General features: G+C 30.8%; 4 protein-coding genes across 5 annotated transcripts; 1 reads left to right on the top strand and 3 right to left on the bottom strand.

Annotated features, from left to right (window-relative positions):
• Nucleotides 1-10270: 10270 nt before the first annotated feature.
• On the bottom strand, nt 10271-12850 carry LOC114162250 (putative trehalose-phosphate phosphatase J). The gene is made up of 10 exons (XM_028046077.2): nt 12372-12850; nt 12126-12266; nt 11966-12037; nt 11749-11841; nt 11598-11657; nt 11393-11494; nt 11122-11269; nt 10951-11021; nt 10746-10838; nt 10271-10612 (listed from the first exon to the last, which is right to left on the bottom strand). Exons 1-10 carry the CDS (start codon nt 12519-12521, stop codon nt 10544-10546), a joined length of 999 nt encoding a protein of 332 aa, XP_027901878.1. The 5' UTR covers nt 12522-12850; the 3' UTR covers nt 10271-10543.
• A 21728-nt stretch (nt 12851-34578) lies between these two features.
• On the top strand, nt 34579-36471 carry LOC114164618 (nucleolar GTP-binding protein). The gene has a single exon (XM_028049348.2). It carries the CDS (start codon nt 35070-35072, stop codon nt 36087-36089), a length of 1020 nt encoding a protein of 339 aa, XP_027905149.1. The 5' UTR covers nt 34579-35069; the 3' UTR covers nt 36090-36471.
• A 5178-nt stretch (nt 36472-41649) lies between these two features.
• On the bottom strand, nt 41650-44460 carry LOC114162609 (putative small nuclear ribonucleoprotein F). 2 transcript variants are annotated; one of them, XM_028046552.2, is made up of 5 exons: nt 44307-44460; nt 44008-44095; nt 43850-43887; nt 43670-43734; nt 41650-41967 (listed from the first exon to the last, which is right to left on the bottom strand). In XM_028046552.2, the coding sequence occupies exons 1-5, from the start codon at nt 44310-44312 to the stop codon at nt 41898-41900; spliced, it is 267 nt and encodes an 88-aa protein (XP_027902353.1). In that variant the 5' UTR covers nt 44313-44460; the 3' UTR covers nt 41650-41897. The 2 variants fall into 2 exon arrangements, with proteins under 2 accessions (XP_027902353.1, XP_027902354.1); XM_028046553.2 differs by having other exon boundaries at nt 44226-44370.
• A 1514-nt stretch (nt 44461-45974) lies between these two features.
• TPR12 (Tetratricopeptide repeat (TPR)-like superfamily protein) lies at nt 45975-49666 on the bottom strand. Its single transcript, XM_028048233.2, has 7 exons — nt 48504-49666; nt 48178-48370; nt 47815-47987; nt 47076-47409; nt 46783-46987; nt 46603-46703; nt 45975-46489 (listed from the first exon to the last, which is right to left on the bottom strand). The coding sequence occupies exons 1-7, from the start codon at nt 49403-49405 to the stop codon at nt 46337-46339; spliced, it is 2061 nt and encodes a 686-aa protein (XP_027904034.1). The 5' UTR covers nt 49406-49666; the 3' UTR covers nt 45975-46336.
• Between the last annotated feature and the right edge of the window lie 1885 nt (nt 49667-51551).

Genomic DNA, 51551 nt, shown 5'->3' on the forward strand with positions numbered 1-51551 from the left:
TTCACACACCTAACTCTTTGAAAATAACCCATTAAACTAAATATCACATCTCTTCCATTTAATAAAATGTTACTATTTTCAGATTCCATTTTCCTGATATTTGGTTGAGGTGGGCTCTCACAAATCTGGGTGCCCAATGGTTTCGCACACCATCTGTTTGTGAAAAAGTAAAGCCTCTGTTTGTGTTCAATATCTCAATTAAACAACCATAAAACTATTCTGCAGACTTAATAGAGTTCCTGGCTCCCTGTGATGCTGCAGACAAAAGGGTTTATCTATACTAAGAATATATCTGAGAGCATTATTGTGAATTTGTGATGTACCACATATATCTAATTCTAATTCCCTGTGATTGGTAACTACGTGAGTATGTTCGCAGCACCTGGACCATGTGATGGAATAGGATTGATGGTTGGTAATAATTGAGGTTTGTTTGAGGGCTTTATGACTCAATCATGGATGTAGACTGTGTTTAATCCTTTGACATGTTGCTTGTCTTATTTGCCACTTTGGTAATTTTATGCACAATTCATCACGACACAAAATAGTACCAAACCCAACTACAAACATGGATCATGATCGATAATAAAAGGAGGAGCCATCACTATTTATGGGTACGGTTATCATCACATAATCTTTCAAATATTAATCAAATACAACTTAGAAACATCCTATTCCTATCACGTAAAAATCATACAAAGTTAAATATCATTACTTCTATATGTCAATCAGAAAAATCCATATTATTGGTTAAGAACTTTAAACTTCAATGAAATATACTCATCCAAATTTTTATGTGATTTTTTTAAAAATTAAAATCTTATATGCAGTTTAATATTAATCATTTAAAATTAAATCTAAAGGTCAGTATGTATTTTTCACCCCACTTATATTTATATATATATATATATATATATGTTCATTTTCTAAATATATTCTTTTGAAATTGTTATAGGATAGGGATTATAATATAAAGTTTGGTCTTGAATGAGATTAGTGTTCAATGAATGTCATGACATAAACATTTTTGTAACGTCATATAGAAGAGAAGAATTATATTAGTGTCTTTTATTTTTCCTTATATATATATATATATATATATATATATATATATATATATATATATATATATATATATATATATATATATATATATATATATACTATGATGGTTAGAAAAACCTAATTATTCTTATTTAATATATTTATTTTACTGATAAAAAAATTAAAATATTTAAAGCATATCATAATTTTTTAAAATATGTATATTTCATTCGAGACACAAAATTTATCTGTGTCATACATTATGTGAATTTAAACCCGTTTAACCATTATTGCATGGTGATGGAGATAAACACGAAAGCAGTGTTAAGGTTTTGTGTGTGGATCACATACATTGTGATTTATCTTTCTTTTTTGTTTACACAATGTGAAATATATTTGCTCACTTGGATTTTATTTATGTATCTCAGTTTCCAACACGACTCCTTCTGCTCCTGAGGACGTAGTTGTATATAGTAAATCAGAAAAAGAAAATTGCGGCTATGAATGGATAAAATAGAATAAAACCTTCTGTCCTATTCTTTTTTTCCCACTGTTTTATATCACGTTTTTATTTCGTGTTTATGATATTTCAAAACACCTAAAATATAGAGATGCTTTCATCTTCTTTTAACTCTACCAAGCAGTGTTTTTTATGGATAAGAACGAATGAAACTAATTAAGCATATGGTGGTGTGACATATGAAATATAATAAAACTTCACATGAAAATATATTATTTTGTTCTATTTAAACACTTCATTTTCCGTTTTTTATTTTTTTATAAAATATTTAAACAGTGAAGTATTTCATGTTAACCTAACTAAGAAGTCAAAATGCATAATAATATTCAAATATGATTTTATTTAAAAAGTATTTTATCATCATATTTTTTAATTGTATTATTAGTGTATGAAATATTTATTAATGTTACGCATAGCTAATATTTATTAGCTAACATTTTTTTTAATGTTTTTGCTTCATACTTGTGTTTTTTCTTTGATATCATTTTTTTTACTATATTAATTTAATTTCAAGGTTTTATTACTAATTTGGTTTTTATATTTAGTTAATTTATTTACTTTGTTTTTTTTATTTAATTGAGTTTAAATATATTTTAAATAGTATTAATTTGAATATTTTTATTAAATTGATGTTAATGTCTTTTAAAAAATGTTATGTATCAAATTTAACTCATCTTTTACTTTACAATTCTCTAGGTTGATATGTGACATTTTTCTAACAATATTAACACTTTCAGAATTTTGATACGGTAACACCTTTCAAGTGTCATGAATGATAATTTAACATAAAAATCAAATTGACTCTATTTAACATGTAATGAAACTGAATTGAATTAAAAATCTATAAAAATAAAAATACATTATAAATCTAAAATATAAGAACCAAATGCATAACTAGGTCTAAGTATAAGTTAAATTTAGGTCAGTACTTTTAACAATTGTGTATGAAAATATCAAACATGAATATATTAATTGTGCAAGAAAACACGCAAGATATAATGTCAATTATGTACCAGTCAAAAGTTATAATCAAAAATTAATATTAATTTTATTTTGTATAATAACAAAAACAATATCAATTCAGGTAGTAATCAACACTGTGCTAATGAACTTTGATTATTTTCATCATCTGTTATCAATGTGAAAAGAAATAAAAAAAAGAAGAAAAAGTTAACTCGACAAGTTGACATTGAGGAGGAATATATAGTTTAATGAGATATTAGGATTAAATTTCATTACCAACATTGTATAGTAAAGAAAAAGTGATAGTAAAAAAACATATACTTAGGTAAAATATAAGAATATCTTACAAACGATTAATGTTAAAGCTGAGTTAAATTGAAGGATTCATTCCACTAGATCATAAACCACCCATGTTATCAATGTAGAAAAATAGAGAAAATTAGTACATTAAAGATCTTATTCGAAATTAATTAAACCGAATATTAATGTAGAAAATTGATTTAATATTATTTATTATCTATACTTTAAAACTAAATAAAACTCATAATATACTATATATATATGTATATATATATATATGTATATATATATATATATATATATGTATATATATATATACATATATATATATATATATATATATATATACATATATATATATATACATATATATATATATATATATATATATTAAATAAAAACATATACAATATGATTTTTTATATTCTTATCGCCTAATTGGTTCGAAACTATAAATGCTTTCCTAAATAATTCTCATAATACAAGAAAATAATGTTATACAAATGTTTTTACTCTTTTTTTCAAATGCCAGACATGAAAAAGGTGATTTACAAAAAATTTACCAAAATTAGAAACAATTTCATTACTCTTTAAAACAATCTTAAAATAATTTTATAAAAAATAACCAAAGTGGGTAGTATTTTTTATATTGAGGTCTTTGTTAAAATTAGAGCTGTCAAAATGGGTTGGAACTCGCGAGCCAATTCGGCTCACCACGGGTTTGGGCTGGGTTGGACTCAGATCATCCGGGTTGAACTCGTGGTGAGCCGGGTTGGCTCACCAATCCACAGATAAAATGGTCACACAAGCGTTTTTATTTATTTTTTATTAAGTTGAGCGTTACATCTGGGTCATGTTAAGTTTTTTATCCAACACATAAATATTTTTTATTTTTTTTTATTTTGGTTTGTATTTGGATTATATTAAAGTTTATTTATATTTTAATTAGAATTACAATTTAGTTTTGACTGAAAAAAATAAAAAAATAATATTTTTTTTAATTAAGTGAACCCGTGAGCCAACCCATTTAACATGCCAACCCGTGGTGGGTCGGGTCAGGTTCGAATTTTTTTGACTCACTCAAAAGTGAGCTGGGTTGGGTTGGCTCACTAAATCATCAACCCGTGATGAGTCAAGCCGAGTCAGACCAGATTATCCGTTTTGACAGCTCTAATTAAGCTCTAGTTAAAATTAAGGGTGAGAAAAAAAATGTGTACGACCAAAAAAAATTCAAAGTAAATTTAAGCATTCGGTTGGATTAGATCGAATAAATAAATAATATTAAATAAATAAAATGAATAAGATCGAATAAATAAATAATATTAAATAAATAAAATGAATAATTGTGACCGAATTTAGATAATGGATTGAAATTATATAATAACTAATTCGACACGACTTCATATTTTAATATTTATAAATTTATAAATATATTTAAAAAATTTAAACTATATTTTTAATATGATATTATTATGGGCCAGTTACATAAAACCATAGTTTATTATAACAATAATTATTCAAATTATTTAAAAGGAAAGAAAAATCATCCAAATTTTTATTAGATATAATTTTGGAAACAAAAAACCACATAAAATTATCTTGCAATTTAATCAATATAAATTTAATGATTTCGATACTAATATTAAATATAAATTTTAAAATATTTAATTTGGAGTATAATAAATTGATCATGAACCAAATTTATAGGTGTCAAAGTCAATTTGTTTTATAGATTAACGCGTTATGGATTGAATTAGAAAAAATATTATTCAACTCTCTTTACTTATTTTGAGAGTTAGAAATTTTAGAACGAGTCCAACCCAACATAAATAGGTGAATTAATAAATTAACTCATTTACAAATTTTTATTTTAATTTATTTTATATATTTATTACATAACAATAAAAATTAATTAACTTATATTTTATAATAATAAAATCAAAATATTTATCTAATTCTTAAAATATTATTATGAAAATAATAATTAAATATATATATAACTTGACAAATAAATTTATTAATCATTCAAACTATTCAAATATTATTAATTCAAACTATTCAAATATTATTAAGCTATATTTTATATTTAAAAATATAAAATCATAAATCAATATAATTAAAAATAGTAATTAATTATAAAAAATAAAAAATATTAAAAAAATTGTTAAGTTAAATGGGTAAATTAAATGAATTTTTAATATTCCAACTCACTTTTCTTAACAAAACTCAATCCTAATTAAAAATCTTTGAAGAGGTATGGACCCAAATATTAATGCTCTGTTACTGCTGTTGTCGAAGTGAGTGTAAGACCCAAATAATTTTTGTAACGTCAGTTATCTTTTAGCCTTCATTTGATTGGTTGGCAAATTCATTAAAATGGAGTTCCCGGTAACACTGCTTCCCTTCAAAGTTTTTTAGTCTACAATGTTTGTGGCATGGGAAGTTGATCCGCAAAACTTATCCACAAACTCAGATATCTATGCCACAATCCAGGTTAAATATAAACTTAATTAATAATCAATATAAGTCATTAGAAGAACTTCTTATATTAGTATTTTAGACTGATCCAGTTCAGTCCGCAACAAGATAGTCACCTAATTAATCAATTCAATTCAAGTTATTTATTGGTGAACTCACAACATTTGATTCTAATTTGATCTATTTTGGCAAGTTAAATGACTTGAATCACTTAATTAAAAAAATCATGACTTTTTTTTTTCTTCAATCGAATATATTTTTTCAAAATGTAACCAAAATCCAAAAATTTAAAACTATTTTAAAAGTTTGTTTCTTATCATTTTAAACAATAAATAAGTCATCGATCAAAAAGTCAAATCATAATTTTAAATATTCTAATTTGATTCATTTTTATGTATGAGTCGATGAGTTACAAATTCAATTTTGGTGAGTCGAATTTTTAGTGGATCATATCCATTTTTATCTGTATTAAAATTTACAAAATATTATAAACTCAATCCAAACCTATGATAGGTTAGATTAATTAACAAGTTTCAACCTGTTTTAACAACTCTATGTATATATTATTAACATGAAAAGTGGAAAGATTTTAATATTAATTACAAATCAGTATAGAAAATTAGATATGGTTGGGTTGATGAAAATAACATGTCTTGAGACGTCTCACATCATTTGGATAACGAAGAGAGTGGGTGTTAGTGACTATATAATGAGTTCTAAATCTATGATGTTCTTTGTTCTAGTCAAACATACTTTAAGCTTGTATTTGACTTTTTATTATATTATTGTAGTAGAATGTTGTGAGATTTGAGTTTAATTATTGATTTAGAGAGTGTGGGTGTACTTGAGATTAGATGACTTACATGAAAGAATAATTTATGTAGTATACAACTTAAAAGACCCAAAAGATAAAAAAATCTTACTATAAGCTATTTATTTATATCGATTGTACGGGGTCATGTTTTTGAAGGATATGTGCTAAGAACATTTTGAATTGAGAATATAGCATGAATTCATGTTGATAAATTATTTTAAAACACCTAAAATCAATTTAAAATAACAAATTCACATTCTAACATAAATAACTCTTTCTAAGCTGAGCTTAACCAAAATCGACATAAAGTAGCGTAGAAAAGATTATGTACATATTCACATTCTAACATATCATAATAGTTTATAGTATATATTTAAATAAAATTTGAATTTTGAGCATATTATAGTTTCTCTGCAAATTCTGTAATACACTTTCTAATATTAATTGTAATGTTGAATTTATTTAATTAAACTATTGGGTTAAATATCTTTTTGTCCGCCAAGTTTCAGTGAATTTTGAAATTGGTCTCTTTTCGAAATTTTATACCAATTTAGTCATTCATCTCTAGAAATGTGTGAATTTAGTCATTCTTATCAAATCATGTTAAGTTTATTTGACATTTTAAACATATTTTATGATAATATTTGAGTTAACATTAAAGCGAAAATATGTCAAACGGTGTAAACAATTCAAATACTATCATAAAATGCGCTTGAAACGTTAGATAAACTTAACAAACTTTGATTAAAAAGACTAAATTAACATACTTTTTAAGATGAATGACTAGATTGGTTGAAAGTTTTGAAGATAAACTAATTTCAAATTTCACTGAAACTTGAGGGACCAAAAACATATTTAACATTAAACTATTTGAGTGAAATGCTAACCTTAATTATAATCTTAATTAAACTAAAATATGTAACCTTATTAGCAATATTAATTATAATTATATTTGTAATCTTTAAGATTGTAATCTTAACTTATCTTAAATTAATCTTAATTTGTATTCTACCCAAATTCTAATCAGAATTATAATATTAGTTATAATCCTAATTATGCTAAGATCAATCTTAAATTGTAATCTTAATTTTTCCAAAAGTGATTTAAATTAAATTAATAATGATTTAAATTAAGATTAACACAATTATACAACAAATCTTGAATCTAATTGAAACTATGAAACCCCTTAAATTAAAACCATATTTTCTCTCTCTCTAAGCAATCAGAAACACAACTTCCACTCTCCCTCTCTGCTCTCAAGTTCTTCCCTTCTGTTTCTACCAGTTGCTTAATTTCCTCACCAATTCCTTGTGTTCTGTGACCAGATTCTGGAAGATCAAACTCAGCTGGACCCTCTGGTGCTTCGTCCCTCAGCTCCCTCCCTCCTCGGTAGGTTCTAATTTTCCGTTTTAGTTCAATTCCAACTAGAGTTCATCTGCTCATCTCTGAATTCGGAGTTAATTATGAGATTCCCTCTTCTCTATGTCTTGGTGATGAATTTCTAGGTTAATTTGAGACCTCTGCCTCCTTGGTGCCCATTTCAACTTCACCAAGCTCAAATATTAGCAAAAGAGGTAAGGGAAGCTAACTTTCACCTAAATTTTGAGTAATTAGGGTCTTTGTATGTTTGGAGGGGATGATTCTTAGCTTAATTTCATTTTTGAACTGCCTGTGATGTATAATTGGATTGTGGTGTGAATTTCGTAACATTGCATGTGAAGAACAGTGTGGAAAACCTGATAATTTCGCCTAGGCGAGTGGCTCTCGCCTAAGCGAAAGTATCAGGGAATTGCCTCTGATTGTTGCGCGAGGTCTCGCCTAGGCGAGCTGGAGTCGCCTGAGCGAAATATCTTCTCGTCTAAGCGAACCAACCTGGCCTGAGTGAGAACTCGTTCAGGTGTTCGAGTTGCCCACTGTAAGGGGTCTCGCCCAGGCGAGGGTAGTCCGCCTAAGCGAGATTACTTCCTAGCCTAGGCGAGATTCGCTAGCTTAGGCGAATTTCACTACAGGGTTATGTTTTCTTCTCTGTTTTAAATGAATAACAGTTGTATGGATTGAGATAAGATGATGTTTGCTTGTATGATGATGATTTGTAGTGTATGCATATAATTGTATGATGAAAGTTGGTGAAATGAGAATTGTGAAGTGATGAGATGAACTAGGATTTCATGGGAATTCCTAGGAAAAGTACTTAGTGTGTGTAAGCATTTAAGGACTCGATTTTGGTTGGCATCCTGACGCTCCAATAATCCATTAAGACTCATGTAGAGTGTGGTGGGTTATGTCGTGAGGAGTAGCAGGAGGTCCTAGTCTATGGACCCGATCAGTCATAGACGTGAAGGGGACCTACCTTGGGAGTGGTTGGGTAATAACCCCTTGAGCCTAAACTCTGCAGAGTTTAGGAACCTTCACATGTGCAAGATACCAAGAGATCCAATTTGCTTACATGATCCGAATATTGAGTTAGAGTCGGGTACTTGTGTGTCTTGTAGTAGTGACTTGATTTAAATTATGATGTGTGTAAAATTGTTTGTTTATTATATATATATATATATATATATATATATATATATATATATATATATATATATATATATATATATATATATGAATTCACCACTTTTTATGTGAGTTGTTAGCTTACCCTTCTTGCTTGACATGTTTTTCCTTGAATATCTTCTTTTGCGATGACCACCTACGACTTGGTGTGAGCAGAGAAGAATCCAGGTGATGGTACTCCTTCCTCGGACCGGACCTGATCAGTGGCTCGTGTTCTTTTGTTTTTGGACTCGTGCTTTTAGAATAGAGCATTTTGGGATGTATAAGTTATACCTTTCCTTAAGTCTGCTTCTGAGAGTAGTACAAAGGTTTAAAAACAAGGTTATTTTTGGGATGACTGTATTAAACTTTTGTATGGCTTTTCTGTCAATCTGTTTTGCTCTATCATAATATGATGTTTTGTTTAGTAGCTGAAAAGTCTATTAAATGGGATGTTACAGAAACTAACAACAACATACAACAATATACAATTCAATTAATTACGACTAACATAAATACACGATTAACTAATATTGAAGCTGTTTTTTATATTACAAAATTCTTACTTCATCTCATTTTACAGTCATTCTTTTCTAACTGATATAGTAAATGTTACAGAAAGATTTTTGGCATTAGTGCTATAATCATAACCTTTTAAAGATCTAATTCTACTCTCTCTGTTTTTTTTCCTTTTAAAAGAAAACTTTATTTTAAATAACACTACTTATTACTTTTAACTTTATCTCTTAAAAATTTTAGTACTTAAACGATATATAGCAGCAAATTAAAAATGGTTTTACTACCCATTCATCCATCGAGGATCACGTACGTTATAAAAATACTTTTTCAGTTTCAAAGTTATTACAGTTTTATTATTAAATTTAAAAAAAAAACTAATTTTATTATTTTCAATGAAATATTAATGTTTTATTTTTAATTTATTCTACGTAAGTCACATCAATATTTATATTTATAACGTATAAAAATAAGATATTTAATCTGAAAGTAATTTGATTTTGATAAAATTATTTTAATCGAAATGACTATTATTATTATTTTGAACAAACACTTATGAAGTGTAGTTATTTTGGGATGCACGGAGCATAAGTTGTACTGCATACAATTAGAAGATGATCTTAATATTCAGTCTCTCTTAATTGGATTTGATTGGTCTTTTCTGGTTAACTATTAAGTAAATGTAACAAGTATATAATTGTGTTGTTGATTACAAAATTTTAATATAAAGAAATTGATTAATTATTGTTAATAAGATTCCTTTTTCTATTTAATTTTCTCTTCTTTAAAAAATTAAAACGTATAATGGGAAGTGACAAGATGGAAAAGAAATTGTAAGTAAAATTTTAGGTTTACAAAAATACGTACGTGTCTTCACTATGAGAAAGGTACTTTATTAAATAAATAAATAAGTTGATGTCATGGTTGTATATTTAGAAACGCTTATAAAGCATATATAGGTAGAAGAGTTTTTGTATGTAAGGATTATTACGACATTAAAAATTTGTAAACCAACTCATTTTGTATTTGTGAAGGTCTAAATCAGGTTTTGGTGTTGGAGATGATAGTTATCATTTGGAGTATATGTTGGCCACATATACGATAAGTACAATTCATATTCATTTCATAGAAACAAAAGTTGACGGAGCATTTGCAACTGCGCCATAAAACATCTGCCTTTCACTATCCGCATGCGCATGCAATATGCAATCTTTCTGATCGGACTTTGTCCTAAAAAAAATTCATAATTTTAGAAAATGGAATGATCCTATTTCCATTTCCAACAATAAAGTCATACAATTCCATCCACCCCTTCACCCTTCTAAGGTGCTGCTGGTGCTGTCAATTCTTTAACTCATCATCGACAAAATCTACAACTCTGTGCACTTAACACTACTGGATCTTTTCCATTCCACCAATCTCCGCAAGAATTGCTCAACCTGTGTATGTGCCCATAAAGATAATGTTATATATTTTTCAGATTCACCATTCACAATAAAGATATATAAAAGATTGATGCCAGAATTATATTATAATAAATTGTGGTAGATCGAATATATTTATAGGACTTGCCTCTGATGGATCTTGCAAGCTATAGGAAGCATCTGTTTCTTTTGCAACTCTGGAAACAAGTATCCCAATTCCTTGACCCCTACTGCGCAAAACCTGAGATAAGAATATTATATCCATTAACAAGTTGATCACTTAACAAACATATGCAATATGCTTTCAACTATATAACTAACAAACAAACCAACTAGGCGACAACATTTATTACCTTAAAAGCATCCTCATCTGTTCGATCATCACCAATATAGATTGGAAATACATCACTCGAATTCTCGTATCCTAGAAATACGCAAACAATATTATATTGAATCAGAACAAAACCATGTGTCTTGTATATAGGTACGAAAGCCAGATTATTTTGCATGAACTAAATACTGACCTAATGATTCTAACAAAAATTCAAGAGCCTTTCCCTTGTCCCATTTGATGGTTGGACGAATCTCCAGCACTTTTCTGCCTTGGGTTAGCTTAAGTTGTGGGTACTCAGTGAGCACCAATCTAACTTTCTCCGCCAGGGGTGCCCAGCTCTAAAGAAAAAGAAAAAGAAAAAGATGTTAGATAAAATGAGGTTAACCAAATGTGTTTTGGCGTGTGCGTGTGGGTTTGCTAATTCTATGGATTCAGCAATTGTATAGTAAGTTGACCGGTACCTTTTCGTCAACACAACGAAAGTGAACGGACAAGCAAAACTTGTTGTTCTCGACCTTAGCCCCTGGGACAGACTTTGTCTTCTCTAACAACACCTTGTACACCTGAAATTTATTTTTGATAACGTACCACGAAGTTAGTATCTTATGCGCTGTTATGCGTTAATCAGGGGCAAAATGAGCCTTGCATTTCAAAGTAAAACCACACCTCATCGATCATAGGCAGGAATTGACTCGCGGGTTGGAACAGTACTGCTTTATTATTACCCTGAAACAAAGTAACGAATTTCAACGTTAAACAGATACGCAGGAAGATAGAATCTTCAGCACGCTTATAAGTTTCGGAAACTCTCTCTCACTTGCTTTGGACTTCGGATTTTTGTTGGCCCCTTGATGTCCATGCCATGGCTCCCGGCATAGTAGAGTTCTGCCAGTTTCACAAAGTTATAGACCTGAAAAAGAAAATCAGAAAGAAACAACCTTATTAAACATCAAGAGGGAAAAATATTTATGATGTTAATTCAATCATGACTCATAAGTCATTCTTGTATTTATTTTTCTTTGAAGAAAATGTACCTTGTCCCTGCACCTCCCGGTCACGATTGCTGTGGGAAAATGTCTTGCGATTCCCTTCAGCGTCGCTCTCATCTATTATGAAAAAACAAAGACGCTAATCAGTGAGCCACATAAGGTTGTGTAGCAGAATGAATGAGAGAAGAGGGAAGAAAAGAATAACCTTTCGACTCATGAAAGCTTTGTCCGGATCTGTAACGATAGGGGAGAGTGTTCCATCGTAGTCAAGAAAAACTACGACCTGCTTGCCTTTGGAATTATATGTTATTTGCTCAAAGGTATTGAGAGCTGAAGGGTGATAAAGCTGCAAAGAGTTGCGAAATAGAAGCAGAGTCAGGTGAGCTGCAAACAACAACCACTTATGATAATCATAAACCACATGTTCATTATCGTCATATGTTGTGCTTACAATCCAAGATCTTTTTTCTTGGCTTTCTGATTTGGCACGAGTTGGGGAAGAGGCTCTCATTGAATCAATCCAAGCACCAACTTTAGCTCCTTCCAACCTTTTCACAAGATTCTTATGGGGCAGCCCCCAAAACCCGCTAAGCACAGCCATGGATTGCGGCACTGTTGCACTTGGTAGTACGGTCGAGTTTGAAATGGACGCTGTGACGGCAATCAACGTGTTAATAACCTCGTGAATCACCACATTTTAGTTGGTCATCATGTTCTGTAAAGTTCAAACCCTTTTGATTGTGGACAGAGAAGTTGGAAATGCAAAAGGAAAAAATAGGAACAGAATAAGGGAAATAGAGGGAGGGGTGCAAAAGCAGAGAAGAGAAGAGAAGGTGATTGTGGTACTTGGCTTGTTATTGTGCTGAATAAGGGGGTTTTATAGAATGAAAAAGTTGCGGGGGAAAAAAATCAGAAGGGATTTCACTGGTTGGCTTGGCCTAGCCTAGTCACGAACCAGCCAGGTGTGTGTGCGGTCAATTTATAAACTTAGGCTTCACGGCACAAACTGACGAAACAAACACTTCTCTCTCCCTCTGCTTCTTGTACTTTTCAGCAACAATTACTAAATATGAAAAATATGGGGGCCACCATGATCCCACAGCTACCTTCCTTTTTATTTTCTTTTTCTGTCATAAAAAAAGTGCACATAATAATTTGGAACCTTCACTGAAACTATAGTGTAGTTTCGTCCCATTTACCACCTATTTGCATTGCATTATTCTATCCATCTCTTTATGGTTTTGTCAGAAAAGATTCTTGGGTGAATATGAGGTTAGCATAGATAGTTTTACTTACTCTGGTCAATAATCAATAATCCAAACAGGTTGCTTGCGTCTCCAATCATCTAACAAAATAATGGAATAGTGGCACCGGAAATTTTAAATTAATTGACCAGATGAAAATCAAGGTCAATTGAACGTGGAGAGTATAAAGGAGATTTGCTGTTTCTGCACAGTGCAAAACAAAGACCTTGCAAAGTTGAATTCTCAGTTACACTAGCTTAGGAAATGGTGAAGGACCACGTAATTTACCCTGCCTTATGATTTTTAAGTGTCTTATCCTTCATATCGAAAAGATTTATTTTATAAGTTAGTTTTATAAGATTAAATAATTTGACAACTAACTACTTCTAATTTTAAAGAGAAAAAGTTATTAAAAATACTTTCTTAATTAAATTTTTAATATGATATTCAAATACAAAAGTATTTAAATGGTTTTACAAGTTGCAGGTAGTAGCATGATTTCCATACCTGATGTAACGAGTATATTGTAACAAAATGGTTAAATAATCATTGTAAATTTTAGCCGGATTTATCGATGAGGGTAAATATTCTTGCTATGGTAAGTTTGACTTACTTTGGCCACTTCATAAACGACATTTAAGTTTAAATTTTTGTTGGTTACCATTTTTGCATGTGGCATATAAGGTTATAGACTGTGGTAGAGAAAAGAAATCGTAACATATGAGGTATATGAAGCAAAGCAATGATAGATGAAGCACTTAACCGCCCCTTGTATTATATAGTTTCTCCTAAACTTAAACAAGCTGCACCCACCTACCTTGTCTAAGCATATAACTTGAAAACCAGGGGCATGGCTACTTTATTTTTCTTCTTTCTCTCTCTTCGTTTTCTTTATTCCCTATTTTCGATGGTCTTCTATCATCAATAATGCCAACGATATCTGGTAAATATATAGTATATGCATATCACTTGTACATATCAAATTCTATTTTCCTAATCCCTGCTTTAATTCTATTGGCTTCGTAAGAACTTTAAGAATCATGCATACCTAAAATATCAAGCATTACATGAGCTAATTTGGGGATGTTCGTTTATGACTTATTATATTAATATATTGACACATACATTGTTGTTATACGATTTCAAAATTACTTTAAATGTTGGGTCTTTAGAGAATCACATATGTATTTAGCGAGAGAATCATCCGGAAGATTTAACACACCAATAAGACATGAACTTAACCTACACACAAAGAATATATATATAATAGATTAAAATTTTAAGATAATAGATTTATAATATATATATATATATATATATATATATATATATATATATATATATGTATATATATATATGGTATACATTTCCATATGATTTGGTTATAGACATTGTGAGGTTGTGATTCTATATATTTGACATTAGTCACATATAAGTCATTTAACATCATTTTTATCCCAAAATTTTAAGGCAATGATGTTATGGTTTTTATTCTTATATAGTGTTTAACTTTGTCTACTCTATCCAATGTGAAACTTTTGACTCACACTTGGACTATTACTAACAATCTTCCCTCAAGGGTGAGTTCCTTTTTTTCTTTTTTTTCTAATAATAAATATTTTCCTTCATGTGTATGGTGACCCCTTTTTGTTATGGTTATGCGGTCAGTCACTCTGAACCATCGACTCTAATACCACTGTTAAATTTATTTATGGACGGATGAAAATAACATATCTTGAAAAGGTTCCACATCGCCTATAATAACCTAGGAAGTGGGTGTTAGTGACTATATAATGGGTTTAAGCTTGTATTTGACTTTCTTATACTCTTGTAGTAGAGTGTTGTGAGGTTTAGGTTTAATTCTTACTTTGGAAAGTGTGAATGTACTTGGGGTCAAAGAGCATGTGTTGTACAAATAGTTAGCAGTCGTGGTTATTTTTCAACATAATGGAAATACTAACAAAAACATGTACTATTAAACATTAATCTCCCTTACCTAGATTTCTGTGTCAATCTCTGACCGTTGATTAAGGGATGCATAACATTAAAATTTCCTACAAATTATTTTATATGAATCAATAAACGTTAGAATCAAATCCATTGAAATTAAATTTTACTTTTCTGAATACTATTGAAAAGTCTCTTTTCAGTATGATCAGCATAGCATTTATTCAATAGTAAAAGGTTAACTAAGAAAATGTGTGAAAAGTGTGCATTTGTTTCAAATTCAAAAGGTTTGCATGGCTCAAGTAAAATAATTATATATTGATTGTCATTATGTCACATAATTCTTCTAGCACTTTGTTGTTCTTTCCATGTCCACAAAATCGTGACCTAAGTATAGTCAAAACCGGTGGCCATGGAGATTCTTCCAGCCAAATTTCCATTTCAAATCGGGACTAGATTAATTCAAAATTCAGATCATGGTTTTATTTATTCTCATTTTTTCCATTGATAGCTATTATCTCCTTCTACACACCATTAGTTTTTATAAAAAAATAAATAAATAAGAAAACGTAAATGATATTATATATTACTACTTAAAAAACTTTACTTGAATTTGTGAATCAATAAAAATGCTACGAATACTGTTGTTATTTCATGTCCCTGTTTCTTGAACTTCTTTTTACGTGTTTCGAATTGCATTAAGTGAAGAGGGAACATAATAGGTTAGCATTGAACATGAAAACAAAAATTAAGTGGACCAAACTGCCATAACTGCTTTGGACTTTGGAGGCCCTTTTTGAATAAAATGTCTGTCGCTGTTATTAAAGAATAAGAAAAAGGTCAAATAATCTGACTAAGCAGACTTTCAATGTTGCTTCCAACGGAAACCAAAGAGAGAAAATTTAATACCAAAAGCTCCCAAAACGACGAAGGAATTTTGACAACTAGGTTGTCTTTCTCTACACGTGACTGCTTTTCTTATGTGTAAATTTTCTTCTGTCCCCCTTTCAACTTTTCTAACAATTTTTTTTCATAAAATAAATAAACTTAAATCATACTTTTATAATTTTTTTTTTCTTATATCAAATCAATCATACTTTCTCTTTTCTATCTCCTTTTATGAACAACTTTGTATACTAATTTTTTATATCAATACAACTTCTTTTTCTTTTCTTTTCTGTTGTACATGGATTTTCTAGGAAAATAAAAATTTTAAGAAGAAAATGATAGTGATTTGATTGAAACGTGTGGGATTTGTAAAATAATAGATAGATAGATAGCTGTGATGTGTCCACGTGTATCCATCGTATCCACACTCTACAATTCAATTGGGCCACTTTCAGTCGGTTGATTCCATTGGGTGGGAACTAGTTATGAGGATCTTTTACTTTTACCTTAACACACCGTATTCTCTGCTTTTCATTTTTTTAATGTGTGTTTTTGTGTGTGGTGTATAATTTTGTCTTTGTCTTAGTCATTAGATGGTCTATTTATGTTATGTAATGTAACGAGTTCTTTAGATCAATAAAAACAAATCATTTCATGTTAACATTTTATACATTTTTTTTTTAAATGACTTCATTACAATTTCAAGCATTGAAATATATCAGTAGTTATAATTATTATTTGAAGTGAAGGAATAACACTTTCAAGATTGAGTTGGATATCGTCAAATCACATCTTATTGTTTTGTTATTTTAATATACAAAGTAAGAACAGAATATATCTTGCCTTTTTTCATTTATTTTTTAGAATATGCATGTGCTACATGATTTTTCTTTATTTTTTAGTTGAAGTATATTAGTTTCTTTTTTTTTAAGTTGGAAAGAAAAGTCTTCTAGTTCTTATGTGATGGTAAAATTATTTCAGGTATATTACTACCATTTGAAGACATCCTTTTTAAAATAAAATAAAATATTCATTTTTTTCTTTCCGATATTCTTTTCTTATTTTCTTATCCTTCGTTATATTCTTCTTTTATTTCAAATTTTCCTTAATCGTCTTTCTTTATTTTTAAAGTCTCGGGACTAAGTCCCTATTTAAAAGATTTTTAATTTTAATTTTAAAGTCTCGACTAAGTCCCTATTTAAAAAATTCTTAATCTTTAACATTGAAAATTTTGGCATTACAATTGTATTATGTTAGATATGGAATCATAAAAATAGTAAGTTTTTTTTATCGAATTTGGTTGAATATTCTTTAAGATGGGTTCACTTGATTGTTGATTGTAATCTAATTTTGAATCATCACTAGAATAAGGTTTATCTACAAAGACTCTTTGACGCTCAAATCAAATAAGTGGATATATAAGAGTAAAGTCATTATTATGTAATCATATTTAGAGTGATATGCATTTATAGACTTCCGAGGTCCTAAATAATATATATTTAAATAAATTTTGTTACTTGAAAATAATTCAGTATTATATCTTGAAGATATTATATAATCAATTATTATATTATAATATCTTAAAGATACAAAATATGATAATAAGTTATTATATCAAAACATATTAATAATAAATATCTTGAAAATATTTTATAATATATTAAGTATATAACATAATTTGATAATAAATTATTATATCATATTAACTATAAATATTTTGAAGACATTTCATAAATTTTAGGGGTATGTACAATTTGCATTATTTTAATTTAGGATTTCTTTTTTAAAGTTTAACTAATAAAATCATCAAAATTTATAATATTATGAATGTAATCAAATTATAATTGTACTAACGTTCATATAAGTTATTTGATCACAACTTAATCTTGATAATATGTATGATTAATATGGAGTTATAAGATTAATTTGGTAGTAAAAATTAGAAGGAAGGATGAGAAAAGTTGTGGGTTCAACTTCATTACTAATATTTAGGAGATATAAGATTAATTTAAAGGATTTGTAAAATATTTTGGGTTCAACTCCTCTTATACTAACAAAATTATTATGATATAATATGAGCCGACCGGTACATTATGAATTGGTCGGGTCGGTCTTAAAAAACAATTTATTCTTGATAATAACTAAATTAACTTATAATTTTTTTCTTTTTGAGATATTTTTATATAAAAAATCATATATTCTTGATAATAATAAAATTAAATTATAATTTTTTTTGTCTTCGAGATATTTTTATAGAAAAATTCATCATAAAACAACTGCATTAAATAAGTAATATTGTTATAAAAACATGTCAAACTAATTGATTTGTGGGAAAATCTTTCCGATTGAAAATGAATTATGGTCTACTTATTTTCAAATGATACATAAATATTAATATTGTATTGTCCTTTATTATATACCTCATTTGTCTACAACATAAAAATAGGGGTAAAAGGTAAAAAAGTTTATCCAATTAAGCATCGTACCTCCAAAAGTGTCTTAAAAGTATATATTGTGGAAGACTCGTGTCACATGAGTTTATCCAATTCTGAAATACCATCTCATGAATGAACCCATGTTTCTATAGTCTATAATCACACTTATGTCACCCTCTCAATTGGATTGTTTCTAAGCTAGCTTTCAAATTATCTTTTATCTCGCAGCCATTTTTATTTAATTTGATACAAGTTTATTAAGATTTAACCACTCGTGATAAATTATATATATTTTTAAGATATTTTTTTATTATATCTAAATGTCAATATCTTTTTATCATCTGAAATTCAAATGTTTCTAGATAAATTGTTGAAAGGATGAAACCTTTATATGAATTATGAAGAAAACTTTTTCACCATTTTTGGGGTGCCAACCTAGCACAGGAAGAGTGGCATCCGTAGGCCATAGTAGATGCTATAATGCATGAACCTCTTTGGGTCAAAGGTAGAATCCAATGCCTTTCAAACTGTCCTTTCTCACATAGGTTCCTTGCTAAGGAACTACTTATATTGGATACAATAAGTTGCAATATGGATCTTCATATTTCAATATGTTACGCCAACTTTTTATTTTCTTTCCCTCACATGCTTATTTTTCTATTTTTCTCCATCCATCACTCTTTTCCTTTAGACAAATAATTACACGTGTCCTAAATAAATAAATAAAAGATACAAGTTATTTAACACAAAAATACTAATTAAATATGAGAGGTTTGGATAGATGAAATAATACATTTAAAAATTATATATTTAATCAATGCCATAAATGCAACAAAAATGAAAAAAAAAATATTAGCATCATGTTTCAAAGCAAGTGAAAAAATTGAATTTTTAAATTTTTTTTAAAGGTATCTTTTCTTTTATCGATTTTAAAAAATGGATTTATTTTTTTATTCTTACTAAGTACACTTATCTTGAAAAAAAGTTTAAGACCAAAAAATAAACAATTACTATCTATTAAATAGTGGTGTAATTATTAAAAAGAAAATATATGATAATTAATTTACGATTAAAAACGTATTACGAAAAAAAGTATATAATAGTTAAATTCTTTTGGTCATAAAAAAATACTAAAAAAAAAAATCCATGAGATAAAAGAAAAATTAATATTTTAATAACAAGTATAACAAGAGAGTTATCTTTTTTAATTTCAAAATAGAAAAAAATATGTAAGAAATGAAAATAAAAATAATAAATTTGTGTTTAATTTATTTTTAAAAAATAACATGAGAAATAATGAAAAATGAATATAAAAATAAATGAAAAAAACGAACGAGAAGAAAAATAAAAATATCTTAAAAATTTTTGTATTTTTTGTTATATTTTTATATTTTATTATTTATTAACATTAACTAACGTGTTTTATAAAAGTAAAATTTACCTAATTTAATTTCAATAAATTATCACTATACATATATAAAAGTTTAAAAGATTGGAGGGGCCATTAAGAAGATCCATCCTACTTATTGTGTTAAAAAAAGGGAAATTATTTTTTAAGAAAATAAAGAAGAAGAAAATCTAAATAATACTAATGATAACGGTGAATATCATAATATAAACTCTTATGTATACATCAAGTTGTTGGTACAAGAGACATTTTATTATTAGAAAGAATACTTCCGATTTAAATTACTTTGAATTTAAGCTTGTGGATGAAGTAAACTTGGCAGACAAGAAACCTTTATTTAAAATTTGTAACAAAAGTTGATTATTTATGAAATCAATGAATATTTTATATGAATGAAGTTGATAAATAATAATATATCTATATAATAGAATGGAGGAGGCTATGATTAAATTCTTTAATCTTTGAAGTCTTTCTATAATGTAATTTTTTTCATCTAATTTTTTACAATAGTGACAATTCTTCATTTTTTTATATATATTGGAGGAATAATATCTCAAATAGAGATCCTCTCAGTGCTCCTTACCTCTGGTTAAAAGTGATGCATAGACTTTTTAAAGAGTTCGTGTTCATATTGAATTTGTAATATTTCAAGCAATGATCCTCTTCTCCTAACATATGCAATGCATTAAAGCAGATTCAGAGCTTAAAATTTAATAACTTCCAAGAAAAAAATTCTTACTTATCTAGTAAAATTTTTAAGTTTAACATCGCAGTAAAGAGAAAACCTTATTTTTAATGATTGTACTAAGTCATATTATTTTATTTTTTAATATTGATTAGTTTGAAGTCATAGGAACAATGATACTACTTTTAATTTGAAGTTTGCCAATATAGTTTAAGCAGTTATCATAAATCATCAATTCCGATATCACAGATGATTTTATTATTTAAAATAGGTTATTAAAGATAGATTATATGTATGTTAGTGCAGCCTAAATTAAGAATTAATACCATTTTAAATCTAAAATTTCGAAACAGTAAGTTTAAGAGTATTTTTTATTAATATTATGTTTAACTTTATTATTTTTATTCAAATTAAATTTAGATTTACATTTAGATTATTTCCAATAACAATGATCATATGCAAGATGATCAACATTAGATCATATACTAACTTTTGTTACTCTTTCATCATTAAAATATTAAAAGAACAAGATTAAATATGTTTTTATATGTGATGTTGAACACGGTTACAATTTTACCCACGTACCAACGATACTCCACTTAGACGGTTTTGTAACATATAGTGACACGTAATTGTCGGTGTTTAAAATCAAATCAATTATGAAGTTTTTTTTTTTTCTTAACAGTAACATTACTTGGCTGACAAATTGTATGTAAGACATTTCTAAGCAAGAATATCTCCTTTTGATGCTTCAGGGACCTAACCCCAGTAGGAAAAGTGTGGGTTACACTTAGAGGACGAGGGGCACACATGATTATGTTTCAATTTGTGAATGTCGTGTTCTTCTGAGAAACAGCAGCAAGTGAAAGCCTCGCCTGAAATTGTAATGGTGGTGACGTTGCAACGTGGCGAGGAAATGCGAGTTCTAATGGTGAAGAGGATGCGGCGAGCCTGAACAAAGAAGGAATGGCCCGTGGCTGGCGCATGACGGTTATTGTTGACGCCGCTAGTGGGGTTTCGATCCTCCACTTGCTACAATCGAAGAAGGAGGGGGCTTCGCCGGCGCTAGAAGCTGTGAATCGCGACTCTAGAAGATGAATTTTGAAGGAATTTGTGGGTTTTGTGAGATTGTTGATGAAGGGGAAGAGAAATTGTGGAGTTGAGGAATAAATCGGAGATGGAAGAAAGAGAGAGGTGTCATTTAATTTTAATTAAAAAATATATTAAACACGTGCCGGCCATGTGTCATTGTATGTAACGGTCTAAGTGCAACACTGTTTGTCATTTGGGTGAAATTGTAACATGATTTAAAATTAGGGACCAAATCTATTGTTTTTGAAAGGATAAGGATTAAAATGCTTCAAAATTTTGCACATAGACCATTTTTAATTTTGTCAAATACTATAGAGAGAAAAAATATATTTAATCTAAAAAATTATTCATGAAATACTGATGACAAATATATAAGATATCATCTATTCATTTTCACTACAGGTGTTTTTAAAACTTTTTTCGTAATCAATGTTAAAAATAAGATAAATTTATTACATATTAGATGTAAATTTTAATTTATAAATTGGTTTTGTATGAGTTAAATTTAAAGTTTGTTTTTTAAAATAATATTAAAATAATTTAAAATTTATAATAACAAAATTTGTTATTTATTGAATTTATTATACTTCTGATAATAGGACTTTTATTATTACTTAATTTCATATTTCAAAAATTGTCTCATATAAAAAATATATTATTACATTGGCTAAAGATAAAATAAATTTATTTATAAATTTTACATTACACATCAATTTTATCGTTTCACTTTAACACAAGGAAAAGTTTGTTAGAGGGATATGCTCCGATGCTACCAGCATTGAATTTGCAAGTATGGTCTCCATCGAAATGATCGGTGCTGTGCCAGTAGGCTCCATTGTAGTCCATTACATCCACCATTCACAAAGCTTCTTCAATCGCTCATTCTCACGTAACAGTTATCCCAAATTGGAAACCCCACTGCAGGAGCACACATAAAATATATGGTAATCAACTGAAAAAACCGCCAGCCACCATTTGGATAACCCATTGAGAGAGACTTTCAGCTATGAGGAAGCTATCCATAACATCAATTCTTAATTTTATTTTATTTTATAAAAAATCTTGTAAAGCACATATTTTTGATATTAGTTTTTTATCAATAAAAAGTAATATTAAATTATAAAGACGATTTTTGTTTATAACTTAAAATCTTTTTTAATATATAAGATCTTAATTTTTTTGGTATGATATTATTAAAAATATAAATGAGTGGTCCCATCAAGGAAGGAAAGGAAAGGCAGTTGCAGCAGGCGAAGGGTCCACACATAGTTGCCTTTCTGTGATGTGACTTGGCAGCCACAATGGGAAGGCAATGATTCATGTTGGACCCACAAATCATGGGTTAGTGCTAAGCCCACTTATGCCCACCATGCCCACATCTTTTCTCAGTGCAACCACCTTTATAAATCATTCATATTAATCCAAACCAACACATACACTTACCTCTTCATTTCTAATCTGCATTTTCGGATATCCACTCTCTCACTTTAGTTTTTAGTTTTTTTAGTTTTATATATCCTATGATCTTCAATGGGTCATTGGAAGTTTTGGAATGGAATTCACTTGTCAAACATCAAAAGTCGGAATGATGCTATTAGAGCAACTTGGGTGCTTTTTAAACCCCTTGCATCAATTCTCCTTTCAGTTTCAAGTCACAAAAAACTAAAAGCCTACGTTTTTCATCGCATATTTCCTACTTGAATATGCAAAGATTAGGTCCTCAATATCGTATCGGGCACGCATACAAGATTTAATTTAACACCTCAATGAGTGGCACCAATAAGGTTGTCATAGAAGATTTGGGGTTGGATCAAAAAGAGTGTACTTGATGATGCGTATAATGATCATTATTTTTCTATTCGTATAAAGTAAATCGGACCACTACATAAATCCAAGATTACTCCCTTTTTTTATATCAAAGAATCCAGTTAAATGTACTTAGTGAAACGAATAAGAACATTCCACGAACAAATTATTGTCATAAATGTAATTTATACACTGATAGTGAGTAAAAAGGATTGTTCCTTGAATCTTTGTCATTATCTTAACGAAGTTTCTTTCTTTCCATTGCTTGTTTTTATTATTAGTGCATGGAGCACTAGCTATAGAATGGTCCAAGCTGTAATTGATTGCTCTACAATGCTACCCCATCTAAAACACATTTCATCTAATAATTTATAACAATTTTATAATTTATAGTTCTTGTGTATTTTTAGATATAAGGGTGGGTCTGAACCATTGAATCTGACTATTCCTGCGATGTGAATCAATGCCTTCCTCTGCACATCAATCACACATCACTAACAGGGGTTCTTCCTCAAAATAATTTGTATTTCGCCTAACAGCTAAGGACATGTGTAATCTCTTATTTTTATAACTTCAAAACTTTAATAAACAAAATAAAAAGTTGATAGAAATTGTACAATCATCAAATAAGTGAAAGTGAATCTCTATATAAATGCTATTATTATATAGGTTTTAGTAATCTTATTTATGAATTTCGGATTGCAAATAAAAAAGAAATTAATCAGGAACAAAATAGTCAGTGTTTCCTGAAAAGGTAGTGCAGTTTAAGTGACCCTTTATATACAACATTTGAGAAACGGCCCTTCTAGCTAACGAAAATCCATATTTGGCGCAAATTAACGCAGCACTAGATGCTGAAACAAAAACATAGAAACATTCAAATAATAAGACAACATAGTAAATTGGACACGCAGTGTATAATGTTTTTATGGCCTCAACATTCAAAAACAATATTAAACATAAGTGTAAACTTTAACATTTAAATAATTATACTAATATTCCAAAATTCATCAATTATTTGTCATCACAAAACATAAGTAGAGAGAAATAATACCTATTATGAAAAGAATCTAGATAAAACATTAAAACATTTATATTATTCTCTAAAAATTAATCCTAAATTAGTTGATTTATCAGTGTATAGAATTCTTTCATGAAAAATATGAAAAAAATTTGAATTGCATATATTTACAACATCGTAAGCTCTAGGATCATCTTTCTCTAAGATTTCAAGTAACCACTCTCATTGGTGAAAAAGTATGTCACACTAAATAATATTATTTCCCAACCAAAATCTTCGAAAGTCTTTCTCTAAACATTAACCAATGCATAAATAACTATTAAATTCAGTATAAATATAAATTTGTACTCTTAACAAAAGTTCAAAAAACTACCTCTAAAAATAATAGACATGAAACTAAATGAGGACAACACATATCTACATCATGAATATTCATCACCGTTGTTAATAGAGTTTTAAAATTCCAAATATCATTAAAATTACAGCGTTCTAATATCTCGTATCTTTCATTTATATATTTTTATGTCATATAATGGGTGCATAGAATTTACTGAGTTTATCGATAAGCAACACTTATTCACGTAATAGGGTATTAATAATTGATAATTTAATTGTTTATTTTGTTGAGATGCTCTGTATTATATAAATGAATGTGAATTTCAAAGTTGATATCTTAAGAATAACAAAAAAAGTTGTTGCAATATTTACACAGAATCTGAGTGAAAATAGTGCGCATCTAGGTTGTCAAGAATGAGAGGCATTTTGGATGATGGTGGTTAGTTGAACTATGTTGTCAAGAACAAGAATCCTTCTTCTCCTCTGCATGCCCTGTTGCAGAATTTTAAACCCAACCCCACTCCCAAACTATAAACTAATAATCGCCCCTCATTTTTTCAATTTTCTCTCATTTAAAAATCCACAAAATATTGTGGCTCTAACTAACACATCCTTATTCATCGTACAAACACCCACGTTGGACGAGACTAAGCCTTTATTAACCATTCCTACTTACTCATCACCACGTGCTTCTTTGCAACAATACTACAAGTACAAAGAATCTACACGTTTATTATATTCGCAAGTGCTGCCGCCGGGGCCATTCTTCTTTGTTTTTCTGGTAAAGCAAAAATGTTCTTTAGAGTTTACCCACCTGAATAAGAACCAAAACTAAAACCAGCACCACCCTTTCTCATAAATTAGTCACGTATAAAAATAAAGAATTACATCGAAGAAAAAATAAACCAAATCTTTCAAAATTTTCATATCATTTTGATTGCACCTCTACTTCTATGCGAGCCAATGTACGTGCTTACGTGATCCGATTTACATTATTATTACTATTGATATTATCATGTACGGTCAAAATAATTAGAAACAAGAAAACGAACAGGAAAAGACAAAAAATTCAAAGAGAGGAATGAAGTGAAAGAAGGAAAAGCTATGATATGTGTTACGTACATGGACGTTAAATCATTAGTCGCAACTTAAAACCATAATGAGAAGATAGTTGCTTCCAGATTACTACTATCTTCAATTAAGTGCGTGCCTCGTATTCAATCAAAGTCGTACATATACATAATAGTTAATATTGAAAGTACGATGGGTCATATGTACAGTTATAATGATCTTATGTATGCTGTTCAATAAGTTACCTTATCATTTATGCATCAAACTTAAAAGTAGTAGGCATTAGAAGGTGTACTAGAAAAAAAACTTGTGTCTCAAATTAATAAAAATTAAAGTTAAAATAATATGGATAATGAGGAAACATCTCTTAACAAAAGGGATGAGATTTAACATCAATCCAAATGAATTATTGTGATGCAAATTTTATTCATATAATGCAAAACTTTATTTGATTGTTTGAGAACATAAAATTTTTTACATAAATTTTATACGAATTTATGTTAATGATTAATTTTACACTAATTCAAATAAAAATGCATATGAAATAAAAAAATTAATTTGATTATTTTTTAGTCAAAGTAATATGGACATGTTTGGGAAAACTTCTTCCTAAATAAGAATTTAAGAAAATAAATTATTTGACTTAAATACTTTGATTCTTGTTTTTGTTAGGCTTGATTAACATGATAAATTTTCATTTTTTGTTTAATTTATTTTCAATTTTGGTCTATACTTACCTGTAGTACAACAATGACACATGACACAATACTCTTATACATAAATTATAAGGATATTCACATCAATTCTATTTTCCTTAATACTATATTCATCCAAAAATAACCCTACTTTTAAATATATATATATATATATATATATATATATATATTATCTTAAAATGTTAATTAAAATTTTAAGTTTGTATGAGATTCATAATCACTTGTACGTATTTATATGAATTGATTCATAATTTATTGGTGTGAAATATTATCTGATGATTCTTCTTTCCAATACCCAAATATAGATGTAAATTTTTTCCTCGTAAACCATTTTTGAGGACTTGAATTATGCGAAAATTCTAATGCTGAAACCTACAACTAGTTTCAATGTTATAGACAAATAATTTTGGTAATAAAATGATTCTAATAACATAAATTAAACTAATCAATGTGGTTATATTAATGAAAAGAAGGTAAATTATCAGTGCATGTAGAATTTTGATGAGACGTGGCTGTCTCTGAAAATTTACATGAGTGTGTGCATGAACTAAGTAAGCATTACATAGAATGAGGTAGATAAAATGTTGAGAGAAGCGTGGAGTGTTGAGTTTGTGACACGTTTTTGTGGCGGAAAAAAACAGCAGGAAGTGTTAATTTGGATAATGTTTATTGGCATTTGGATGGTTTTCCCTTCTACTCTTCCATGATGAGGTGCCAACATTTGTAGGCTCTTGTTCTTCCCTGCAAGCTACGTGCCTCTGTTTTCAACCTTTTGGCCGCAATACAGCTAAAATAATCTACCACAAACTCGAATGCTTTTCCTACCATAACTGTCCTTCCCATCAGACTGACACGCACACCTGTTATAATTGCAAGCTCATATTTCAAAACTTTTCCATTTTCTTTTGTCCCATCCATTATCCTTTAACAAGTAAGTTAGGTTCTTTTCAGGTTTCAAAGCTGTTTTGCTTCAGATACATACAAAATCTGACACACCATCATCCTCCTCTTTTCATACGCATCTTCACAATATATATCATTTCTTAAGTTGACATTACCATATAACAACTCCGAACCATTGTTTGGAATCACATTTCAAACAGCGTTAATTGCGTTCCTGCTACCTTAGCCAATGAAAAGATCATTTGGAAGTTGGAACAAAACTATGATATATATGATTTGTGAATGAGTGAATCTTTTATCTATCGGTGCTAATCATTACTCAAAAGTGTTGGTAGCCATTGGCACAGTGCCATCAATGTAGCCCACAAACAGCAATAGTAGTACAAATTATTTGTTAAAAGGTCTAGCGGCTGCTGAAGTATATCTTCGAAAGACTTAGCACCAAGGCACCACCCAAAACAATAAATCATTAAAAAAGCTCATGTAAAGGGACGGGGGGAAGAACCTAGCAGCTACAAAAAGCTCATAAATTATGCTACATTTCATTTATATTGTCGGTCACTTGGCTTTTGGTTGCAGTGTGAAAAGTTGGACAGTGACCTCGGAATTTAGTCACCAACGACGCTAGTTCGGCAGTACTGCATGTATTTGGAGCGTAGAGATCGTTACAATTTTGTTCTTAAAAAACAAAATTCTTAGAGTGACGTAAGACAATTGAAATTTGATAAGAACTGAGAAAGACTAAACTGCACCGTATAATTATTGTCACCGTCTTCTGTACCATTACTGCTGCAAATAAAAAAGAGATAGATAACATGTCGAGGAAGAAAAGCTCATTCCAAAAAGCTCGAGTCACATTTTATGTGCTTCAAAAAACTTGCTCTAGAAAAATCATTTCACAAAACTCATTCCAGAAGATATTACATATGCTCCAGACAATTTGTTTCAAAATTTTTGTTCTAGAATACATTTTATGTGTTCATGAAAACTTATTCTGTAAATTTCCTTTTGAAAATCTTATTTCCAAGATTCTGTTACAGAAATCATGTTTCAAAAAATTTGGATAGTGTATTCCAAAAGATTTCCAGAACAGGTAATCCGGGTGTCAATTTTGTGAAAAAGTAAAATAATCATTTTAAAAATTAGGAGAGTGCGTCTATAATTTGTGGGAGTGCGGGAAGCAAAAAACTTCGGTATGTCTAAGTTGGGCTGGATCTGGCCCACTTTAAGATGTTGGGTTTTGCTCGCTATGCCCACTCCAAATTCTTGTCACTCCTACCTTGCTGCTCTCTCGTCAGGCCTTCATGGGTACTAACTTCATGCTTTCTCGTAGCCTTTAATAGTTTTTGTTTATATTTATATATTTCAAAATAAAAGCAATAGAAATTAGGTTACTACTCAGTGGTAAGGAGTTTAAATCATTTGTAATTCATACTTCAAACGTTATTACATTCATGGAGAAGAATCTTTTTTACTTGTAATAGTTATGTACAATTTTTTATAAGTGTCTTTTTTTTTTTGTATAAACATGCTATTTAAAATACCAAGTAAGTACTTTATTGAGAAATTTTCACGATTTCCTGAAATTTAAAAGGCATTGTTTTGTAATATTGCTCCATGTTTGTGGAGATTGACTTTTCCTATCCATTTGGATTTCTAAGCCCAGTGGCCCGTATGCATACGCTACTCTATTTTTGAGATTCACGAGTGCACACACATAGAGAATAAAAAAGAATAAAATTTTCTTACGAAAGAGTACCGGACCTCATAAGGGGATTTTTCCTGCACCTCCAAGTTTTTCTTTTCCACCTCTAAATTTTTTGCCCCTACAAAATTATACCCTTCACAAAAGTAAATAAAAAAAAAAAAGTAAATTGGGGTAAGTAGATATTGAATATCTCGCATCCCCAATAGCCACAACTCCGAATTTGGAAATCTAGTCAAGAAATATACCCACTTAAAAACTCACCGAATTTCAAAATTTGGTTTACAAACTCACTGAATTTCAAAATCTGATTTAGAAACTCACTAGATTTTAAAACTTGTAATGCATTTACTTGTCCCTAATCACTTTATGATTTGACCTTTTGCTTAGGTGGATCTATACTACAGTAATGACATACATGTCTCTAATCTCTTCGTACATGTCAAGGTGGCTTTGACCTACACACGCATTAGGCTTAGATGTTCTCAACCTATGTATATACACTAGCTCCCAGAATCGAGATGTGCTAGTTGAGAGTCTTGATGCATAATATAGTTGTAGGTCGAAGTGCCTTTGACCATCAACACCCAGAGTTTTGGTATAATGAGTTGAGGTCTCTTCGCCCTTTTTGTGAGCTGAGAGGTACCCTGCTTATTCGCGTAATCCAAATCCTAGTTTTGGGGTGTGTTGGTTGGGGTTTTGGTGGAGTTGTGATTGCGGGTTAAGTCCTACGAAAGGCATGATCCTACAACAAAACTTGTTAAGTTTTAGGTCCATGTGTTTGCCTTTGTCTAAAGGTGTAGATTATTACTATTGGAAGCATACAATGATTGTTTTATTTGAGTCATGCCTTATAGATATGCTAGACATGAGGGAGAAAAGCAATTATGTTTAGCTAGATAGGAATCACCAATCTATCCCAAGAGAACTTTAAACTGAAGACAAAAAAAATACTCATGTCAAGTGAATGTCAAAGCTTGCAACATTCTTATGTGTGTCATATACAACATATTTCTTTCACTAAAAATTATTTTTTCTCTTATCAAATGATTCCAAAAACATACTTTATTTTGTTTGTAAGAACCTTTGAAAGAATCTTATAAATGCAATTCACAGGAAAAAATGGCATGGTTGGATCAAATATGTGCAAATTTTCCACTTAGATAAGATAAATGAAGATTAAGAAGCATTCTTACAAGAAATTGACATGTGTATGAAACTTGCACAAAACACTTTTCACATCTCCATTTATCATTTAAAAGAAATCTTTGATAAATATGAATAGTAGTTAGGACTCAAATATTTATCATTCTCATACTTTCTAACTTAATTTTCTCCTCATCTTTAAAAATATTTTCAAAGATTGATTGTCTACTAAAATTTGAATATTAACTACATTTAGATATACATATATAATTTATTATAAGATTCATCTATTCATACATTATTAGCTTTAGGCATGTCAAAACAGGCTAATTCGGTCCGTTTAGGCCAGACTCGTTTCTAGTATGCCAATAAATGAGTAATCGGACTAACGAGTTAGGGACTGTTGAGTTAGACTTATCCCGCCAATATGCAGGCTGGCCCACCACACCCCTTCCTTATTTTTTTTTTCAAAATTGGCCTTTGATGAAACTCTAAAACTTGTACCAGCTACAAGATCTGCAACCACATATGAAAAAGAAAAACATAGCTATCTTAATATTGTTCTACTACCCATTGCATGAACACAGTTGCTTTGTATATGTAATCCACATTTTTCTTTGATATTGCACAAAAAAATAGTAACTATTTTCTCTACAAGACTCAATAAAACTCCTCCCCAAAGCCAAAATTTAGGGGCTATGCAAATCCCAACCACCCTATCCACGAAGTCACTAAAACAAAAAAAATCCCAATTCACAAAATGTTTCATCTCCACAACTACACGATACAACCACAAAGGAACCCTAAAAAATGTTCCAAAGAAAATAAAGGACAAACATTTCGCGATTGTGAACTTAGAAACTGTGGGTGACCTTCACCGTGAGTTTGGAAACTGTAGGTCACCTTTGTTAAAGAAGGACCGTCGCTAAGTAGAGTTGCCTACCGTGGGTGTTGTTCTATGTGTGAGTCGCCTGTTGTGGGTTTCTTCTTTGTATCGTAACAAATGAATAAAGAAAGGGGTAAAATTAAAAAGACCGCTAGGACCTAACCCGTTTTGACATGCCTAATTAGCTAGTACTTAGATCATTGATTAGATAAGGAAATCTTCTAATTTATTTTGAGTGAAGGATATGATTTGGCATGTCAAAATTTATTTTGATTTCAATATTTACATAAAATTACCATATTAGTTAAATCACACAAACTTAAATATTTTACATTTGCTTTCATAAAATTATATATTCTATAATTTTTTTCTTTCACATATATACTATAAACTATTATGCTCAAAAGAAATTTCTGGATCTGTCACGTTTACAAAGATATTGATTGCATCTTGTGTTACAAAACTAAAAGAAAATTATTGAAAACACTTTTTTTTTGGTGTTACATGTATGTTTTCCAAATTATTTTTTAAATTGAAGACTCCTTTTTGTTATTCTCATTGTATATATCCACCGAAGCTGAAGTGATTAAAATCTTTAAGCCATCCTCTCTCTAATGTGGTTGTGTTGGTCTTCCTTCCGCTTCCATAGCATTAATATGGCCGAATACGAAGCATCTTGCTTTCCGTAAAGAGATGTTAGAATAAGTAAATGCATGATGGGTCTAGTTAGACAAAATGTTTCAATTTTTTAATTATGGAGGCTACCCAACAAAAAGTATATGTGAAAACTATCGGTTCACTTCACCTCTTATCCAATATATCATTTTATGAAAAACATGCATCATTATTTGAGCTACTTTTTTCAAACTTTATTTAAAAATTATAAAAGAAAATTATTGGCTTAAATGTACTTAATCGCATGCTAAAATACTTTTATAAGATATTAACATATAATATTAACAACACTATCTTAATTTTAAAATATTGGATTCGATAAGATTTTTTATATATTGTCAATATAATATCTTTTAACAAATATTCTCAGTGTAAGAATATTAAATATTCATATAAAAATACTGAACATCAAATTTAGAAGGAATCTCAATATGTTGGAAGTCTCACATTGATTAAAGATAAAGTCAGTTCACAATATATAAGTAGGGTGTAAACCTCGTCTTACAAGTTGATTTTGTAGGGTTGAGTTATACTTAAAATCCATTTCTAATATAGTATCAGAGTTAGGTTAGAGCCTATCATAAATAACTTAAAGCCCACTTCTACTACGATAGTGAATTATACGGTAAATTCAACTAATATGAAATGAGATATATTTTAAAGAATTTAAAGCTAAATTAAATCCACATGTTTCAATATCAATTGGATTATTAAATGGTGTGAAGCTCTACTTCTTAGGTTTCATGGTTAATGACTTCGTAAGAAGTTGAGCTGTCTCTCTTATGGAAAGCCGAAACTACAGTGCCGAAGATGCAACCATTTCAACACGCTTTCTCTTTCTTCCTTTTTTCCACACTCTTATTTAACGTGATGTGGTGAGAAAATGACTTCTTCAACCTTATGCACATCACCTATTGTAAGTGTCTTCTAAATTGAATGAACTCAAAACAGTTATATATTACTTCCAAAGTACCACTTTGTCTGATTTCTTTTAGCTTGAAAGTTACTTTAAAACTAAAGAATTCAAAATTGAAGTTTAAGCTCTGATATTTGAAATAAAGCTAACAAAAAAAAGTAGAAGTCAAAACTCTTGAAATTAGATTTTAAGAACTCCTTTTATTTCAAAATTTTATTGGGTAACTCTCTTTGTTCTTTCTGGGATATTTTGAAAATTCTCATGTCATTCTTCTCCCAAATTATTTAACAGATTGTGCGAGTAACAGTAAGTTTTGTGATAAAAATTTTATGTGAAACAGGCAAGAGTAACTTTTCAAAGTTGAAAAGATAATAGAAATATATTAGTTGAGAGTGAAGCACGTGTATGAGTTGAGGAAGTTACGTTACCATGAGCTTTTGTAAGCGTTATTTGGGTTTGTTTATATGGGTTGTAACATGGAATATGTAAATATAAGTGTAGAAGATCTGAATATGATGATGACAACTATGAATTAAAAGATAAAGATGAAGAAGAGTATTATATGATTCGTCCTGGTAAAGCATAAAATTATAATCCTAGTGCTACCTGCATAATGACTAGAGGGGACCATTTTTCCCATGCTATCAAGTGCGTTACCGTCTTCATTATGATATCCTCACTTTACTTAGTCCCCGTTTCACACCTTCATAACTTTAGTTCGGCTGCAACATAACATTCTCCCCATTCAGGAAAACAAAAGGAGAGAAAAAAGAATAAACTACTTCAAAATTTTCTTCAACCTACACCTAAGGAAACTCCTCTTTGCTACTGTCAAATCATATTCATACACTTAGCATCATTCTATATTTCCTTTGAATTTTACGGTCACTTCACGCCAACATTTTTTGTTTCTTTAGATGTATTATTCACTTTTTAAAGATAAAAAGTACGAGACAATGAGACAACAAAGATAAAGAAAAGGGTGACAAAGTCTCATTTGCACAATTTTTAATTATGTTACCCAACTTAAATGACTAATAATTTTATAGATAACTACTTTTTTCCATTAAAAAAATTTAACTGATAAATTATTATATAACATTATTAAGGTTAATTACTACATTCGTATTTTTTTATCAAAGAGTCAAGAATGTTTATCACGATTTTAATAATATTCTCATTTTTGTATTTCCATTCTTTAATTTCTAACATGACTTAGTGTGGTTCATTGATTAATCTATCATTATCTTTGAAAGGATTAACGATCCATACTAAACTACGTCAGGGAATAAAAAATGAAAATAAAAAAATTGGGATTCAAAGTATAATTTTTCAATTTTATTTAAACGATTAAAGGAAATTATGTAAGATAGGTGATTATTTTGTTGATGTGTAGTAGTTAATGGTTGTAGTAAGAGAAAAGGGTTCGATAGAAGAAAAATGATTTTTGACTATTAAATTTTGATAACTTTCTTTTATATATGACATTTTTTAAATGGTTTTTTATTTTTTTATTTTCAATATTTTAAAATTATTTAAAAGATGACATCTCGACATGAAAAAACTGTAAAAATTTATTACTTAAAATATGATTGTACTTGAATGGAATGATGGTCCAGCAGCAGTTTGGGTTGGGAAGCAATGAAGTGGAAGATGAGTTGAAACTGATCCCCAAGTAATGATCTCTATTCATTCATTCTCTCGAAAGAAGGAGAGTTTTGGTTTCTTTAAATTTTCTCACAGAAAGTTGTGGGTTCCAAAGGAGGGGCCGTTAGGTAGTTGAGGGTGAGAGTGAGTTGAGAGCATGTGTATGAGGAAGAAGAGGGCATGCAGAGTGAACTCAACCATCTGTCATGGGCTCACAAGGTGTGGCCATGATTGGATCATGAAGCAAGCCTCGTGGGCTTTGCCTTTCCATTTAACCTTTTTCTTTTTTAAGCATTTCCCCAACCAAGCACCAATTTCTATTATCTATTTTAAATAAACCCCCGTGACACAAATTCAAACAGTGAGAAAGGGGACCAAAAAGCAGCGCAATAAGAATGAATTGAACAAACCCATGGATAAAAGAGAAGGAACACCTAGATAAAGGCTAAAGCATAACTGCATAAGCTGTCATTGCTTCCCTCCTTTCTTTTAAAAACCCCTCACACAATAACACCACCATTGGTATTTGCTACTTCTGTTGCTACTGTTCCGAACCAGGCTCAAGATCTAAGCTCATTGCAACATACACGTTCACCCAAAACAAATTACAATAACCCACAATATGATCAAAGCAAGAGAAGGCAAAGCATTACCACAAGCACCACCCTCCGCTGATCTCTTGGTATGTTTCCCATCTCGGGCTCATCTCACTCTAATGCCAAAGCCCATTTGCAGCCCGGCCCGACCCTCCGAGCCCAGCAAACGCCACCACAACAGCCACCATCACCGTAAGAAATCCTTCTCCAGAGGCGGCGCCGGAGGCCAAGCCAGTCCTTTATTATGGTCCAAAACCAAATCAATGGGCTCAGAAATCACGGAACCAACCTCACCCAAAGTAACGTGCGCCGGTCAGATCAAGGTCCGGCCCAAAACGACGTGCAGGAGCTGGCAATCGGTGATGGAAGAGATAGAGAAGATCCACACCGACAAAAAACAGAGGAAGCGTCTCAGCTGGGCCGAGACCCTCGGTTTCAAGAAGGATATAATGCAGTTCTTGACTTGCTTGAGAAGCATAAGGTTCGACTTCAGATGCTTCGGCTCCTTCTCCGGAACCGACATCGCCACTGAAGAAGAAGAAGACGATGAGGAGGAGGAGGAGGAAGTGGAAGAAGAGGAGGAAAAGCACGTGGGCGTGGGAGAAAACGAGAGTGAAGCATCGAGAACTGTTTTCTCGAAATGGTTCATGGTGTTGCAAGAGAACCAAAACAAGCGGAGAGAAGAGACAGAGGAGAGAAGAAATGACGAGGAAAGCGTGTCTGTGTCGGTGTCGGTTCCTCCTCCGAACGCGTTATTGCTGATGCGTTGTAGGTCTGCTCCGGCGAAAAGTTGGGTGAGAGAGAGGGAAGGTGGTGATGTTGAAGAAGAGGAGAGAGAAAAAGGAAAACAAAAAGGGGAGGTGGTGGTAAAGAAGGGACAGAGTTTAAAGTCGTTGATGGAGGAAGAGAGGAGAAAGAAGGAGAAGATGGTGGTGATGCGATACGACTCTGATTTTTACGGCATTTCTTCTGATATTGCAAAAGAGACATGGATTGTTGGCGGCCTCAGAGATCTCATGTCAAGGAGTCGAAGTTCCAAAAGATAAGATATCAATATCATCAACATCATCGTTCACCGTTACAGCTATTTTTTCGATAATTTTTTTTTCTTTTACGAGTTTGTGAGACTTCTCTTCATCCACGATACGGCTTTGGTGTGGAAACTGGGAAATCTAATACTAAAATCCCAGTTTTAGCTTCTGGAATTACTGATTTCGTACCTGTACAGTTTCATTTCTGATTTATTTGTATAAGTTTCCGGTGAAATATTTTGGTGGCTGGCATGTACGTGAGAATGAACGTGTTACTCCCTTGGTGTTGTAGATTGGTAGTTATTAGGGAAAGGAATATTTAATTTTTGTTTAGTTCACATATGTTACTATAATCGATGCCAATATATTATGGATGCTGCAAACTGCAAACTGCAAACTGCAAACTGCAAACACTTTCCCGTCTCTACATCGCTTTTAATTTAATGTCTTATATTTTATTATTAAAAACTTAGTGTTAAATCAGTGTATTTTATAAAACAAAAGTGTATTTTTTATACCATAATTTTCTTTACTATCATTTGACGTCATTCATCCTATTATTTATTTTTATTTTTTGAAAATTCAAAAATTAACATTGTCAAAACCATTTTATAATTATAAAAGTTGTTAAATAATATCTCTTTCCATTTTTAAAAGATCGTGTTCAACTATCATTTTTCTTGTTCAATACGCATGAATACCAAAAGAAAGTAATTTTATTAAGGTTTAAAAACTATTTTGATTTCTATTTTGGTTTCTATTTTGTTCTATTTGTTTCTATTTTTCGTGTTTAATTTAGTTCCTAATTTGTTAAATTATGTTTCATTTTGTCATTTTCGTTGACGCTGTTCAAATTGATAACGACACTATTCAAATTGATAACGACACTATTTAAATTATGACTGATGGTGTTTTGTTTAAATAAGTCTCTATTTTAGTTAAATTTGTTCAATTTAATTTTACTCTCCATTTCACAACCTTTCACCAATGCCACTACTACCATCAAACTAAAACCACCACTACTACCCTACAACCACCACCACCACCACCACCACCAACACCATAGCCACAACCACCACCACACTAAAATCACTGTCACCATCAAACTAAACCCACAACCACCACCACCACCATAACCATTCTCTAAGGGGGAATACAAATCAATCTAGGATTAGTTTCAGTGTATTGAAGGAAACTTATGATGTAAGATTATCTTGACTCTACTAGTATAATATATCTCAGAGAGAGGATGATAACTAGGTGGTGAGAGTCGAAGAAAGCTTCACAAGGCAAACAATATGATATGAGAGAGGATCATACTCATGGAACTAGTAAAGTTAACCCTGTTAGTACTTGATGACTTATATAATTGTTTCACTTGAGTTATTGTTATTGAGAAGGAGGAGAAGAGGGACAACTTGATAAGTGAAAAGTCTTACGAATCCATTTAAGATGTGTTATGGTAGTTCTATGTATGATCCTGAGTCTCTTTTTTGATATTTTATATATTTCAAATATTTAATTATACAACCTTTATAGAAAAAAGATTTAGATTGAGATTTATTTTTATAAAAACGAGCTTATCCTTGCATTTGGTGTGTCCTTTGTTTTCTTCTCTTTTATTTTTATGTGATGATTTTATATATATATATATATATATATATATATATATATATATATATATATATATATATTGTACATAATAGAATCTTAACGATATAAAAGGAGTTCTTTCTAGAAGATTTGAAGTCGTGTGTAATATTGGGAAATGGTGGAATCACCTTATCGACAACTTTGAATTTTCTCTTGTAAATTAGCAATGCGAAACTTATCACCATCAGAGAACAATTGAAAAAGATCGGTCCATATATCATACACAAACTCCATCCACATAACACATAACAATTGTTTAATTGCGGACACCATTGAGTGAGTGAGCCGCGAAATTACCATCTTGTTACAACATTTCCAAATTGCGTGCAAGGGATCATTAGAGAGTGGTCATGGAAGGGTGCCAATAACAAAACAGTTCTTGTTTTTTATTTCCAACACAACGAGCATATCATGTCGCCAATTGTTATGGAAAAGAACATGAGACACAAAGACAAGAGTAGGATTCTCACCGGGATGAAGAAATAAGGGATTTTTGGGGTTTGTGAGGTGATCAGAAGATGAAGTAGGATTCACCCCATGGCAAAAAATCAACAAGAAAGGAGAAAATGCGAATGACGATTTAAATATGATACCTTATTAGGTATGAATAAGCCATAAGAAGGAAAAAAAACCCACAAATACCCACAAGAGATGTTTGATGAAGAGTAACTTAATCAAAGCTTTCATACTGATTTATTAGAAAGTTATCCAATATATAGAGTACAAAATTCAGTGATATAAGGGGAAAAGGACAACCTAATATGTACAATCATAAAACAGAATATTTGATAATAGTAAAATAGAATAAAAAATATAATATTTTTATCATATAACGATATGACGATATAACAATATGATGATATAATAATATAACAATATGAAAATATGAGAATATAACAATATAAAAATACAACAATATGACGATATGACAAAATAACAATATGATGATATGACGATATGACGATATAACGATATGACGATATAACATATGACGATATAACGATATGACGATATGATGATATGAAGATATGACGATATAACGATATGACGATATGACGATATGACGATATAACGATATGACGATATGACGATATGACGATATAACGATATGACGATATGACGATATAACGATATGACGATATAAAAATATAATGATATGACGATATGACGATATAACGATATGACGATATAACATATGACGATATGACAATATAACGATATGACGATATAACAATATGACGATATGACGATATGACGATATGATCATATAACGATATAACGATATGATATTATAACGATAAGACAATATGATAATATAACGATATGGATATGACAATATGACGATATGACGATATGACGATATAACTATATGACGATATGACGATATGACGATATAACGATATGATGATATAACGATATAACAATATAACGATATAACTATATAACGATGTAACAATATAACGATATGACGATATGACGATATAATGATATGACGATATAACAATATGGCAATATAACGATATGACAATATAACTATAAGACGATATAACGAATCTATGATATGTTGTTCAATCCTCCATATGCATTTATTGCTACACCTTTGTTTTACATATGATCTTGTTGGTATTTTCAGGTTGTCTCTAAATATGTTAAGGGTTGCATGAGACAAAATTCTTCCTTGATATCCTCCGTAGACAGAACAAGCACCAAACTAGAAGCCTGACATGGTTAGGTTATCTTGAAAAGGGACAAAACACCTGACTCACATTTCTTGCTTCCTAATAGACATTCTTGGTCCCGACACAATCCTTTATTTGTGATTAAGGTTATATATCTAGTGTGAGTCACCTAAGAGCTACAACACTAAGTTAACATATAAAGGATATTCAATTGAAAAATTAAAAAATTGAAAAATTGAAAAATTTATTGATTTCTCAATAGATCATACAAAATTATTAAGAACTAAGTTTCTAAATTCATCATGCACTTAATATATAATTAAGTTTATTATTCTAATTAAAATTAAGTTATGTAATCCTAACAAATATATAAAATAAAACTAATTATTAACTGTGTGAAAATTTGTGTTGCGCATTTTGAAATATAAATGATAAAGTTATATTCTTTTGAACCAAGTGATAATACAAATTTTCTTTTAGTTGTGATTTCATTCATCATTCTTAACAAAATAATTAAAATAAAAAATTTACACAAAAGCAGCAAATGTCCAAACATAAATGTCTTACGTATATACAGTGAAAGGTTTTTTTATCAGAGGGGTTGATAAAACTCCAATTATTCAATCTAATCCAAACCATATTGTATTGTATTAGAGTAGATTCAATTTTTAATAAATAAACCACAAGTCAAACTATGCATTGTTTTAATATTTGACCAGATATATTTTTAATTAAAACCAATCGAGCAATACCTCTAATAAAAAAATTTTTGTAAGTTTAATAGGAGTAATGGATCAAAAAATATGTTTAATTACTTTTTTTTGTCTTTGTTGCCGTTCAAAAATGTCAAATTTGTCCTCAAATTTTTTTAGTATCAATTTGATCCAATTTTTAAAAAATTGATGCAATTTGGTTATTTTTATTAACTTTCTTAAAATAGATCAATGATTTTTCATCAAAATTGACACTAACATTATGTTAATTACACAAACAAATCAAACCAAACTTATTAAAAGCTTCGATTTAGATGAAAAATCTCATAAATTTTAAAAAATTTAACGAAAATAATCAAATTGTATCAATTTTTCAAAAATCAGAATCAAATTGAAAAAAAAAATAAAAGACTAAATTGACATTTTTAAACGAAAATAAAAACTAAAAGAGTAGTTAAACCAAAAAAATACAAAGAATGATTTTTTTTTTCAATTTTGAAAAACGGTAAAGGAGTTAAGTTTCATTGTAAGATTTTTGTTTGAGTTATGCAATAAATTTATGAATGTAATTACACTTAAATAAGTCTCAAATTACATTCGACCAATTTCTATTTTTATGTTACCCATTCATTTTATTTTCAGTTGAGTACTATTAACCTTTAAAATATATCTTTACATTTTTTTTCTCTCAATTTTTTTTTTCATAACAATCAATACGTTTTAGCATTATTTAACGACATATCATGTTGATATTGATAAAGAAAGAAATTTAATATCAAACTTAAACAAAAAAAATTGTTAATTAACATGAACACGATTTTAAGAAAAAATTATCACATACTTAAAACAAAGATTGAAGATCATAATCTTCTTCAAGATTGATTGTAAATGGAGTGAGTTTCTTATATCAAAACTAGTTTAATTCAATTAAAATAATCCGAATTTCAAGTTTTTTATTTATCAATTTAGTTTTCTTCGTTCTTATGATTTTTAAAATCAATATTTTCAGTTGTGATTAGTTTTTTCGACTAATAAACAGTTCTACAATGAGACTCAACTTTGCTTACAAGAGAAAAGGGGAAATGATCGGCATTAATTTGACACTTACGCTGCACAATTTCGCATTCAAGACAAAAATGTAATTCATAAAAGTCGTATAGTGGTACTTTTAGTCCTTAATTAGAGGACTATAATGAAAGGTATAAATTTAAGAACTAAAATAATATTAGAAACACAGATGACATTATCTTTAAATTTGAATTCATTATTTTACCGCCATCAATGTTGTAATTCACTTGTACTTTTGCCTTTATTGATTATGCTGTGTATGTTTATAGGCGTGCCTGGTGATAATTATGTATGAACTTCCTTTAATGCCAGTTAACAGTTTGAATCAACTAACAGAAGTGACAATAACACGGTTAGCTATTTCTAACAAATAATTGTTTATTCATCGGTATATCTTGACAACGAATGATAATAATAATAATAAGAACAAATTAGTCACTTCCTCGATATTGGGCTGCATGATTCTATAAAATCCAAGTCCAGTCCTTAACTCGTATTCAAGTAGTATGAAAAACATGGTGCAGAAACAGATTTATGTAGAAAAATCACATGAAGGATTGCTAACAACTTTCACATAGGCACCCCAATATTCACGAGGGTGTCATCATTGATTCAAAAACATAACTACAAAAACATACACCAAAGATACCAAAGCAGGTAGTAACGAATGTTAGTTTTGTTTGTCATCACAATTAGTAATTTCGATCAATCTAGTCTTCTGCGGCTTCTTCGATTTCTTCATCCTCTGGGACTCCTCGAAGGTAGAGAACATTGTTACATCTAGAAACGCAAACAATGAAATAAGAGAACAAGTTTACAAGAAATAAACATCAACATTAAGAGACAAAGAGAACAAGTTTTTGATGGTACAAAGAGAACATTAAGAACAAAAACGAAGGTTGAAGGGACAAAGCGAACATTAAGAGCAAAAACGAAGATTGATGAGAATAAGAGGACAAGTTTACAAGAAATAACTAAAAAAAAAAAAAACTAGCAAGCTGCTGCATTGATTGCCTGAGAGAGTCACCAGAGGGTCACACAGTAATTGCCAGAGTTGCACTGGGTTTGTGCAACAGTCGCAAGGTACAAGAGGAGACAAGTGAGGTATAGTAATAAACTTTGAAAGAGTTTTCTACAAGCTGAAATCACTTCAGTACCCAAAATAAAATAAAAAATATCTCCATCAAATACCCCTCTAACACGTTAACATAGAAGGTCATTCTCGGGATTTTTATCACCATCAGTACAATACAAAATGCTGCAATTTTGGCTGATACAGCGAAATGTAACACTACTTCAGTGCATATGGTGGTCAGGGCAACTACACCTCTATAGCATGCTACTATTGAAAAATCTTTATATTTCCACCATATATATGAATACAATCACACGAGATGGGTAACACAGGATAAAGAAAGACAACAAAGAACAAAATTAACTTTTATACAGCACATTATGAAAGTGAATTGCAGGGAAGATATGTCATAGAGCTGTGGCAGATATATATATATAGCAATAACTATATGCTGAAATACAGCAATTATAGGAAATATTGATACTATATATATAAAAAAGGAAGAGATATTCTACATATAGGAATATCTAACTTTCAATTTTATATCATCGCTTTTGCTCATTGTAAACAAACAGTAACTGCTGCAATGTTTATGGCTGCGAAATCTGGTGTCGGGGACTCAGTGTGTAGATTTAGTTTGGATTATAAACTTGGGTTTTGACTTCTTCAACATGATGAAAACAATTTTTTGTTACTTTATTAGACTATTTTGCAACCTTTTGCAATGAGTAAATCCGATTTGTACGTGTTTACATGAATATTATTTAACTTAACATCATGTTACTGTCTCAGCAACCAAATATCAAGTAAGAAAACTTAAATAAATAATTTACAATATAAATTAAATCACTGAAATCCACTTCTAATCAAAATCAATTCTACAGACTAGAACTTATCTAACCAACAATGTTCTTCATTCAAATCACAATCAGGGATTTTGACTGCATCTGTATCCACTATACCAACTAGAGCAGATCTTATGCTGAGTTGAGCATTAGCGAAAAATAAATTTTCTACAGAACAAAATGATCTTAATTAAGGAGAAAGATGTGACTAGATATACGGGCAAAGATTTTCTCCGAACGAAACTCTAGTATTAGAATCATGAAACGTACTAAAAATAAGTAGTCATTGAAGTCTTCTTCCAAACACCAAAACAAATCAATCAATTGAAAGCTAAACATATCTTCCGTGCAATTCACATTCATAATGTGCTTCATAAATGTTTTGCAGGTCCTCATGACTTGAGGACCTCTAGAGTCTAACATGGCTCGCCAGCTTTTTCATGTTACCACAATTTCACATTCTCTATTCAATCAACAAAATCAAAAGGGTCTAACAACACCCTTATATAATAGCAAAACACAAAAACCGCTAGACATGAACAATTGTTAATGCGGAATTTACCTGATTAAAATTTCTCCCAAATTTCCAGTAAACTGTCCCTCAATGTACTCCTCAGTGTTTGCCAGCTACAGATAAAGTTATAGATATTAGGAGATTATATATATGTCAACTAAGACAAGAGACTGAAAATATAATTATTGTATGGGAACAAACACATCAGAATTTAACTTAAACATATACCTGCAAGTTCATATACGAATCAACAGAAACGAGATACCCTGAAAAAAAAAACACAGTGAAGACATGATAAACAAAATGAAATTAGGAATAAAAACCAAAACGAAGCGTTTAGCAGCGAAATAACAGAAGATAAAACGATCCCTAAGAAAGCACCATACCCTTGTACTCCATTCCCCACTTGAGTTTCACAATTACTGGTTTCCCGGTCAAATTATTCAAGAAAGGCTTGGGATTAACTGGTATAGTCTGCAAAACACGAGGTAAAAGAGAAACTTTAGCAAATTAGAAAATAAGAGACAATCAATCACACACTGTGATCTTCTATACTCAACCAACATGGGCTTAGTGCCAGAAGCAAAGGGAAAATTGAAATTACTCAGTTATGGAGATGCGGGTTATGTGAATGAAATGCATAGAAGAAGATGAGCGAGAGAGGGAGCAAGAAGAAGTTACTCACAGCCATAGTAGAATGTTTGCTATGTTCTGCGAGAAACCCAATGGCTAAAACCTGGTCCTGCGTAGCAGCAGCAGAGGGGAAAAACTAGTAAGTAGGGCTTTGTACCCCGGGCCAGGTAAAGAGAAATTGGGATTCAGGCCTTTTTTGAGCAGGCCAGTGGGCTTATAAATGTTTTTTTTCTTTCACGGATATTGTTTCTGCACCTCCTTATTCGCTACATACACCTCCTTATATATTGCAAAATGTCATTCTATATACATTAAGTAACATTACTCCTCTCTCCCGCTGATCAAACAACATGAAAAAATCCTCGTTGAACATGTAGCCTGAAAGAATCTGAAGATATAACGTCAGTAATCTGTTAACCTTATCATAAATACTGCCAATTTTTGTATGTTTAGTTGCTAAGCTAATAAATAAACAAATAATAGAAGGGATAGAAGAAAGATTTGAATATGTAAATATGTCATTTTGTGCTCCAAATCGATGAATCAACTGTTTAAGAAGAAGTTTATATATACATTATGAATTTGCCATGTTGCACCCTTTATGTACACACACGTGATTTTACTTATTTCTGCATCAGGTTTGACAGTTAAAGGTTGTCTACTTTGGGTAATAAAGTGGACTGAAAAAGTTGGATTCTGTATGAGAGGTACTGGAAGGTCCAGTGAGTGCAGTTGATGAGTCTATCTTGGTTTTCGATGAGAGTGAAGAGAATTCATTCACCAACGTTGCTTTGGCATCTTTGTACTTCCAATTTCTTTGTACGTTCCGTTTTGTCTTTTTCTCTGTATCTCATGTGCTTTCAATCCTCTAACCATGCATCGTCAATGTTGAGCAATAGGACCCTTAGTCTCTCTCTTTTTCTAAAATTCAATGTAATCCGTTTTCGTCTAAATCAAACCCATGGTAAAAGCAATATCGAATTTTTGTAGAGGATTAAAGGATCCATTGAACATTATCCAGGAATAAAAAATGAATTTTATAAATAAATATAGAAGAACTATAATTAATTCAACTTTTTTCCATGGAAATTAAAAAAAAAAAAAGTGTTAACCATTAGTGGGCCTAACTTGCACACACGGGGCGTTAATTAGAATAATCAAGGTTTGATATGATATGATATCAGAATGAGTTTACTATCAACGGCGCAATTTGCGACTACTCTTTTCACTCATCTTTTTCGTTTGTCCCCACCCACACTCATCATTATACTTTCACTCTTCTTTATTTTTCTCCTACATTTCTCTCTCAGTTTTCTTAACCATCAAGGTTTGGGTCTACAAACTAACATCTGAATTTGGATTCAAGTTTCCTAAAAAGAATTACTTTAACTTCAAATTTATTTTCACTAATAGGCTGTTCACAAATTTGACGAATCCCTTCCAAGTTGCTATCCTTTTAACTTTAGGTTAAATCGTAAACAGATTCTCCTTTCACTTCTTCCAAAATAGATTTCCACTTTGGCTCATTATAGATTTTTCGATACCAAATGGTGCAAGCAAGGAGAAAAAATAAAAATAAAAACTAGCTTTTGACCGCTTGAATATTAAATTTTATGTTTTAGTTCAGAAACTACTAATCGCTTTGATGTTCGAACAGAATTGATTCAAACATATATATAATGTACAAGTATAATATGCTAAAAGTTTGCATATAATAATGTACAACAATCGTGTTCCTTTTACTATATTGTCATAACTTAAAATTACAACCTAAATAATCACTCCTGTAAAGAATAAATGACTTAACAAGGAAAAAAGCAGTTTAGGTTTCCCAAACAAATATACACTGAATATGAAGAATTAAAGATTTCTCAGACATTCATGGAAGTATTCAAAAAATCAATTACTAACCCAAAGAATTGCTTTTCCTATACACTTTTTCTACAGGCTGTAAGCAAGGTGACCAAATTTATGAAGCAGGTAGCTCGATTTATTCTGGGCTGCTTTTTTTCATTCTGACAAATCTAACCTTCCCCATTTCCTGCAGTGTATGTTCTCTCATTTGAAGAAGTGTGATCATCTTCAACTGCTGTATAATTTAACTAATTTTTCTAACAACTCGTGGTTGTTGCCTGGAATTTCTTTCACCCTTGATCCATTCTTGTATATTTTAAAGGCCGGGATGCAGTTCACACCTTCTGATTTTGCCAAGTACGGGTGGTCTTCAATCTCCACCTGAAAATGTAAATCACTAACAGTCCTTTAGAGAGAGTTCAGGATTCTCTATTTCAATTTTTGAGTGAACAAAACCACAATCAGCAAGGCCTAGAGCATTCAAAATTACCCACCTTAAGAAAATTAACTGATGGGAATCTCTTGCAGGTTTGCTCCAACACCAACAACACTTGTTTGTGGGTTGTCTTGTTGCAGAACAGCACCACAGACATCCCTGTTCAAATTGTCCATTACTTTTGTTATTTGTAATGCCAAATGCAATTGCATAAAAGACGCAGTCTAATGCAACTTACCGGGTGATGTTACGTAGTGTCTAAACCGATCATTGCTTGAGATGAAAAACAAATTTGAGCCAAATTTCAAGTCCTTAATATCTTCCCCACGCAGCATCTTGAGTTGAAGCTGAGTCTCAAACAGAGCTCTGGCCACCTCCTCATCCCCTGGCTTTTCTCTTAATAGCATTTCATAGTCTTGAATCGCAGCTTCCCATCGCTCCAACTGTTATATGACAAGAAAATAATTATTAACTGAAAACAAGTATAATAGTTTATGCTACAAGTTAGTATTGAAGTAGAAATTAAAGCACCTTGGCATTGCAATCTGCTCTCCTCAACCTTGCCTTGCTATAACTAGGCTGAAGAACAAGTGCCACGTTACAATCTTCAATTGCTTTCTCAAATTGACCTAGCTTCGAACGACATGCTGCCCTGTTGCATAGCAGAACTGAGTTGTATGGATCGTGCTCTAGTCCTTCATTGTACACACCGCATGCTTCCGTGAATTTTGATGCCTTGAAGAGTAAGTTACCACTCATTCTGGCTGATGTCACTGCTCTGGCTCTCCTCACCACTGCATTCACCTCAAAGCTACTCGGATCTAGTTTACCTGCTTTCTCAGATGTTGTTACAGCATCCTCAAACCTGTCGGCACAAAAACAACCAAAACAACTTAGCTTCATTCACTCATTACTAGTTAGACTCCCTATATTACCTATCATCGGTGAATACTAATAATAGGGAGAAGTAACGATTTTCTCTGATGTTGTTGTGTCTAATATAGAATTTGGTCAAGTGAGATTGCAATATAAACATAAAGTACCAACTATATACTCACCGTTATCTCATAACTTTTATAAAATGAATTAAAAAATGGGAAACCCGATTGTTGGAACTTCTCACTATTTATTTAGCTTGCTTTTGGATGTTTATAGGTCTTTTTTTAAAAAAAAAAAAAATTGGTGTGTTTTGCTTACATATAATGTAAAATACAAAAACCATGATTGAATAATTGGATAAACGTCATCAAAATAAAGCACTTTCACGAACCTGCCGGCTGCCAAGTAAATTTGCGCAGCTATCATCATGAGGTAAGCAGTACGAGCTGGGCCGAATATTTTCTTACAACTATCAAGGTCAAATTTTGGCATTTTCTCGAAGGTAGCGTATGCCTCTTGATGTCTTTGGAGCTTCAGCAACGCTTCGGTTTGTAAACAATAGACCTGGTATGCATAGTCAGGTTTCAATCAGCATAAGGCATACCACAGCCTTTTATTCATCAATCAATCACTATAGAACCTTTTATATAAAAACAAAGCCAAAAACATTTGATGAAATAGGAAATAAAGTGGTAGAAAACATGGTTGTACAAAAGAAACCTCAATAACAAAATGTTTAACCAAGGAAACTAACCTGTGGAGCTGAATCAGCACCTAAAGATACTGCAGCCTGTGTTTCCTTCAGTATAGCTTTCCATTCTTTGACTTTCCGAGCTTCAGTGCATTTGCTAAGGTGATTTTGGAGAGTCTGAGCTTGTAAACTGAGAACGGAATCAACACATGGACTTGTTTCATTGCAGTTCAGTGCCTTTTCTGCTTCTCCCAGTCTGCAATCAAATTATCAATTCTGTAAGAAAAAGTAATAAACAACAAAACAAACACCGCATAATCTAGAGTCTCAACAATTGAATGAAGCATATTACCAACACCAACACCATCATCATTATTATCGTTGAGTACCTGAAATAAATTGTTGCCAAACGGTTGTGGGCTCTGCTATAAGAAGGCTCCAGTCTGATAGCTTCCTGGCACTCAACAATTGCCTGCAGAAACCTTCCCAAACCGATCAAAGCTGCGCTCTTATTGCAGTGATACGTTGCCTTATTGGAGTCAAGAGCAATGGCTCTGTCATACAGAATCAAAGCCTCTTCAAATCTTCCTAGCTTGTAAGCTTCATTCCCCATGGACTTCATCACCTCAGGGTCCGCTCTGTTGTTCCTTGGACTCCGAAACTGCAGAAGTTCATCGCTGTTCTTCCTCATGATATTCCCCATCACGCCTTTGTTGCCGTTACTACTGTAAGGAGAGGAACCGGACATGGAGTTCAACTCCTTGCTCTTGGTAACACTAGTTCTGGGGCTGTTATTCACAAGCAAATTCCCAGTGATCGGTAACACAAAATCTTTGGCTGGGGATTTGGTCTCGTTGTTCTGATGATGACTACCACCTGTGCTTATCCTTGCAAGTTCCAGAGAATTACCAGAGTTCTTACTTTCCTCATTTGGGTCATGGTTTTGTTGAATTGAGGTTCTTGCAGCGTCTGAGGGTCTCCCATTTGGAATGTTTCGGTATGCAGAAGGTGCACGGTGACTAGAGGTACTCTTTCTGGCAGGATTCTGCTCCCCTTTCAGTGTAGGATTGATTCCATTGGCGGTATCTCGTGGAACCTTGGGTTCATGGTTTAGAGGGGGTTTGAACTCGTTTTTGGCCTGGTCTCTCTGTTGTGCAGCGTTGCAAGGCTTCAAGGGCAGTGAATGAACAGAGGATTTTCTTGTCCTGTTACTGGTTTTGAGGTGGAAAATTCTCCCCACCAAACCGCAACCCAAATCAAAATCCACCTTGTCCTTGGCTTTCCCTTCCATGCTTGAAGATGAGTCTGAAATACAGTAAATAGGAGTTTCACAGAAACAACTGCACGTATGCAAAGAAGCTGAGAGAAATTAGACAAGGTTATGAAAATGAAACAATGAAGTGGAGTTTATGTAAGACGTGTCGTTTGTGGGTGGATATATATAAAGGTCCTAGAAGCCTTCAAGAGTGGCTTCCAAGAAACCTACTTGAGTTCTTTTTCAGGCTTTGGAGACACATTGCCAAGTGTTGTCGATTCAAAACAATAGTAACTCACGCATGAATTTGTATCATTACAATCTTCTCTTCTTCATGCTATCTTCAATTGCTTTAAAAAAATATAAAGCCACAAATTTTAGCTTAGATCTCCTGTTCTTCACAGGATATGATGCTGCCACAAAAAGAGTCAAATTTAATTTTTAACCATAAAAAGTATATACCTCGCGGATTGTGAATTAAACAGGGTCCCGTTAACCAACTTCTTACAATACATAGTAAAGGAATTAAAAATACAATGTTAAATATATTGAAAAATAAAATCACTTTTTCACTCTTTCAATTTTAAATTTTTAACAACTAAAGATAGTTTTCTATTAAATGGTGCAATTCAACACTGAAATTATCGTATCGGTGTACATTTTTAAAAAATTACTATCATTAGTAAAGTGTGCCAAGTTATTAGAAAAAGATCGTTTGAGTTTGGCACAGTTTCACTTAATTAATGTCAGTTTTTTATGTTACATTAAGAACAAAGTTGTACTAAGATGAGACAGATTCAATTATTTAATGTAAACTTCATTTGTTTACATTGAGCACACTGTATTTTATTTGACAAATTTTACAATTCCTTCAAAATCTTACTACATGCTTCTTAACAGAATTAAAAAGAAAAGAAAAAAATGGAAGTCCAATCAGACGTGCGGAGAGGGTAACAGAGCTTAAAAATTTACAGCTCATGGTATTGCATCCGTGGGATTTAATTGTCTATTTTAACACAAAGCAGTAACTTTTAATCACAACGTAAGTATAACTGTGGTATGTCACTAATGCAGAAAATTTATTATTGTAATTTGCAGAGTTAATTTGGTCTTGCATTATCTGTTAGAATCAATTGGTTAAAATGTACCCTCAATCCATCTCAAGGGCCCACCCTAAATTGATTAAATTCAAATTTAAGAGGAAAACTTTTTTTGGATCATAATAATTGAGTCTAATACCGCTATCATTAGGACCAAATAGAAGTAAACATCTTTGACGTTTTATATAAGGATGCATAAAAATAAAAATATGATCAGAGTATAACTAATCGTCTTATCAAGGAGCAGTTCCACCTTGTTTTTTCTTCAAAAACAAATACCTACTATTTCTTGCGTCTGTTGTAATTAATTTGTATACAAACTATTTATTTTTAATATGAATATGAAAAGTAAAATAATTAAAGGTTATGCTTGAGAGGGAAAAATAAATCTTGATATAAAACGAAAACTGCAAAAGAAAAAAAAGATAATAGCGAAACCACTTGACATAAAAGAAGAAGGAATTTTTATAAACGCCGAGAAAACGATTGAACAATATCTAACAAGTTTTATATTTAAGTCCCCACTCTCGCCTTTTTCGATGAGCTATCTATATGTATTTTAGGAGTCAAAAATTCTTTTTACTAATTAAGATATACATAATTTTAATCCCACAAAATTAAAAATTGAAAATTGTAATATGGAGTTGATAAATCAAACGTTTTTAGAAGTATTCTATTAAGTTGTTAACATCTTACAACTAGCAGGAATATTCCTTAAAAATGCTGTGGTTTAAGTAGTTTGTTAGTTCCTCTCGTTGAACTGGAACCATAATCAAAAACAAGAAGATAGTCCCTCTTTTTGTTTTAAATTATTAAATACGATTGATAAGTGTACTTAAACTAATTTCCAACATAAATCTGTGTCAAAACACTTTTATTAAAAACTGAATGAATTAATTAACTTTCTGACTATTTATAAGAAAGACAATCTCTGAGGCGGCTCACTGGAATTGAAAACTTAGATTAGCTTTATTGAAAGGTTTATCTCTTCCCCTGGATCACAAGTTTGGAATCCTAAAATATCCACTGTTTCAATTATGTTTTGTAAAATAATAGTGGTGAAATAAATTACAATGTTGTGG

Source organism: Vigna unguiculata, chromosome 9 (genome assembly GCF_037176805.1).
Source record: "Vigna unguiculata cultivar grain cowpea cultivar isolate G323 ecotype 2 chromosome 9, ASM3717680v1, whole genome shotgun sequence".
Taxonomy (NCBI): domain Eukaryota; kingdom Viridiplantae; phylum Streptophyta; class Magnoliopsida; order Fabales; family Fabaceae; genus Vigna; species Vigna unguiculata.

Bases quoted from the DNA above. Each gene is read 5' to 3' on its own strand.
- LOC114164618 (XM_028049348.2), top strand. From the start codon at position 35,070: ATGATCAAAGCAAGAGAAGGCAAAGCATTACCACAAGCACCACCCTCC.
- TPR12 (XM_028048233.2), bottom strand. From the start codon at position 49,405: ATGGAAGGGAAAGCCAAGGACAAGGTGGATTTTGATTTGGGTTGCGGT. The intron at 46,988-47,075 runs GTGCTTTAATTT...GTCATATAACAG, and splicing joins GAGCAGATTGCAATGCCAAG to TTGGAGCGATGGGAAGCTGC. The intron at 46,490-46,602 runs GTGGGTAATTTT...TTACATTTTCAG, and splicing joins CATCAGTTAATTTTCTTAAG to GTGGAGATTGAAGACCACCC.
- LOC114162609 (XM_028046552.2), bottom strand. The intron at 43,888-44,007 runs GTATGGTGCTTT...TTTTTTTTTCAG, and splicing joins GTGGGGAATGGAGTACAAGG to GGTATCTCGTTTCTGTTGAT. The intron at 43,735-43,849 runs GTATATGTTTAA...CTTTATCTGTAG, and splicing joins ATTCGTATATGAACTTGCAG to CTGGCAAACACTGAGGAGTA.
- LOC114162250 (XM_028046077.2), bottom strand. From the start codon at position 12,521: ATGGCTGTGCTTAGCGGGTTTTGGGGGCTGCCCCATAAGAATCTTGTG. The intron at 12,267-12,371 runs GTAAGCACAACA...AACTCTTTGCAG, and splicing joins AAGAAAAAAGATCTTGGATT to CTTTATCACCCTTCAGCTCT. The intron at 11,658-11,748 runs GTGAGAGAGAGT...ACTTTGTTTCAG, and splicing joins AAATCCGAAGTCCAAAGCAA to GGTAATAATAAAGCAGTACT.